Here is a 71485-nt window from a genome sequence, read left to right as displayed (position 1 = left end):
TTTGAGGAAGGAAGCTCTTAATGTTCCTGCACAAAGTAAGTGCACAGAAAACATAGTAGGAGTTGGCAGTGCAGTGGTACCACACTGATCTTCAGATAAGTTTCATCACTGCACTGGACATTCTTGGAACATCTGGAAATTCTGCTATAGCACTTTCTCCTCCTCCTCCTCCACCTGCTCCTTCTCTTCTTCTTCCTCCTCCTCCTTGTCTTCCTCTCTATTCCTTCTTTTTTTATATATTTATTTTCCCCTTCTTGTTGCCCTTGTTTTTTTTTTTTTCATTGTTGTTGTAGTTATTGATGTCGTAGTTGTTGGATAGGACAGAGAGAAATGGAGGGGGGGAAGACAGAGAGGGGGAGAGAAAGACAGACACCTGCAGACCTGCTTCACCGCCTGTGAAGTGACTCCCTGCAGGTGGGGAGCCGGGGGCTCCAACCGGGATCCTTAGTCCAGTCCTTGCGTTTTGCGCCACCCGTGTTTAACCCGCTGCGCTACCGCCCGACTCCCCCTCTTTTTCCTTCTTTGCTTATTCAGTCTTGAATTTCAAGTAACAGACTAAACACTAGATGAGCTTTAGGATGGAAATTTGAAACCGTTTAAATTGCCCTGCAGGGGTTGTCAAAAGCAAAAGTTCAAAGCAATGTTTAACAGTTCAAAGTTTAGGGCGTTTAAACTCGACATTACCATGCTGTAGTACTCACGGAAACTTGAAGGTCTATATGATTTTTTTTTCCCGAGTGGGATGAACGGGGTTTGAACCTGAAGCTCTTCTGCCTCAAAGCTCATGTGCGGAGCCACTACAGCAGGTCGGCACTCTCTGTATGATTTTTCTAACTACACTTCCATTCATCCACTATTAATAATGTGGCATTGTCTGCCGGGGATATCGATCAGAAGAGATACAGAACAGAAAATGACAAGACAAGGACCCAGTTGCATGGCCTAATAATCTAGAAGGAGGAAGTCAATAAAGATACAAATGAAAATATATGCCGGGAGTCGGGCAGTAGCGCAGCGGGTTAAGCGCATGTGACGCAAAGCGCAAGGACCAGCAGAAGGATCCCGGTTGGAGCCCGGGCTTCCCACCTACAGGGGAGTTGCTTTACTGGCGTTGAAGCAGGTCTGCAGGTGTCTATCTTTCTCTCCCCCTCTCTGTCTTCCCCTCCTCTCTCCATTTCTGTCTGCCTTATCCAACAACGATGACATCAACAACAATAATAGATACAACAACAATATAAACAACAAGGGCAACAAAAAGTAAGTAAATTAAAAAAAGAGAAAATATGTGCCAAAGAAAATCCAATGAAGTGGAAGTGCAAGAAACATGAAATGGCATCAAAGCACATCATATTCAGATGACTTAAAAATCAATGATCAAAAAAAAAATCTTAAAAAACAGACGCAATCCTCAAGCTCTCTATAGACATACAAAGAGAAGACAGCTTCCTGTATATGCGTCCTGAGAAGTTACACAGGGACTCCCACTCAAGGAGCCCCATGCTTGGCCTCATGAATTAAAAAAAAAAATCTTTATTTATTTATTATTGGATAGAGAGAGAGAAAAATTGAGAGAGCAGGGGGAAATAGAGAGAGAAAGATGCAGAGAGACATGCAGCCCTGCTTCACCACTCGTGAAGCTTTCTCCCCGTAGGTGGGTATGAGGGGCCTGAACCCGCATCCTTGTGCACTGTAATGGGTGTGCTTAACAAGGTGCACTACCACCTGCCATCCTGAAGCTCTTAATACTTTTTCTGAAGAATGTTCTTCTGCATTTTCTTTCTTTTTCTTTCTTTTTTTTTGCATTGAGATTCATAAGTCTCATAAGCATTTGCATGACAACTTATGTGGCATCAGAAGTAATCTGAGTAAGAAGACAGGAGATCAACTTTAAGAGACAGAAAGGAAAATATGAAAACTTACACGCTTTTCACAAAAAGCAGTAGCTTTTAAAATTCAAGGGAAAAAAAAATCTCAAGTGTTCTTTTCAAGCATTTAGAAACTGGAAGAATGTTTCCATGAGTGAAGTCTTCAAGTAGACAAGCGATCAAGTGCACTAAAAGAAAATGCAGGACAGGACTGCTGAGCTCCAGAAATGGGATTCAGCATTTAGGAAGATGTCTCAAAACTTAAATGGACAGCAGCTTAAGTGCACACAGTATTTGATTAGAAATGTCTCTGAAGTGAAGCAGGCAATTCATTTTTATAGTTTGTTTTATTTTTTAATAAAAGTCTTAGCAGCTGTTAGCTTAAAGCCCTGAGTGTTTGACATAGTTGGACACTTTATATATATTAAACTGAAGTGATCTGGGAGGTGACAACACTGTAGATAAAACATTTGACTCTGAAGCAAGAGGTCTTGAGTTCAGTCCCCAGCAGCATATATACTAGAGTGATGTCTGTTCTTTCTATCTTTCTTTCTTTCTTTCTTTCTTTCTTTCTTTCTTTCTTTCTTCCTTTCTTTCATTTTTCTTTCTGTCTCTCTCTCTTATCTTTCTCACTACTAAATAAATGAAAATATTTAGAAAAAAATTGAAGTCAATTTTTCTAATTGGTGGCCAAATGTAAAATTTCATAGGGTGCTATTAGGTCATTGGAGTGTAGATTTTTTTGTAAAAAAAAAAATAGTAAGCAGAAAAAAAGCAAATGAGACATGGAAAGTAAGTCCATGAAATCAACGTGGACACGTTGGACATACAATGTGGCACGTAGACATGCAAACTATGATGGATACTACTCTACCCCTCCTGCAGTGGCTCAATTTAAATGACTGGTATATGCAGTCCTGGGGAGGATGTGAAGGGATTTGGATTTGCATTAACTGCTGGCCAGAAAAAAGAGACTTTGGAAAGCAATTAGGTGGTGTATTGAAAAGTAAGTATATACCCATCAAGTGACCCCTTCATTCAGCTACTACTTTCCTCAAGAGAAAAAGAACTCTATATGTGTATACACACATACTTGCACAGAAATCTGTTCTTAATATTTATTTAGATTTCTTTTTTTAATATTTATTTATTCCCTTTTGTTGCTGATTCTGGTGACCTCTTTATCTATTTTGGTTATCAGTCTTTTGTCTGATGTCTGGCATATAAAGATCTTCTGCCATTCTGTATGGGATCTCTTTGTTTGGGTGATGGTTTCTTTTGCTGTGCTGAAGCTTTTTAATTTTATGTAGTCCCATTGATTTATTTTTGTTTTAGTCTTCCTTGTAACTGGCTATGTATCATTGAAGATGCCTACAAAATTTAGATCAAAAAGATTGCTACCAATATTTTCCTCTAAGTACTCAACAGTTTCTGGTCTCACATTCAGCTTTGATGCATTTGGAGTTTATATTTGCATGTGGTGAATTGTAGTGGTTCAGTTTCATTCACAATAGCAGGAAAAAAAATAGCTAGTAATTAACATAACAAAGGAAGTGAAAGACTTGTATACTGAAAATTATATCACTATTTGAGGAAATTGAAAAAGTTACAAAGAAGCAGAAAGATATACCACGTTCATGGATTGGAAGAACTAACATCATCAAAATGAATACTCTACACAGTACTACATGCAAATTTAATGCAACTCCCATTAAGGTCTCACCAATTATTTTAAGAGAATAGAACAAAAGCTACAAAAGTTTATCTGGAATCAAAAGATACCTGGAATCACTAAAACAGTGGAGAAAAAACAGAACTAGAGGCATCACACTCCCAGATAGCAAACTATATTACAGGGTTATTGTAATCAAAACTGCCTGGTACTGGAACAAAACAGACACACTGTAAACTATGTAAGTTTGAGCCCCCACTCCTCACCTACAGGTGGGACACTTTAAGAACAGTGAAGCAGGTCTGCAGCTCCCTTCCTCGCCCCCCCATCTCTTCCTCTCTCTCTCCTTCTGTCCCTTTTCTCTCAAATTCTTTCTGTCTTAATAGAAAGGGAAAGAACAAAATGGCTACCGGGAGCAGTGGATTTTTATTGTGGGCTCAGAGCCCTAGATAACCCTGGTGGAAAAACAAAGCAAAAAAATTTTAAAAAAGTAGTAAACTGTGGGTGGGTGTTCTTGAAGGAACTTTCTGGACTCAGAATATTCCGTATTACACATGTAACTGGACTGGCAAAAGCATTCATCAGTGCTACACATGGGATGTATGTGTGTTTTATTGCATGTAAATTTTACCTCAAAAAGTTTAACATAGTGGTTCGGGAGGTGGTGCAGTGGAAAAAGCATTGGATTCTCAACCATGAAGTCCTGAGTTCAATCCCTGGCAGCACATGTACCAGAATGATGTCTGATTCTCTCTCTCTGCCTGTCTTTCTCATGAATAAATAAACAAATTCTTTTTAAAAAAATGTCAAACAAAAATCGAACTCTTGTTAATTATTTTATGTCAACATGATTAACATTGAAAGGCCCTGATAAATGCAATCTACTCTTTAAAAGGTTTAGTTTCATCTCTCCCTTTCTTTTATTTATTTATCTTTATTTATAAAATGTAAATATTGACAAGACTATAGGATAAGAGGGGTACCTTTCTACACAATTCCCACCCCCAGAAAGAACTCCGTATCCAATATCCTCCCTTGATAGCTTCCTTATTCTTTATCCCTTTGGGAGTATGGACTAGGATCATTGTGGGATGCCTAAGGTGGAAGGTCTGGCTTCTGTCATTGCTTCTCTGATGAACATGGGTGTTGGAAGGTCGGTCCATATTCCCAGCCTGCCTCTCTCTTTCCCTAGTGGAGCTCCCCTTCTGCAGAACATTGCCAAAGATATCAGACTTTGTTCTAGCCCATGATAGGGAACTTTTAATGCTACAAGACCCTGCCTAGGAAGATAAATCAAGGGACACTCCTGTCCAACATCAGATGAGCAGCTAAGAAAACAGTGATACTGAACTCACCTTCTTTATCTCTTCTTAGATGGAGCTTGAAGGAATCAGGTTGACTGAGATAAGCCAGAATGAGAAGGCTAAATAAGGGGTGATCTCACTCATCTCACTCATGGACAGAACTTATGAAATCAGAACAGAAAGGGAAAACACCAAGTAAAATGTGGTCTTGGTTTGGGCTCTTGCAAAGGACACTGAGAAGGAGAAGGAAGGTAAGGAAGGAGGTTGGTGGTGGGGGTGGGTGGGGGACACTTTAGGGTCTCGGTGCGTGATGGTGGCCTAGGATGTAGATTGGGGGTGAGAGTGCTTTGCAGACACCTGTCACGGTGAGATGGGAAATTTTACTCATGTGTCAACAACTGCAGTGTAACCCATATAACATTCCAATAGCTGAAAAAAAGAAATGATTAAGAAATACCAGATTTCTTTTTTTTTTTTTCTTTCTGGAAATAATAGCCTTTATGTTGCACTGTCTGTAAGTTGCTAATAAAATGGTGACTAAGGTGGGGGGGGGTCTTGGAAGGGTAATGCCTGCTCAGACTGTAAGGGTGCTTCACTCTGGTAACTGGATGCCCAGAGGAACCCCTTGCCCAGCCCAGCAGTGCTGGTACCAATACACAGGGTAGATAGCTGGCACTGTGGTCGGCATGGCCATTAGCACGGTGACTCACAGAATGTTCTAAAACAATGCTTCCTTACACAACCATTTTGTGTAGCCAATGAGATAGCAAGTGCTGAGCATGACTATTTTTATTATTTACAACCTTTCCCTTACTGGAAAGTTTTGTTCTTCATGGAAAGCTTTCTGTTGTTTTTCCATAGCTGACACTAAGGGACTGAAGAAAGACTCTCTGGCTTCCTATTCTGAGAACATTAGCAGTTTGGGTCATGCCACAGTTCCAGGTCAGAGGTCCTAGGTTAGGAGGCTCTGTGGGTGGTAGGGCCAGTCTCAGCCCTCTGTACAGCAATGCTAATCCCTACCCAGGACCAGGGCCAACTCCCAGATTGTCACAAGGCTGAGATGAAGGACTCAGGCCTGCGTTAAAGCATTTTTATTGTGTGTGGTACCCGTGTGCACATCTATCTTGTACGTCTACTAGTATCGTCTATGCCGTCAGGTGATTTGGAAATCAAGACTGTGATGGGGCTGAGGAGATGTGAAGTGGTAGCACAGCAGACTTGCCTACCCAAGGCCTCAGTTCAACTTGTCATCCTCACAGGTCAAAGTGGAGCAGTGCTCTGGTTTCTTGCCCTCATGAAAATCAATAAACAAGAAAGTAAATAAATCTAGATCTTTAAAAAGGTCTGTAGTGGATATGAAATGATGAAAGAAACAAACCAACAAACACACGATGCCTGCTCACAGTTTGCTTAGAGGAGTCCTGCTTGACAACGTGCCTCCAAGCACCTCACAAACCCATAGAACACAGTCTCAGATCTGAACGCATCTCTACACAGACACAAGCTTTTGAGCAAATGTCCAAGAGGGTCTGGGTGATGGTGTACCTGGTTGAAGGCACACATTACAGTGTCCATGGACGTGGGTTCAAGACCTCAGTCCCTCCCTACCTGCAAGGGGAAAACTTCATGAGTGGTGAAGCAGTGCTACAGGTTTCTCCCCCCCCTTAATATATTTTTTTATTATTATAGGATAGAGACAGAAATTGAGACGAGAGGGGAAGATAGAGAGGGAGAGAGAAAGAGAGACACCTGTAGCCCTGCTTCACCACTTGTGAAGCTTTCCCCCTGCAGGTGGGGTCCAGGGGCTTAAACCCGGGTCCTTGTGCACTGTAGTGTGTGTGCTTAACCAGGTGCACCACCACCTGGCCCCTACATGTTTCTCTTCCTATCCTTATAAATCTCCCACCCCCTCTCAGTTATTCTCTGTATCCAAAATAAATACTATTTTTTTTTAAAACGGAAAAGTGTGAGAGTCTCCAAAAAGCCAGACAATTCCCATAGAACGCCACACATTTTAAGTTTTCATCTGTTGACCCCATATCCATTGGTCTTGCCTGATGAAACACCCCCCTCAGGGACCTAGTCATGCCAGCCTTAAGTCACTTTTCCAGATCCAGAATGTCAACTGGAAGCCAGTTTGCTATGGTAGGGGATGTCTCTTCTGCCCTGGTGTGCAGTCTTGCCTCGGAATGATTTCATACTTAACCCCAACACCCTCCCCCCCAATACTAAGACCATTGATGTTATCGCTTAGCTTCCACCTTGTAGCTAACATAACTACATGGATCCCCAAAAGGTAAATGACAATTTACAATTACAGTTTTTACAATTCTGAGGACTGACTTTGACAGCTTTTCTGGCCTGTACTTGGTGGTTCTTTTCTGGTGTGTGTGTGTGTGTGTGTGTGTGTGTGTGTGTGTGTGTGTGTGTGTTGTCTCTAAGAACTTAATGAGGATGTCTGGGGTGGCTGAAGTCTTTCTCCAAGTGGTCTGTCAATAATCAGTTCATTTCCTTGGATTGCCAGATGTTGAGCCATGATGTCCAGCAGTAGGAGAGGATTAAATCTCTGTAACTTCTCTAATTTAAGTCTGTGCTTAATAGTACATTGACCAAAGCAGGTCACATGGCCAGATTCAGAATCACAGAGTAGATTCACATCCACCTTTTGATAGGATGTGTGTGTGTTGTGCACGGAGTGGGGGGATAGAACTGCTAAGTCACAAAAAGGCATTTGGATGGGGATGGATGTTTTAGTGCTTGTTTCATTTATTTATTTACTTATTTACTTATTTATTTATTTATTTATTTATTGTCTCCAGGGTTATTGCTGGGGCTCGGTGCCAGCACTATGAATCCACTGTTCCTGGGGGCTACTTTTCCCATTTTGTTGCCCTTGTTGTGGTTATTACTGTTGGACAGGACAGAGAGAAATAGAGAGAGAAGGGGAAGGCAGAGAGGGAGAGAGAAAGACAGACACCTGCAGACCTGCTTCACCACTTATGAAGTGACCCCCCCCTAAAGGTGGGGAGCCAGGGGATCGAACTGGGATCCTTACTCCAGTCCTTGTGCTTTGCACCACCTGCGCTTAACCCGCTGCGCTACCGCCCAGCCCCCTCATTCATTTATTTTTTATTGCGACCAGGGTTATTGCTGGGGCTCGGTGCCAGCATTACATATCCACCACTCCTAGCAGCTGTATTTCCTCCTCCCACCCCCGCTTTTTTATATATCCTCCTCCTCCTCCTTCTTCTTCTCTTCCTTCTCCTTCTCCTCCTCCTTCCCTTTCCCCTTCTCCTTATCCTCCTTCTTCCTTCTCTTTCTCTTCCTCCTCCTCTTCCTCCATCTTCTTCTGCTTCTTCTCCTTCTTTCTTCCTTCCTTCCTCTCTCCCTCCCTCCCTGTCTCTTTCTTTCTTTCTTTCTAATTTTTATTAGGTAGGAGAGAAATTGAGATGGGAGGGTGAGCTAGAGAGCAGGAAAGAACTATAGGTACCTGTAAACCTACATCAGTGCATCAGTGCTCTTGAAGCAGATCCTCTGCAGTGGGGAGCAGAGGCTCAAACTCAGGTCCTTGCAGTTGGTAATATGTGTGCTTAAACCAGGTGAGCCACAGCTCAACCCCGTCTCCTTTCCCTTTATAACCTGTAACTGTTTTCTTTACTTCCATGGGTCAGGAAAGGAATTAAAATTTAAGTGATGACATTTCTTTTGCTTATGGTTTGCTGGACATAATGTCTGAGGCTGCCATGTAAAAGCTGTTGGAAATACATGTGATTAACCAGGTGTGCCACTGCCCCCACCCCTGTTTTTTTTTTGCCTCCAGGGTTATTGCTGGGGCTAAGTGCCTGCACCATGAATCCACTGCTCCTGGAGGCCATTTTCTGCCTTTTGTTGCCCTTGTTGTTGTAGCCTTGTTGTGGTTATTATTGTTGTTGTTGTTGATGTTGTTCATTGTTGTTGGATAGGACAAAGAGAAATGGAGAGAGGAGGGGAAGGCAGAGAGGAGGAGAGTAGGATAGACACCTGCAGACCTGCTTCACTGCCTGTGAAGTGACTTCCTTGCAGGTGGGGAGCCGGGGGCTGGAACCGGATCCTTAGGCTGGTCTTTGCGCTTTGTGCCACATGAGCTTAACCCGATGCACTACAGCCCACCCTGCCCCCACCCCCCCCCCTGTTTTTATATTCTAAAGAAGATTAAAGAAGGCTAGGTGGTGGCATCCCATTGAGTGCATATGTTACAATGCATAAGGACCCAGGTTTGAACCTCTGGTCCCCACCTGCAGGGGGGAAGCATTGCGAGTGGTGGAGCAGGGCGCTAGGTGTCTCTGTCTCTCTCCCTGTCTGTCATTCCCTCCCCTTTACATTTCTGACTATCTCTACCCAAAAAATATGTAAAGATAATAATAAAAAAGAATATTAAAGATACGGAGTGACATTGTTTGCTCCTAGCCTATAATAGCTGCTCACTAAATAGCTATTGAATCAACACTGTCAGAAGAAGTCTCAAGCTTACTTTCTCTTCACATAGTTGAGGTCAAAATATTCAAAATGCTTTTTCTTCCACGACTTGTTCTAGTGGTCGATGGTGAGATGATCTTGGAACCCAAAGATGTCTTCTTCTTGTTGTTGCCTTCTTCTTACTCTAGAAAAGCTCAGAGGTCTTAGGGGGAGGAATTCTCTGGTTTTTGTTTGCTTTCTGGAAGCAACTGCTGGTGTCAGCTGGGAATGGCCCGCCAGTGTGCAGCTTTAAGACAACACCAGTCAATTGCAGAGTGAATACTCAGCTATTGACATACGGATTTGTGTGTGAAGAAAGAGGGTTGATGTGATCCTGCTGACAGTCTGGAATGGAAAATGGCCCCATCAGCAAGGTAGTGAGAGCACACTCAATGGTGTGTTGAGTGTTGGGTTTGTGAGAACTATTGTTAGCAAAGGAAGGCTTGGCTCCTTCTTTCTTTTTTTCCCTCTCTTTCTTTCTTTCTTTCTTTCTTTCCTTCCTTCCTTCCTTCCTTCCTTCCTTCCTTCCTTCCTTCCTTCCTTTTATTTTGCCCCCAGGGTTATCACTGAGGCTCGGTGCCTGAACTGCAAATCAACTGCTCCTGGAGGCTATTTTTTCCCTTTTGTTGTCCCTGTTGTTTATTGTTGTTGTTATTATTACTACTGTTGTTGTTACTGCTGTCCTTGTTGGATAGGACAGAGAGAAATCAAGAGAAGAAGGGAAGACAGAGAGGGAGAGAGAAAGATAGACACCTGCAGATCTGCTTTACCGCTTATAAAGCGACCCCCCTGCGGGTGAGGAGCTGGGAGCTTGAACAGGGATCCTTAGGCCAGTCCTTATGCTTCGTGCCATGTGTGCTTAACCCGCTGAGCCACAGCCTGCCCCCTTTCTTTCTTAAGATATATATTTTTAATATTTTATTTATTTATTAGATAGATAGATAGAAACAGCCATTTAGAGATGAGAAAAACAGAAAGGGAAAAAGACAGGGAGAGACACCTGCAGCCCTGCATCACCACTTGTGAAGTTTTCCCCCTGCAGATAGGGATGAGGAGCTTGAACCTGGGTCCTCACACACTGTATTGTGTGTGCTTAACCAAATGCACCACTGTGTGGCCCCTCAAAGGCTTAGTTCTCACTATTTGGAGGGTCAGTTAATCAAGAGGGAAAGGTAGAGGTAAGAAAAGTAGTTTTTTTAAAATAAGGTTGCTAGTAAAACCTAAGAAGATGGTAGACTCATGTCTCCATAAATACAGCTACCTTAATGTCTTACATAGTGGGGTTGGGTGGTGGTGCACCCAGTGGACGTCACAAATCACCATGTGTGAGGACATGGGTCCAAGACCACTGTCCTCTCCAGCAGGAGGAAGTTTCATGGCTGATGGAGCAGTGGTACAGGTTTCTCTCCTTCTCCCTCTCCCTCTCCCTCTCCCTCTCCCTCTCCCTCTCCCTCTCCCTCTCCCTCTCCCTCTCCCTCTCCCTCTCCCTCTCCCTCTCCCTCTCCCTCTCCCTCTCCTTCTCCCTCTCTCTCTCCCTCTCTCTCCTTCTCTTTCCCTCTCTCTCTCTCTCTCTCCTCTAGGAGTGGTGGACTCCTTATGAAGTCGTAGAGCTCTGGCATCATCTATAGTCAGTACAAGACTTTTGAGAGAGATATATTTGGGAAATCTTAACACATCCAAGAATTATTGCTGAAGAACTGATTCAATAGCTATTTAGTGAGACAATTGTAGGAGCTAGGAGAAGAAAAAGTTATTTAGCCTCTTTAACCTTTAACGCTGGTGACCAAAAAACAGAAGAAAAGAAAAGAAAAGAAAAAAAAAGAAAAACTCAGGCAGAAAGAAGAATTTTTTGGAGGGTAATTTAAAAAATATTTATTTATTCCCTTTTGTTGCCATTGTTGTAGTTATTGTTGTTGTTATTGATGTTGTCATTGTTGGATAGGACAGAAAGAAATTGAGAGAGAAGGGGAAGACAGAGAGGGGGAAGAGAAAGACAGACACCTGCAGACCTGCTTCACTGCCTGTGAAGCGACTCCCCTGCAAGTGGGGAGCCGGGGGCTCGAACTGGGATCCTTATGCCAGTCCTTGCACTTTGTGCCACCTGTGCTTAACACACTACGCTACTGTCTGACTCCCAGAAGGATTTTTAAGTGTAAAGAGTAGGGAGATAGAGGATGTGGGAGAGACTGCAGGATAAGGAATAGGGAGGTAGCAGTTGGAGAGAGGTTGCAGTTGATGATTCTGGCTTTCTCAAAAAGCCTTCAAAAATCCTTCAGATAAGACTCTGTTAGAAGAAGTTTCAGTTTGACTGTACTTCAGTCTAGCAGCAGGCAGTGTACTGTCAGCTGACATATCTCCCTCTGTCTCACCTTTGAGGCACATGAGTTTTTTGTTTGTTTGTTTTCACTGCCACATTTCACTTGGTGACTATTCTTAACTTGTTTAGTTCAATAAATGTTCTATAAGCAAAAAGAAGAAGGAGGAGGAAGAGAACAAGTGAGAGCAGGAAGAGAAGAAGGAAGAGGAAGAATAGGAAGAGGAGGAAGAGGGAAAAGAAGAGAAGGGAGAGGAGGAGGAAGAGGAGGAGAAGGAGGAGTAGGAAGAAGAGGCAGAGGAAGAGGAGGAAGAGAAGGAGAGGGAAGGGGAGAATGCATTATAGTTTCTCATCTAGGAGCTCCAGGATATGTTCGGGTCCTCATAAACTCAAGTTTGGTCTGACTGAAAGAAAATTTGTCAGTGTTCTCTAGGCCAGCTCTGGGGATTCTTTGAGATTTATGAAGAGCAAAGGCGGGCTTTATAATGATTGCTGGCACAGTCACTTGGCCTGGTACACATTTCTATACCAGGTTATTATCTCTTACTCCATAGCTAAGTAGCCCCTGCGTTCAGTGTCATGACTGACAGGCATTGTTCTTCAGGCTGATAATGAGTTTTCAGAAATTCATTCAATGAAGGGACTCATCCCTGGCAGCACATACCCACCACTTTCAGACGGAATTCTCTGGAAAAAGCCCTGCAGCTGGGTTATTTGAGGAAGCTGGGAGGGTCGGTGGGATAATACTACCAGGGAGCTTCCCTTTCTCTGGAGGATTTTCATGCAAATTCAGATATTATTTTTTAATATTCAAAAGAAGACTAAAGCCATTGAGTGACATTGTTCCTGACTCAGAAAAACATAACTGCTCACTAAGTAGTTGTCCAATTGACATTACAGTGTTGCAGAATCTGGAAATATGGCACTGACAAATTATCATGGCCATTGGTTCTCAGAACTTTGTAGTCTTTCAAAATTTTTCTTTCATTTTTTTGTCGGTGTGGAAGCTTGAGTACATTTAAATGATGTGTGTGAAGGGCATTTGGTGGCTAATAAAACAGGGTCTCGTCCTTGAAGCCAGAGTTGACATTTTGCCTCTATCCTTTGCAAGCTATGTGGACTTGAGGATTTAAAAAAAAATTATTTATAAAAAAGGAAATACTGACAAAACCATAAGATAAGAGGGGTACAAGTCCACACAGTTCCCACCACCAGAACTCCATATCCCACCCCCTCCCCTGATAGCTTGCCTATTCTTTATCCCTCTTGGAGTATGGACCAGGGTCATTATGGGGTGCAGAAGGTGGAAGGTCTGGCTTCTATAATTGCTTTCCCGCTGAACATGGGTGTTGACAGGTTGATCCATACTCCCAGCCTGTCTCTCTCTCTCTCTTTCCCTAGTGGGTCAGGGCTTGGGGAAGCAGGGCTCCTGGACACATTGGTGGGGTCGTCTGCCCAAAGAAGTCAGGTTAGCATCATGTTAGCATCTGGAACCTAGTGACTGAAAAAAAAGAGTTAACATATAAAGCCAAACCAATTGTTGACTAGTCATGAACCTAAAGGCTGAGATATTGCAGGTGAAGATTTGGGGTCTCTGTTTTGGAACTAGCTAGTAGGCCCATTTTAGTTATACCCCAAAGGGTCCATGACCTTACTAGTTTTTTTCCTGAGTTTGACCTGTAATTTGCAGGTGGGCCCAAGTTACTGTCTGGGGAGATGATGTCATGACTGGATAAAGGCCTAGAAAGTTGGATGAGAGAAGAGAGTAGCTCGCAAATATGGCAAAAGTGTGTGGATATTATTGACTGTAGACCCCATCAATTTGATATGGGGCCCATAATCAGCTTCGGAACCTATGTGACCTGGACTTGAGGATTTTATCTATTCTTACTTAGTGTTTTAGGTTATGGACACCTGGGATTGTCACTATAGAAGAGGTTTAGTACAGAGCCTGGAAAGTACTAAATGATCTGTAGATACAGTATTGTAACTTTCCTCTCCCTAGCCACACAATATCCATTTTTCCCCTAATTTCTGTAAATGTTGAGGACAACAGTGTTGTTGTTTCATTTTCTAGTTTTATTTTATTACTAGTCATGGAATAATGACTAACAAGATTGCAAGACAAGAGTAGTACAATTCCACACAGTTCCCACCACCAGAGTCCCATGCCCTATCCCCTCTATTGGATGCTTCCCTATTCTTTATCATTATTATTATTTCTTTGTTGGGGGATTAATGGTTTACAGGATGATTCCCTATTCTTTATCCCTCTGGGAGAGTGGACCAAAAATCTTTATGGGGTGCAGAAGGTGGAAGGTCTGGCTTCTGTAATTGCTTCTTTGTTAGACATGGACATTGGCAGACTGATACGTACCCCCAGCCGACAGTCTTTCTCTTCCCCTTGTCGGGTAGGGCTCTGGAGAGCTGCGACTTCGGGACACATTGGTGAAGTCATATGCCTAGGGAAGTCAGGATGGTGTCATGATGGCATCTGCAGCTTTTTGACTGAAAGGCAGTAAGATATAAAGCAGAATGAATTGCTTAATAATCAGGAACTCAAAGATAGGAATAGAACAGATGAAACTACTTTGTGTGTGTGTGTGTGTGTGTGTGTGTGTGTGTGTGTGTGTGTGTGTGTGTAAAGAAGCTAGGAATTCTATTTTAGGTATATTCCAAGAGGTCTATGGCTTTCATAATTTTTGCCTGAGCTTGATAGCTAACATGTAGGTGGACTAAAAATATTGTCTGGGAAGATGGTGTCAGAGTTGAGAATAGGCTTAGAAAACTGGATTAGGGCAGAGAGTAGATCCCAAACACTAAGAAAGTATATAAATACCGTTAACTGTTAAGTGTTGGTCTGCTTCTAAATTCTGCTTCTAAGACCCCTTCTGTTGCATTGCTTCTGGTCTATTTGCATAATCATCGTTTTGTTCCCACTGGTTTATCCCCACTAATTTGAGCTTTTTCCTTCTCCCCACCCCCTGTCCTACGTACATCCTCTTCCTGACACTTCCGCCTCAGGAGATAATATATAGGACAGGATTGTGATTAGAGATAGCTAGCTTGCACTGCATTCCTCATCAATAAAGACTGAACTGCATTCCCAGCTCAGCCATGAGTCTCTGGTCGTCTCTCTCCTGCCCGTGAAGCTAGCCCAGCAACATAGAGCCCACATTTGCTTTGGGAGTCAGGCAGTAGTGCAGCGGGGTTAAGCACAGGTGGTGCAAAGCACAAGGACCAGAGTAAGGATCCGGGTTTAAGTCCCTGGCTCCCCACCTGCTGGGGAGTCACCTCATAAGCAGTGAAGCAGGTCTGCAGGTGTCTATTTTTCTCTCCTCCTCTCTGTCTTCCCCTCCTCTCTCCATTTCTCTCTGTCCAACAACAACGACATCAGTAACAATAACAAGAATAACTACAATAACAATGAAAAACAACAAGGGTAGCAAAAGGGAAAACAAATAAATATAAAAAAATTAAAAAAAATAAAGAAACCCCACAAAAACAACATTTGCTTTAATTACCTACAGAAAATTTCACCTCCTGAGAGCACTAAAATTTGCCTGGTAATTTCCGTATTGTTTGAGATTGAGATAGTTCATATTTTCTTCCACTGTGAAAAGTGCCCCAATCAAATACCTTCATAGTCACATTGACATGTGTGTGACTCTGTCGATATATTTCTAGAACTTTAATTTCTGAGTCAGTGTTATAAAGTAATTGCCACATGAGGCTCAAGTTGCCACCCAAGTCTCCTGGATTAGATATTTCCCGGTCTTTAACAATGAATAGTAAAAATATTTGAAGCTTTGCCCAGTTTTCCATTGAACTTCTTAAAAGGATTTGACCTGTGTCTGTGAACTTCCCTGGCTTTGGCTTGAGGCTTCACACTTGAAGTAGTGCAGAGACTCCAAGATGAGTTGAAGATACCTGCTTCCAAGTTCACTTTGGGTGTGAAGGCTGCTCCTCCATCCAGCAGATCCACTGCGTCTCCATCCAGAGACTCACTGAGCAGGGGATTTCTTATTTATTTTTAATCTTTATTTATAAAATGGAAATATTGACAAAACCATAGGATAAGAGGGGCACAATTCCATACAATTCCCATTACCAGAACTCCGTATCACATCCCCTCCTCTCATAGCTTTCCTATTCTTTTTTTTCTTTCTTTTTTTTTTAAGGGAAAGAGACAGAGAGACATATGCAGCCCTGTTTCACCACTTGTGAAGCTTTTCCCTTGCAGGTGGGGGGCCAGGGTCTTGGACTCAGGTCCTTGTACATTATGTGTCCACTTAACCAGATGCGCTACCACCTGGCCCCACTTTCCTAGTCTTTATCCCTCTGGGAGTATGGACCCAGGGTCATTACGGGGTGCAGAAGGTAGAAGGTCTGGCTTCTGTAATTGCTTCCCTGCTGAACATGGGCGTTGACAGGCCGATCCATACTCCCAGCCTGTTTCTCTCTTTCCCTAGTGGGGCAGATCTCTGGGGAAGCAAGGCTCCAGGACACATTGGTGAGGTTGTCTGCCCAGGGAGGTCTGGTTGGTGTCATGGTAGCATCAGGAACCTGGTGGCTGAGTTAATATATAAAACCAAACAAATTATTGAATAATCATGAACCTAAAGGCTGGAATATTGCAGATGAAGATTTGGGGTCTCCGTTTTGGAAATAGCTAATAGGTCTATTTTAGGTATATTCCAGAGAGCCCATGACTTTACTAGTTTTTGCCCGAGCCTGACATCTGCTATGCAGGGGTTTCTTTCTCTAGTTCCTGTCACTTGTGCCTCATTCTTCCTGCTGGGGATGAATGTCTTGGTGTGGTCTCATCTGCCTGAATCAAGCATTTCTTTTCCTTAGAGTTGTCACCTCTCTCAATAAAGACAACTTGAGACATTAAGTCTAGGTCACTTGCCCCCATATTTGTCTTCCTGTTCTGCAGGAATTGATCTGTCCTTCTTCTGTTCCCCCTACTGCTATGTGTCTGAGAAAAGTCCATTTTCAATCTGAAGTATACATCTGTTTTTGACTCTCTGGTTTAAATTATTTCTGGATCCTTTCTATGTCTCATTGATTTTTACTGATTTAACTCTGGTTAACAATGTTATGATATATATATATATATATATATTTAACTTTTCATTTATAAAAAGGAAGCATTGACTAAACCATAGGATAAAAGGGGTACAACTTCACACAATTCCCACCACCAGAACTCTGTATCCCATCCCCTCCCTTGACAGCTTTCCTATTCTTTATCCCTCTGGGAGTATGGACCCAGGACTGTTATTGTGAATGCAGAAGGTGGAAGGTCTGGCTTCTGTAGTTGCTTCCCCGCTGAACATGGGCGTTGACAGGTCGATCCATACTCCCAGCATTTTAAGAGTTTAGTATTCTCTCTCTCTCTCTCTCACTCTCTCTCTCTCTCTCTCTCTCTCTCTCTCTCACACACACACACACACACACACACACACACACACACACACACACACACACACACACGGACCCAACTGCACTTACCACGACAGTTCTCAAGCCATCAAACCAAAGAGATGCCTGTATCTAGTCTCCACTCCTCCAATCTCTCTTCCTATTCCCTTTGATAACCACCGTGGTTTTCACAGAGTGCATCAATCAGATAATTGCCATTACTTTTTTGCAAGTTTGTTTGTTTTATTTACATTCCGTATCTGAGTGAAACCACCTGCTCATTGTGTTTCACTCCCTAGCATGATCACCTCGGATTCTGATCCTCTTGTCCCAACCTGGATGGTGCACAGGGCAAAGCAGCACATGCTCCAAGTGAGCTGTTTATGGTCAGCCCTCATTTTAAAAAAAATATATATATATATATTTTACCACTCCCGGTTGCCTTTTTTTTTCCTCCATTTTTCTCCCTTTATTTGATAAGAAAGAAGAAATTGAGACAGAAGAGGGAGATAGAGGGGAGGGGAGGGAGAGGGGGAGGGAGAGGGGGCTGGGGAGGGGGAGGGGTGGGGAGGGGAAGAGAGGGAGAGGGAGAGGGAGAGGGAGAGGGAGAGGGAGAGGGAGAGGGAGAGGGAGAGGGAGAGGGAGAGGGAGAGGGAGAGAGACCTGCAGCATTGCTTCACCACTTGTGAGGCTTCCCCCCCTGCAGATGGACATTGAGGATTTGAACTTGAGCCCTCGTGTATGGAAATTTGTGTGCTCAACCAGATATACCACCACTTGCTCCCCCCACCCCCTGAATTTTTATTTAAGGAATCTCTATATCATTTCCCATAGGGGCTGCACCAATGTGTATTACTATTAACAGTGTACTAGAAGTTTCTTTCTCTCCAGGACCTCACAGCGATTGTTTCCAGTCTTTCTGATGGAGGGTAGCCTCACCTGCAGCAGGTAACACCATCACTGTGGCTTTAAGTGATCCGGGCACTTTTTTTTCTTCTTCTCCTCCTCCTCCTCCTTCTCCTCCTTCTCCTCCTTCTCCTCCTTCTCCTCCTCCTCCTCCTTCTCCTCCTTCTTCCTGTGTCTGTGGGCCTTGTGTATGTCTTCTCCAGAGAACCGTCTTACTCAGATCTTTCTGCTTCTGGCTCCTTCCTTTACTCGCTCAAGCTCTCAGAAAAGGCAAGTGCCCTCTTCCCCCTCCGGCTTGCATCTGTGGAATCTGGCCTTTCTAAGCGACAATTCACTGTGAAGCAAAGGACTCTTTGTATTTTATATCCCTCCATGGACACAATATAGTCATTCTGTGCACCAACCGCCCCTTCCTAGGTGAAAGAGCTAAAGATGCAATTTACCCCAAGATAAATATGTTGACTTTGAATATATGATATAGAGAATGGTCCTGGGGACAAGCCTGCTACCTGCTTCTAGTTCGTAGAGAACATCTTCTTTTTCTGGGGCTGGGAGATGACATAATTCCAGTCGTGTCTATTTATGGAAGGATCTGTTGAGGGAAGTCAAACTGTTTTCTTCCCTTTTTTTCCCCCTTCCTCCACCTCCTTTTCTTCCCTTTTCTCCCTCTTTCCTACCTCTCTTCCTGCCTCCCCTCCTCCCATGTCTTCCTTCCCTTTGCTTGCTCTTTCAATAATAAATTGCTCTTTCTGAATCCAGAAAAGTCTAGATGAGTCTAGATGTGGCCTGACCTGCGATTAGAGGACCCTTTCAGACCAGCTGTGTCCCAGCTTTGCCAAGAACGCCCACACAGGCTGCTGGCTGCAGTGAAATAGGAAAGGCTGTATTTGAAGAGTAAACACTCCCCAGATATTGACCAAGTGCCTGGTGAGACAGATGCTCCGATGACAGCTTCACTGCCTGGATAAAGGCCCAGTGGAGACTCACCTCAGTGCTCCCTTTTGGGAGATGTGTGTCATGGAAAAGGCATAGGTTTTGGAAGTCAGAGAAGCTGGTTTCAAGACATTTCTGTGCTGGTTCTGGAAGGAAACAGCACCAGCTCTTCAAACCTCAGTCTTCTCACTTAGAAAGTGGTCATGAGCTCCTCTGGGGTCAGATGCCAAATGACATGACATTGTAGTAGTCACACGCAGGGAGAATGGCTACCTTCCTTCCACGCCCAGGGCTGCCCGGATTCCTTTCCCTCTGGTAACAGCGAGGGTCTGCTGACCTGAACTGTCAGCTCTGCACAGGACCCACTCTGTGTAGGACACAGAGGCCACATGGGCAGAACACCAGAAAGTGGCAGTCACAGCACTGGCAAACCTGGTTTAGGCTTTATGGCCCTCCCTTCCTCCCTCCCTCCCTCCCTTCCTTCCTTCCTCCCTCCCTCTTTCTCCTTTCTTTCTTTCTTTCTTTCTTTCTTTCTTTCTTTCTTTCTTTCTTCTTTCCTCCCCTCCCTCCTGCCTTTTTTTTTTCTTTCTACTTTTATTTTATTAGACAGGATGGAGAGAAACTGAGAGGGAAGAGGAGATCAAGAAGGAGAGAGAAAGACACCTGCATACCTGCTTCACTACTTGTGAAGCACCCCACCCTGTAGGTGGGGAGTGGGAGCTTGAACCTGAGTACTTGTGCTTGGTCATATTGCTCTTAACTGGGTAGGTCACAACCCACTCCCCAGCCCTCCACCTCCTGTCTGTCTTTTTTTTTTTTTTTTTGGAAAAAGAAGTTCAAATGTATAAACAGTGTAGTCATTCCCTATTTTATGAAAAAGGCAGATTATAGAGTGTCTACAGAACATCATGACAAAGGCCTGTGGTGGCAGACACAATAATGGAGCCCAAGCAGCACAGGGAGTGGAATGACTGGCTGGAGCCTGGCCTTTATTGTGTCTCTGCGGAGTGTCTTGGGAATGTCACTCAGTATCTTTCTGAACCTTAGTTGACTCCCTTTAAAAATGGTTGTCAGGAGGCTTGGGAGGGAGGTGGTACAGTGGATTGGGCTCTGGGCTTTCACACATGAGGTCCCTGTTTGGTGCCTGGCATTGTGCATGCCAGAGTGATGCTCTGGTCTCTCTGTCTCCCTCTCTCTCTCGTCAGTATATATATTAAATGTATTTGGGATGGTGTCTAGCACATAGTGGAAATCAGGTGACCATTAGGGATAACTGATATTATTTTGTTTACATCAGTGTCTTCTGGATGATTTGTTGGCAAGGACCTGAGGTAGCCTGCTTCAGAATCAACCAGTCTGATGTCACTTAGTTGTGCTTCCTAAATCTCTATTCTCTATTTTTTTAAAAAAATATTTTATTTATCTATTAATGAGAAAGATAGGAGGAGAGAGAGAAAGAAGCAGACATCACTTTGGTACATGTGCTGCCAGGGATTGAACTCACAACCTCATGCTCAAGAGTCCAGTGCATTATCCACTGTGCCACCTCCTGGACCACCCAAGTCTTGATTTTCCTATCCATAAAACAGAGGAAAGGATTAGTGTGACTTGGTGAATATTGGTGTATTGCTATGACAAGTGAACCAACAGGATATTTCCCAGGTCCCAGAGGATGGATTTGCTCAGCGCAGATGCTTGGGGTCAGTTAGACTGTATTTGGCAAGAGGTCTTGGGAATAGGGAGAGAGGGGGATTGGAAGATATTTTCTTGACTATGAAGAGGTAGAATCTGGCCCAAGTAGGTGGGCACAAAAGTACTAGTAGGGTCCTCAGGGCTTGGCTACAGGAGGTGATATGATAGAAGGCGACACAGGGTCGGGAGAGAAGGTCTGGAAACATAAAACTTACGGAAGCAAAGCTGATCAGGTCAGCCCAGCAAGACCCATCCCTTCCCCACCCCCTTCTTCCTCAGAGGGGAAGAATGATCTTATCAGATGTCTCTGGTCTTAGTCCTGGCCCAAGGGGCAGCAGCTTCTGCCAGGCAGCCTTTAAAGTCTAAGCATGGAGAGCACACAGCAAAGGGACTATCTGAGGAAGCTAGAAAACCAAGCTTACAGCACCCCAACCTAGTGGTAGGGAAGGTTCCTTCCTCTGTCATCTCTGTCTCTCTCTTTAATGTATGTATTTATTTGTCTATTATTGGATAAGGAGAGAGAAATTGGGAAGGAAGAGGGAGATACAGAGAGACACCAGCAGCTTTGCTTCACTACTCATGAAGATTTGCCCTTGCAGGTGGGGGCCAGGGGTTTGAACCTGGATCATTGCGCACTATAATGTCTATGCTTAACCAGGTGTAACACCACCATCTGTCTCTTCCTCCCTCCTACCTGTTCCTCTCTCTCTCTCTGTCTGTCACACACGCACACATACACACACACACACACACACACACACACACACACACACACACACGCTTAGTCTGACGAGAATGTGAGCCATGATTGTTACACTTTACAGTCCACACTGACCTCACCTGGATTGGGGTTCCATAGCAGAAGGCAGCTGGGGGCTTGGAGAGGTAGCTCACTGGGTAAGGCATATGCTTTGCATGTGTACAGCCCAGGTTCAAGTCCAGGCATCACATAAGAGTGCCATGGTCCTAGAGAAAGCCCTGATTTTGTGATGTCTCTCCTCTCTCTCTTTCTCTTTCTCTCTTTCTCTGTCTCTCTATAATGAATGAAAAACTCAGCTGGTAGGATGAAATCATGCATGAGCAAGGACCTGGCTTTGAAAAAAAAAAACATCTGGAAGAAAAACAAAGACCATGTAATGCCATGCAACTGGCAGACCCTGGGCCATCTAGGGAACATTAAAAATGCCCCCCATCCAAGCGCTATTAAGAACCACCAAGTCAGCTTCCCTGAGCCCAGGCTTACACTGGGCTGATCACAAAGCTCTCTGGTGATTCTCACAAGCAGGCTGGACTGAGTGCCATTGCAGGAACAAGCATAAATGGCTGCAGGGAAAGGCAAGTGTGAAGTGCTTCCTTGGGACTTGGAAGATGCTGGGTGAGGACAGGGCAGGACAGGGGCAGGCGTCTTTCTGACCGCAGAACCTAACAAGAATAGTGTCTGTGACAGAGAGGAATTCCCCAAACTCTACAGGGCTTCCAGCTGGGGATCTCTGAACACAGAGCTACAGACATCAGCAGAACTCTAGAAAACCCACTCAAGGAAACCTGATTTTTTTGTCTTAGAGCTGCCTCCTGGGAGAATTCACCAGAGATGGGGGACTCTTTCTGAGAACTTCAAGGGGCTTAAAGTATAAGCAGTTTGAAGAGTAGGATGTTTTTATTTGTCTACCAACCCATAACTTTTTTACTCACTCTTCTAACCTATCCTATCTCACAGGTGCAGGTTTCTTTCTTTCTCTTTCTTTCTTTTTCTTTCTTTCTTTCTTTCTTTCTTTCTTTCTTTTTCATAGTGGTGCATTTGCTAGAACAGGAGTATCTCTTAAAGGTCAGCTTTTAAAAAAATGTTTTGCTTAAAGACACATACAGAAGCTGGAAGAAACTATTTACCTGGGTTTCATTCTAAGATTCCAAAATATTAACTTTTTTTTATTGCCTCCAGCATTATTGCTGGGGCTCCATGCCTGCATTGCAAATCCACTGCTCCTGGAGACCATTTTCTCCATTTTGTTGTTGTTGTTTTTGATGTTATTGATGCTGTTGTTTGGATAGGACAGAGAGAAACAGAGAGAGAGGAGGGGAAGACAGAGAGGGGGAGAGACAGACACCTGCAGACCTGCTTCACTGCTTGTGAAGTGACTCCCCCCACAGCCCGCTCCCAGCAGATAAGGAGCTGGGGCTCTGAACCAGGATCCTTACACTCGACCTTGAGCTTCGAGCCATGTGCTACATTTTGTTTTTTTTAATTTGCCTGCTCTAGACATACAGAGCAGGTAACAGAGGCCTTTTCCAGCTAGAAGTTACAGCAAGTAGCCCTGATGTCTGTGATATCTGTGCAATGTGCAGGCTTCTTAAAATGATGCTGGAGGCTGAGCAGTGATGCACCAGGTTGAATGCACAGATGGTTACATTGTATAAGGACCTGGGTTCAAGCCACCACTTCCCACATGCAGGAGGGCAGTTTCATGATTGGTGAAAGGGTGCTGCAGGATTCTCTCTATCCTGCTCCCTCTCCCCGTTCCCTCTCAACTTCTATCCAAAATAAGTAAATATTTTTTAAAGGTGTTACACATAAACCCATAGCATGAACTGATTTGTCTTTACGGAGTTCACTGGGAGGTGAGGAGAATTAACTGTGGACTAGGAGTGCTGTTTACTATCCCTCAGATTGGCACTTTTGTGCCAATAGCCCTGGCATCACAGGCCTGGGCAGACCCAATGCTCCTCTCCTTTTAGATGTTAGACTCTCCATGTCCTGCAGGGTTCATAGTATCAGTGCATTCGGGAAAAATTCAGCAAGCTGGACTCTGTCTCTTTAAATAGTAGAGGCTGGGAAGCTCTCAGGCCACCATGACATATCCTAGCATTGGACCAGCCCCTAAATAAACTGGAAAGAGGCCTGATCTGGCTTCAGTTCCTAGGAGCACCACTAGCAAACATCCTTCGGGGAGCCTTCTCAGAGACTGAGGGGCTTAGACTCTGCCGTGTCTCCTGTGGAGAGGGTCTAGCCTGGGCATTCCTTGCATTTGACTGCAGAGAGCACTGCCTGGAGCAAGGGGTTACAGTTTAGTCTGGTGAGTTTTATTGGCACACTGTGCCTCTGGGGATGTGCTTATGCTGAACAGAGGGATGCCCAGTCCCTCCAACTCCTGCAAACTACAATTGGCAAGGATTTCAGTGGAGACAGAGTGCCTGTGTGGGAACTGAGTGGAAAATCAGGGGCTTCGTGGGATATTTGGTTAAGAACTGGTTGTATGCACCTGTCATGGAAGTGAGTGGGATCATCTGAGAGCCACTAGAAACCCCGGCCGTATCCATGCTGTGAAGATGAAAGGGACCCAGATGCTCTTTCCTTAATGAGAAGCAGCCTCCCCCTTCCCCCAACACACAGGTAGCAGGTGACCTGGGGTTGGTAGGCTGCTTAGGGAGAAGCTTCCACTCATGAGGGAGCCCTGAGAGGCCCTGGGTGTGACTGAGTCTTTGTTCAGTCACCTCCGGGTGCCAGCAGGCAAGGAGTGGTAGAGGCATTCATGTATGTGTGATGTGACCTGGTGACTAAGTTGTTGGGTTCAAAAGAAAGGGGAAAAAAATGAGCTGTGCCTTACGAAGTTATATTTTAGTTTTCTAGATGCATGTATTTTATTTAAAAGTTTGATTGGCAAAGAAAACAGAAAGGAAGAACAAGAAAATCCTGAGTGTAATATGTTAATATTTGTAAAGAGCTTAGATTGGTCACCGGTACATAGTGACCGCATAGATATTGGTTACATGGACAGAATGAAAGCCAGAATGGCTTAGAGCAAGGGACTAGTTCTTATGACAGACTTGAGCTTAAAAATAAATAAATAAAGATGCTCAGAGGAGAGGCAACATTTCTAATCTCTCTCAGGCAGTGGTTCTACTTGTATAGGCATTTTTTTTTGACCTGTGTGAATTATTAAGCTATTTTAGATGGAGGTGCCCAGTTGCCTTGAAGAGTAGTGACGAGGATTAAACGTGACATGATAATAATAATAATAATAATAAAATAATCAGGTAGCAGCAAGGACAGTGATAATGGTGACAGTGACTTTGTGGCATCTGCTTTGGTGCTTTGGTGCACTTTCCAGAGCCTAACAGCAAGAGAGAGAGGAGCACATGCCTTGGCTGTGTGATAGCAAAGAGGCCACCTGGCCTGCAGTGCCCTCCTCACCTCACTCCCCAGTGAATTCTGCAAAGAGGTCATGACTGTCACTGTGTCAAATGTTTCATGCTCTCTCCTGTAATGATCACCACAGATATTTAAGAAAGGCTTTCCTAGTCTTGTTCGGAATTGAAGGGGAAAAAAAAAAAGAGTTCATCCAGCTCCAGGTAACTGCCCAATTCACAGCCCTGGGTAAGAAAGTGATCTGGTTGGTCTAGCTCAGAGCTGTAGAGTCTAACCATTGTGCCATCCTACCTCATACAGCCCAGGTGGAAATCCTGGTAACTCAAGCCTGTCCGCCTGTCCTACAATAGACAGCGAGTATAATTCCCGCCCCCCCCATATTCTGGTTTTAATCTGATCATAGAAGAGTTTCAAACAGATTATTGTTGAGAAAATTTTCCACTAACTTATTTTGTTATTGAAACATAAGAATATGCAATTGTTCCAATAGAATTTACTTTCAGTAAGTCAAGTAGTGTGGAATCATAGGAACCATTCTAAGGGGTGGGGTTTATATGACACAGAGCACTAACAGGTAGAGGAATAGAGAGAGATGTGTGTGTGTGTGTGTGTACAGTTAGCTACATTAGTTGGCAAAGGCATTTAGTATACATACTCCGGCTTGCTGTCCACGCTGGCTTGCAGGTGGGCCCAGATGGGTTCATTTCTCTTCTGCAGCACGGGTGAGGGTGAGAGGGTGGACAAGAACATGTGGCCTTCTCTTGAGTCCCTGGCAGCTCCCCCCCCCCCCCCAATGGCCAAGTATCACCCTGTTCAGCCAAATCAGGCTAGTCTGGGAGCCAAGTCTGGTAACCTTTGACGCAGACCAGATTGTGTTCTGGTTTTGCACAGGCTAGGACTCTGAGCCCCCCCCCACCCCCAGCACCAGACAGTGGTCGATCAGACTGGCCTTGCTCCCCTTTACTCTTATCCAAGGTGGGGGTCTAACTAGACTGTCCCCTTGTTTGGAAGTTGGCATCAGGCCTTGGTGCAGACACCTTGGGTGGTGGTGAGCCCCATGCCTGCCTGGTGTTCCAGGATCCAAGAAGAAAGGGGTGTCTCCCAGTGCTTGTTAACTTCAGCACTCTCATCCTGCTGCCAGGAGCCTAATCCAGCTGCAGCCCCCGGTGGGTGCGTCCTAAACTTGGCTCTGGGCGATGGCAGGGGGCGACCCCTGGTGGGCTTTACCCAAGTGGCTGAAAGGGCAGAGTGTCCCCGTGTATCTGCCAACTTTGTTCCCCATAAATGTGTCTGGGACGTGGAGATGAAAACGCCGAGCTAACTTGCTAGTTTCCAACAAAAGTCGCAGTGGTTCTGCAGGGATGAACTTTTTTCTTGAGGCGTATTTAAGGACAAGAGACAATCCACTCGCCCTCCTGCCCTCTCTCCTCCCCCGAGTCCCGCCCTCCTGCTCACGCTGACCCGGGGACACACCCAACTGCAGCTACGCAGATGGGGCGTTGTTCCCGTTAAAGGAGAACACGAGCGGCCTCCCTTGGCTCCCAGCTCTGCGCGCAGCCCCAAGGCGCAGCTGTCTTTGGAGACGCCGGGAATCCTGTGAGCGCATCCAAGTTCTGTGGCCGAGGCCTTTCTGAGGATCGGGACGGCTATCCCTTTGGGCTGTAAGTGCTTTGGTCTTGGGGAGAGTGGCCGAGATGGACATCTTCTGTCCGCAGTGCCATGAAGCGCAGGAGAAAGCGCTGCGCTAGTTTGGGGCTGGCCGGGTCCAGACCTGTTGGCCCCAGAGCAGAGAGAAGAAATCTGTTTCCTGTGATTCTCTTGGGACCTGTGTGGAGCGGCTTAGGATTTGCAGGTGGAGGGCATGGGGAGCAGAGTAGTTTTCGCTTCTTTTGGAGAAAAGCCTCAAGGAGGAAATTCTGGCAGAGCAGCCTCTTCCTTGGATGTGGGGTTGGTGGTACTATCAGACCCTAGTAATTCCTTTACTTCCTAACCAGGTACTCAGGCTGCATCCTCCCCTCTCTGCTCTCAGACACCAAGAACCACTGGATTAAATTTAAACCTTCAGGGATACATCAGGAAAGTTTTCTTAATGCTTGCCTGTACATTCCAGAGGTTTATTATTATTATTTATTTTATTTTTTATGTATTGCCTATGGAGAGGAACTGAGGGATCCGGTGTGTTTTCTTTCTTTCTTTCTCATTTTAAATTTTTAATGAGTCATTGAAATTCGTCTCCCAGGGGTTTAAGTCTCTTCTTGAAATGGTTCCCCCCAAAGACACAACTGGTCTTTCAGAATCGGGTTTACATACCCTCAAACAGGTCACCCGTGTCTTCTGTTGTTGGGGGGAGATAAGCATAATGGTTTATTCAAGAAGACTAATGCCTGAAGCTCCCAAGTCTCAGAGCTGAGTAGTGCTGTGGTCAGTCTCTTTATCTCTCACTTATATAAAACTAACACACACACACACACACACACACACACACACACACACACACACACACACGTATATTAATGAGGGGCTAGGATCATACAACTTTGAATAGAGGTGTCCCATCAGCCCCGAGCTTGGACTCGGCCCCTTACTGCCTTCCCGCCCCAGAGCGACCCCAGTGCCTTGCTTTCCGCCAGACCATAATTCCCCAGGATCCAAGCGGGAGACGCCTGGTCGGGGGTCTGCGCGCCCTGGGCGCAGCCTGGGTCTCTAAGTCCAAAGTGAGCGCGCTAGCCCGCCAATGGCTCAGTCCTGGCCTGCAGGGCCTGCCCCGGGTTGCGGGATGGATGGGCGGGGTGCTCAGGATCCCGTTCCCCGCCGCCGCCCTCCTCTCCCTCTTCGGTCTTCATCGTGTCTCAGCCAGGCAGTGCCAGGCCCTGGACTGATCCCGGGTTCTGGCACAACCCGGTGGAAAGTTGGGGAGTATAACGGAATGCGAGAGTCTGGGATCTGGGAAGCAAGCTCTGGCCTGGCGCACCCCACCCCCCTTCAGTGCAGTGTCCCCAGGCCTCAGGCCTGAATCTGGGCCCCACCTCCATGCAGATTTGAATTAGGGCCCTGGCGACCGTGCGCTCCTACCTCTGTGACCTTATCCATACTGCGCTACCCATGGGAGGCGCCCGCGGCGGGTGGAGACCTGCTGCGGCCACTATTTGTCATTCCAGGGGTTGGGGGTTGGGGGGGCAGCCTCTCCGGCCGAGGTGACTTAGACGTGCGCACCCCTCGATCGGTTGCAAAAGCAAAAGATGTTCAGTGGGGCGCAGGCGGGTTTGGCGGGCTGCTGGGCGGGGATCATGGCCGGTCGGCTGCCGCCCCCTCCTGGCCCGTGGTGGAGGCGCCCCCTGGGGGGGGGGGGTTGGGCCCCGCATTCCGCTAGCTCGGGCCCTCCCCCCGCGCGCCCCGCCCCAGCACCCGCCGCCCCGAGGGGCCTGACACCCCTCTGGGTTCTCTCCCCGCAGGCAGACTCTCCGCTGAGCAAAATCTGCCGCCAGAATGCTCCTCTTGTTGCTAAGTATCATCGTCCTGCACGTCGCAGTCCTGGTGCTGCTGTTCGTCTCCACGATCGTCAGCGTGAGTTGGCGGGGCGGCGGGGAGGGCGGGGTTTACCCTGAGCGCACCCCGCGCTAAACCCCGCCTGGCTACCTCCCACTGAGGGTCCACAAGTCTACAGGGCCAGGCCTGCAGTTTCTGCCCAGCAGCCCTTGAATTCTGAGAAAACCAGAGCAGATTCAGGAGCCAGAAAGAAGCAAGGCTGAGCGAGGTCAGCTAGCAAGGCCTCTCTCTTTCTTTAAAACAATATATATATTTTTTATTAGTGACTTAATACTGATTTACAAGATTGCAAGGGGTTAAAAGATTGTCATTCTAATAGAGGTGTAATTCCCTGCAGTTCCCACCACCAGAGTTCTATGTCCCAATTCCTCCATTGGCAACTTCCCTGTTGTTCATCCCTCTCTGGAAGCGTGGACCAAAGGTCTTTTTGGGGTGCAGAAGGTGGGAGTTCTGGCTTCTGTAATTGCTTCTTTGCTGGACATGGACATTGGCAGGTGGATACATACCCCCAACCTGCTTCTATCTTTCCCTAGTGGGGTAGGACTGTGGAGAGGTGAGGTTTCAGGAAGCACTGGTGAGGTCATCTGCCCAGGGAAGTCAGAATGGAATCATAGTTGTTGTTAAAATTCAGCGGCTCTAGCCGGACGGGCTAGCTTCACGGGCGGGTAACAGAGACGACCAGAGACATACGGCTGGGCAGGGAAGCTGTATTTCTTTATTCAGGAACAACGATTCATAAACTAAACCAAACTGATCACCAAACAGAACTCTGCTGTCTCTTTGCAGCGGCGCAAGCACTCTCTCTAACTCTCGAACTCAGGAACCCTGGAATTCTTCAACTCTCCAACTCTGGAACTCTGTCGGGGTTCTTAGGGCCGGGGCCAAGCGGGCTCTGGACTGATCTAATTCTCTTGGCGGGGGAGAACTAGAACAACCCAATGTAAAGCATACAACAATTTCCCCTTTTTTTTTTTTCCTTTTTTTTTCCCCAAGTGAATCACAAACTTCTGGGAAGTCCAGGATTTGAACCTGAAATCTTTGTGTGTCTCCAGTCCACAGGCAGAGCCACACATAGTAGCACCTGCAATTTGGTGGCTGAAATACAGCAAGATGGAAAACAGGACAAAATGTTGACTGAACAAGAGTCATAAGAAGGCTTCTCTTTAAGCCAGGTTTCTGTGCCCACCCTGAATCCTCCAAACTTTGTTTTATAAATGCCATTCTCCTTGACTCAGGGTAAAGAAGGCAGCAAACTGTTTATGTGGGGTGGCTTTTCCTCCAAGTGTCATGAATCAGATAAGAGGGTTGGTTCATAAAACACCACTGAGGTCTTAAAACCTAAAAGGTTCAAATGAACCTTTCTGGAAAAGATTTTATAGTCCTGGACTTACTTTGCTTTGTGGATACAGTCGCCTTCTTAGTTAAACCCCCATAGATGGGAACAGGTTATCAGAATCACTTAAGATACAAGAGTAAAGGAGTTGGGCGGTAGCGCAGCACAAAGTGCAAAGACCGGAGTAAGGATCCCAGTTCGAGCCCCCCTCTCCCCAAGCAGTGAAGCAGGTCTGCAGGTGTCTATCTTTCTCTCCCCCTCTCTGTCTTCCCCTCCTCTCTCCATTTCTCTCTATCCTATCCAAAAACAAGAACAATAATAACTACAACAATAAAACACCAAGAGCAACAAAAAGGGAATATATAAATAAATTTTTAAAAAAGATATAAAAGTAACAGGTATCAAGCACATCATAATTTCAACTTTTATTCTTGGCTATGAGGGTGAACACAGACTGGGGCAGTTAGGTGACTGCAGATTGGACTTTTGCCTATCAGGCATGCCCCAGCCATGCTATTCTTGTTTGAAACTTGAGAAAAGATAGTCAGAATGAGAAATCATTGGTATTTTGTGAGAGGGATTATGTTTTATAGTTTATCTTCAATACATCTTACCTGTGCCTTGTGGCAATCTAGTTAGATTGGTGAGAATTCTAAGCGAGGGAATGGACTCACCAGGGTGGCGGCTGGGAGAATGGCCACACAGGAGACCAGGGGGAGGACGGGTAGCTCGACTTCAGGTGTACCAGTTGGAGTTCAGGGCTCCTTCTCTGCAGTACACACCTCTGCTCACAGTGCATGTTCATGGCGCTTTCCCATTCACAAAATGCTTTTCGCTGGCAAAACCTGGAACTTGGCTACAGAGGGCCACATTCGTCCCTCCTGGAGTCTTGCTCTGGCCTCTGACTGAGTAGCCTAGGGAGGACAGGGCAGGGCCAGGCCTTACGGATGGGCAGCTGGGTCTACTCTTGGTCTCTCACACAGTCCTCCCTCCTTTGAAACTCTTCACTGCCTCCCCCGATTTAGAATGTCTGGTTCTTTCTAGCATTGGATGGTGGGCGGCGGACACTCAACTGACCTCTGGCAGAACTGTAGCACCTCCACAAGCAACATCTACCACTGCTTCTCAGCGTCAACAAATGGTGAGATGGGTCTTTTGGTCCAGGAGCTTGTTTTTATCTGCTTGTATCATGTTTCTCAATCCAGACACTTGGTTTTAGAAGACATAAGCTAGGGCATTGTTGCTGGGGTGGTGGGATGGACTGAGACGGGGGACATGGATTCGAGAGAAGGCAGGAGACTAGCTAAGTTTCACTAGCTCAGCTCAGATCCCCGGATGTCCTGATCCAGGCACTCGTTGACATATGACTTTCTATTTTTTTAAAATTTGTTATTAATAGTTTGTTACAAGATTATAAGATTACAATGGATAGCTCCACACCACACCCACCACCAAGTTTCTGGGTCCCTACCCTCCCACCTCCCAAAGATAACGGCCAGAGTTCTCCTAAGTCTTACAAACAGTTTGCTTGCTTCTGTTTTGTTTGGATATTTTTAAAATTTTTATATCTATTTATTTTCCCTTTTGTTGCCCTTGTTTATTTTATTGTTGTAGTTATTAATGTTGTTGTTATTGATGTCGTCGTCGTTTGACAGGACAGAGAGAAATGGACAGAGGAGAGGAAGACAGAGAGGGGGAGAGAAAGATAGACACCTGCAGACCTGCTTCACCGCCTGTGAAGCGACTCCCCTGCAGGTGGGGAGCCGGGGGCTCAAACCGGGGATCCTTACGCAGGTTCTTGTGCTTTGCGCCCCCTGCGCTTAACTCACAACTCACTGCGCTACCGCCAGACTCCCTGTTTGGATTCCCCCCCCCCCTTTGGCAAGTTCATGTAAATCAGATTTCTAGATTCCACACATGAGTGAAAGCAGTTGGCTTTCATTCATCTCTTTACTTATTTCACTGAGCATAATCACCTCCAGTTCCATCCATTTTGTCCCAAAGGACACAGTATCATCTTTTTTTTTTTTCACTGCAGAGTATTATTCCACGGAATATTTATGCTATACCTTCTTTAGCCTGTCATCAGATGATGGCCATCTAGGCTGCTTCCTCTCTTCCTCACTGTAGCATCTCTATCAGCCAGCACTTAACTCAGCTCGTGACTTCAGTCCTCTCTGACCCAGAGTGCTGTCAGCTGTGCCTGTTAATGGCAAGAGTCCACACAACCATTCTGACTTGCACTTTGAGTAAAGTGTTCAGCACATGACAGGAGCTATCCAATACTTCACTATAAAGTGCTTTTAAAATGCCTTTTATGAAATAGACACCGTGAAGAAAAATAACCCAGTGGAATAATATGGGCAGTATGGTAGATGATTTGACTGACTGTCTCCTAATGTGACTGTTCTGAGCGTGTTGAAGGTAGGCTGCACTAAGCTACGGTTTTGATAAGTTGTGCATATCAAACACATTTTTTCCTCTTTTTTTGGGGGGGATTAATGGTATAATAGTTGATACATATGTAACACTTTTTAGTTTTCTACACAACACTCTAACTCCCTACCTAGGTCCTCCTCTGCCATCATGTTCTAGGACGTGAACCCCAGAGTCTTTTACTTTGGTGGAATACATCAAACCCAGTCCAAGTTCTGTTTTTGTTATCTCTTCTGTTCTTATTTTTCAACTTCTGTCTATGAGTGAGATCATCCCATATTCATCTTTCTGCTTCTGGCTTATCTCACTTCACATGATTCCTTCAAGCTCCATCCAAGATGAGGTGAAGAAGGTGAATTCACCATTTTTAACAGCTGAGTAGTATTCCACTGTTAAACACATTTAAAAAAAAAAAGATTCTAATTGTTGTTTACATCATCTGTTGTACATGCTGATTCCAAAGTTGTATATACTGGGAATGATAATAGTAGCAGATTCATAGCTACATTTTTAAAAAATTTATTTTTTATTTGTTTTAATATGAGAGATATAGAGCAAAATATACAGAGATAGCAAGAGAGACACCAGAGCATTGCTCAGCTCTGGCTTATGGGGTGCTGGGGATTGAACCTTGGAGCCACAAGCAGGAAAGTCTGTTTGCATAATCATTATGCTATCCCCCTAGCTCCGTAGCCATAAGTTTTTTCTTGTGACAGAAACTTATTAGCAAATTTCAAATATACAATAAGGTATTAAGTGTAGTCACCAACCTGTACACTACATATCTTGAGTGCCTTACCTGTGAACTAGAAGTTACTTTTTGACAGCCCTCATCCCTTCTCCCAGCCCCCTGCTGCCCACCTCTGGCCATCACCAGTGGGACTTGGAACTCTGTAAAGCCTGCAGTGGGCTAACTCCGAGTTCTGACTTCACCCATCCCCGGTTCTTCCCTAAATTTCCCTTCCTGGGTACCCCTCACCTTATAGTACCCAAATGTCTGCTATTAAAACATCACTAGTTGCTGGGTGGTAGTGCAACGGGTTAAGCACACATGGAGCAAAGTGAAAGGATCAGCACAAGAATCCCGGTTCGAGCCCCCGGCTCCTCACCTGCAGGGGAGTCGCTTCACAAGTGGTGAAGCAGGTCTGCAGGTCTATCTCTCTCTCCCCCTCTCTGTCTTCCCCTCCTCTCTCCATTTATGTCTGTCTATCCAACAAGAACAATAACAACAGGGGAACAAAATGGAAACAAAATGACCTCCAGGAGCAGTGGATTTGTAGTGCAGGTACAAAGCCCCCAGTGGTAACCCTGGAGGCAAAAATAAATAAATAGATAAAACCTCACAAGCTACACAGAGATGCCAGCATAAGGAGAAACTGCTGAAATTGCTATCTGGTGGCTTGAATGGAGAGACAAGACGGGGTAGAAAATCCTGCTTTGGGTTTCCTCTTTCCTGGAGACAACAAGGAAGGAGATAATGACCAACCATGGTGTCCATGGAAGTGAGCGGTCTTCCATTCTTCTCTGAATGTGTACAGGGCATGGGACTAAAAGTGGGCCTGCAGCTGCATTGCGAGTGGCTAACAAGTCAAGGAGACTCTCACGAATGCCCGAGAAATGTGGAGAGGCTGCTGAACGCCAAAACCTCAGCACTAGAGACTCTTTTCTTTTTCTCCTCCTCCTTCTCCTTCCCCTCCTCCTCCTTCTTCCTATTATTATTATTTATAAAATGGGAATATTGACAAGACTATAGGATAAGAGGGGTACATTTCCACACAATGCCCACCCCCAGAGCTTCATATCCAATCTCTTCCCCTGATAGCTTTCCTATTCTTTAACCCTCTGAGAGTATGGACCCAAGATCATTATGGGGGGGGGGGGGGCAGAAGGTGGAAGGTCTGGCTTCTGTAATTGCTTCCCCAATGAACATGGGCGTTGGCAGGTCGGTCCATACTCCAGGCCTGTCTCTCTCTTTCCCTAGTGGGGCAGGGCTCTGGGGAAGCGGGGTTCCAGGACACTTTGGTGGGGTCCTCTGCACAAGGAAGTCAGGTTTGCATCCTGGTATCCTCTGGAACCTGGTGGCTGGAAAAGAATTAAGATATAAAGCAGAACAAATTGTTGACTAATCATGAACCTAAAGGCAAGAATATTGCAGGTGAAGATTTAGGGTGTCCGTTTTGGAAAAAGCTAGTAGGTCTGTTTATATATATTTGAGAGGGCCCAGAACTTCACTAGTTTTTGCCTTCGTCTGAAATCTAATATGCAGGTCGACCTGGGGTATTGTCTGGGGAGATGGTGTCATCATCGGAAAAAAGGACTAGAAAGCTGGATCAGGGAAGAGAGTAACTCCCCAATATGGGTAAAGTATATTAATATTGTTAACTGTTAACCCCAACCGGTTTGATCTGGGGCCCATAGTCAGCACAGGAGCCTGTGTAAATTCTGCATCCAGATGCTTTTAAATTCCCTCCACACCCTACCTGAGGGGCACTGGTCTTCTTTGTACTCGCTGCTGACACCTTGTGGTCACATTGGTAACTTCTCCTCCAAGGGCAGGGAGTTGTCCCCAGGCTCTGCTCCTTTTTTTTTTTTTTTTTTTTTTTTAACAGAAATGGGATTGCTGAGGAACAAGTCTCTGAACTGTGCTCTGTCGCAGGAAGGAAGGCAGCATTTATTGTTGTTGCTTATTGACCTGTGTTCTCTGTTTTTGTGGTTGTGGATAGCTGTGATTCCACACTCACAGCAGATTTCAAGGAGGAGCAGGGTAGTTCTTTCAATCTGGAGACTTCCTCTCAACTGGTTTCTTTGTGCACTGGACACACTGTGTGTGTGTGTGTGTGTGTGGTGGGGGTGTGTTCCTATGGTGGATGATGGACCTAGGAGCCTTTAGTGTCAGAGTCAAATGCTTGCTTGTCCTAGGGAATCCTAAAGTATTCTCTTCTCCTCCATGTTTATCTTCTCAACTTTCACAGCAAAGGTATTTTGTGGAAACTTTGGTGTAGATATAAAACTGATTGGATTTGTATAGACTCAGGTCATTTTTTTTTAAACTTTCAGTTCTTTTTAAAAACTTTATTATTGGATAGAGACAGATAGAAATTGAGAGAGGAGGGGGAGATAGGGAAAGTGGAAGAGAGACACCTACATCCCTGCTTCACCACTTGTGAAACTTTCCCCCTGTAGGTGGAGACTGGGGGTGGGTGGGCTTGAACCCGGGTCCTTGTGCACTGTAATTCAATGCTTAAACAGGTTTGCCACCGTCTGCCCCCTAGACTCAGATCTTTTCTGAGTTAGAAGGTTTTTTTTCCTGATTATTAAATAATTTATTCTACTTTATATCTAGCTATTTATTTATTTATTTATTAAAGGAGACATTAACAAAACTGTAGGATAAGAGGGGTACAACTCCACACAATTATCACAACCCAATCTCCATATACCATCCCCTCCCCTGATAGCTTTCCTATTCTCTATTCCTCTGGGAGTATGGACCCAAGGTCATTGTGGGTTACAGAAGGTGGAAGGTCTGGCTTCTGTCATTGCTTCCCCGCTGAACATGGACATTGACTGGTCGATCAATACTCCCAGCCTGCCTCTCTTTCTCTAGTGGGGTGGGGCTCTGGGGCACCTGAGCTCCAGGACACATTGGTGGGGTTGTCTGTCCAGGGAAGTCTGGTCGGCATCATGCTGGCATCTGGAACCTGGTGGCTGAAAAGAGAGTTTGGAACTTGGTGGCTGAAAAGAGAGTTAACATACAAAGGCAAACAAATTGTTGAACAATCATGGAAATGAGTTAGAAATTTTAACTGAAGCTTTCTTAATGCTAGTTATCTCTGTTGACATCTTCCTGATGGGGCAACATGTGCTAGGACTCTGGTTCTGACAGGGCTGCATCCTTTGTGCTCTCTTCCTCTCCCTTTCTCTCTCCTTCTCCCTCTTCTTCTCCTTCTTCTTTTCCCTCCTCCTCCCCTTCTTCCTCTCCCTCTCCTTCTTCCTCTCCTTTTCCCTTTACCTCTTATTCTCCCTCACTTTTAATATAGAGACAAGCAGAAAGGCAGAGGAAGAGAGAGAATTAAAGAGACCAGAACACTAAAGCTCTCTTCAGTGCAATGGAGGTCAAGCTAGCTTCCTTTGCCTTGTCAATTGAGTTTAACCACATCTACTACAAACAGTAAAGGTTAAAAAAAAAAGACAATGAAAGGGAGTCGGGCAGTAGCGCAGCAGGTTAAGTGAATGTGGCACCAAGTGTAAGGACCGGCATAAGCATCCAGGTTCAAGCTCCCGGCTCTCCACCTGCAGGGAAGTCACTTCACAGGCAGTGAAGCAGGTCTGAAGGTGTCTCTCTTTCTCTCCCCCTCTCTGTCTTCCTCTCCTCTCTCCATTTCTCTCTGTCCTATCCAACAACGATGACAAGGGCAACAAAAGGGAATAAATATTAAAAAAATAGACAATGAAGAAAAAAGTTAAGTTTCCTTAACAGGTTGTTTATGCTCATTATACTCATTGAAAAAAAAATGGCCTTGACCTGTGCTTGCTGTTAGAATAGTTGAGACATACTTTTCCTTTAAGTAATCAGAAGCAATTCACTATTGATATTGATACTTGGAAAAATATTGCAAGAAAGTTATGTGAAAGCGCTCTGACACTCATGGTTTGCTATTTCTTTCAGAGGGGCTCATTCCATATGTGCAGGGTCATAGAACTGTAGATCTCAAATTTGAAATCGTCCTCTTATTTGATTGATATATCTCTTGCCATGGTAGCTGCGTGCCGGTCCACATCTTCACTTAGTCGAGAGGAGGTATGTCAGATTTTTTTTGCCTTCAGGCCTCTGGTTATCACAGATAGCTTTAGATTTCTTGTTAGTTCTTCTTCACTCGACCTGCCTTCCCGCTTTCAAAATTCAGTGACATGCTTTCTGTCTCTTAAGTTGATTCTGACTGCAGGTAGTTGAAAGAGACTTTGGGAGGATACCACTCATGATTTTGTACCTCTCTAACTAAGGGTTTCCCAGGCCTGGAAAATAAGGACCCTGCCCTTCACAACCCTGAGCTTCACTGAGATAAACATGAAGGGATGACTCAGCATGAAGGCAGCCCAGGGCAGATGCCCAAGGAGGGGTGGGGGTGGGGGGGGGGCACAGAGCTTGGAGAAGGAAGTGAAGGGAAAGTCTCATGTGGGAGGTGGAATTTAATCTCTCCTCTTAGGGATGGGGCAAGGTTGAAATAAATACAGGCAGTAAGGAGCATAACTTTTATCAAGGCAATGACCACGAGCTAAGTAAGGCAAGTGGAAAGCTGTGTAGGGGACATGGTGGACCAGTGTACTGGTTGGGGTCAGGATGGACTGACCAAAACAGAGCATGTTGGGCTGGCAAAATAACTCACTTAGATAGTGTTCTGCTTTGCACTGTGCACCATTCAAGTTTGAGCCTGGCACCCATTTCATTGAAGAAAACTTGGGTGCAGTGTTCTCTTGAACTCTTTCTGCCTTCTTTGTCTCTAGCTAAAAACCAAAACAAAATAAACAGATATAACCAGAAGCTTCTTCAAAGAATTTCTATGAGATAATTCATTTTCTTTAAACATTTTTTTAAAAATATCATCTTTATTTATTGGATAGAAGCAGCCAGAAATTGAAAGGGAAGGGGGAGATAGAGAGGGAGAGAGACACAGGGACACCTGCAACACTGCTTCACCATTCGAAAAGCTTTCCCTGTTCAGATGGAGGCTGGGGGCTCAAACCTGGGTCCTTGCACACTGGAACATGTGCACTGCAGGGAGATGCACCACTCCTTGCTCCCATGCATTTTCTCTCTTTTGAAAGAAATCTGGCAGTAGATAGTTGAGATAGGGGATAGTTCTATGGAATGGTCAGAGATTTCAATGCTGTCTAGCTAATTTTTTCTGTCATCTTTAGAGTTTGATCTTCCACTTCATGAATGAAAGGGGTGATAGAGAGGGAGGGAGACAGAGAGACACCTGCAGCCCTGTTTCACCACTCGCAAAGCTTTCTCCCTGCAGGTGGAGACTGGGGCCTCGGACCTGGGTCTCTGCGCAGTGTAAGATGTGCGCTCCACCAGGTGCACCACCACCCGGCCCTTTCCACTTCTTTTCTTTCACAGGAAGTTAGTCACACCGTCACACCTCGTTTTAAGGGTGTATAACAACGTAATTGTTGGATCTTGTGGAAAGCATGGCTCCTCAATTCTCAGATATTTATGTAATAAATACCTCTCTAGAAGTCTGCCCTGAAATGCTCCTCTCCAAGGTTTTGACCACTACCCTGTCCATACTTCTTCTAATAGTAACTTTAGGTCCTGTGTACTTTCAGAGTTGGGTCCAGTGATTTTGGGATTCTTCAGACCTTCCATCCTTACAGTATCTGGGGTGCTATCAGCAGTCACCATTCTGACCATGTGAGGCGCTGCAGAGTTCTTAATATTCTTTCTCCACCTGCTCCATGTCTTTCTTCATTCAAACTTCAGCAGGAGTTTGGGACTATTAGCACACAAATGACCTCACCCTGGGGAGGGGCTTCAGAGAAGGGAAGGTATAAAAGCACTGGACTCTGAGCACGAGACTCTCTCTTTGGCTGCGGCTTCTTCTCCTGGTCAGAAGCATCTCGACAGAGGTGCTCCAGGCATCCATCCGCCATGGCTCCTTCTCCTGGGCACTTCTTCTAGCGTTTGCCCTTCTTCCGTAGCCAGTCAACAGCATCAGGTTGAGCCTGATGTAAAGTTTCGAGACCTCCTTTGAATCTGGAGAGGTGGCAGTCGTTGACTATGTGGGTCATAGTCTGTCTGGAGCCGCAGGGGCAGTTCGGGTCGTCTCTGGCTCCCCAGCGATGGAACATAGCGGCGCACTGGCCATGGCCTGTTTGATAGCGATTGAGGAGGGCCCAATCATAACGTGCTAGGTCAAAGCCGGGTTGACGCTGCAGGGGTCTGTGATGAGGTGTTTGTTCTTGACCTCAGCTGACTGCCAACTCTGTTTCCAAGAGACTGGAACAGAGAAGTTCCTGGGCACTGAACTTGTGTGACTCTGCTAGCCGGTAAACGTTTAGACCCCTCTACAGCCACGAGCAACCTTTACCAGAGCTGATAATGGTTTATCTGATGGGACTAAACTTTGATAAGCATATTCAGACTTTATAGACCTAGCGTATACCTAACCCTTGATGATAATTGCTTATTTTGCCTTTTACCTATTTCACCCTAATAAAGCCTGTATTGTTTAAACCAGTTCCCAACTCCCCGCAGTGAATCCTTTTACTCACGCAAGCAGCCCCAACCCCCCCGCCCCCAATCTCTTTTTAAGTTAATTTACAACAAGAGTCTTTTGTTCCATGATGTTTCTTGCATCTTGGTTTTCATCCAGTCACGGCATGTCTTTTGTGATAGAGATCCACACACTCACTCAGTTTTCTATCGGATGAGGCCCTGGAAGGTCTCCGAGGCCATCCTAAAGTAATCTTGCCTCCTCCCCCCCCCCCCCCCATCTACCCCGAGGTACTGTCTAGTGTTTTAGTGACTGCTTCACCGACCAGGGAGGCAGTAGTCTGGGGTCTGTGGAGTCTCTGTGCTGCCTGCTGCTGGGCGTGCCTGGCTCTGTTGCCAACCTGGCTATTGCTTGTCAGGGCTGCTGTGTCAGCCTTTTTATTCCTCACCATTCATGTTCCAGGACTCATTTTCTTCCTTTTTTCCTTCCTTCCTTAAAAAAATTTAATTAGAGCACCACTCAGCTCTGGCTTATGGTGTTGTGGGGGGATTGAACCTGGGACTTTCGAGACTCAGGCGTGAGAGTCTCTTTTCATAACCATTATGCTATCTATCTCTGCCCACCTAACTCATTTTTCATGTGGGACCCAGGGTAATATTTCTTTTGTTTTTTGTTTTTTGTTTTTTTGTTTATTATATAATATTTATTGGTTAGAGACAGCCAGAAATAAAGAGTGAAGGAGGTCAGAGAGAGGGAGAGAGAAAGACACCTGCAGTCCTGTTTCATCACTTGTGAAGCTTTCCCCCTGCAGGTGGAAACTGGGGGCTCGAACCTGGGTCCTGTGCATTGTCATGTGTGTGCTCAACCAAGTGTGCCATCACTCAACCTTTAGTTTTAGTGTAATATTTCTAAACACACACACACACACACACACACACACACACACACGCCTACCTAATGCTGTTGCTCCTGATTTAAGGCCTTCCAGAGGCACTTCTTTGCTTCTTAAAATAATTTTTATTGTTAATGCCTTAACATTGGTTCACAAAGTTTTAAGGTTTTAGGAGTTATTATTTCACACCCATATATTGTTTGGTTTTTATTTTGTTTTTAGATAGAAGCAATGGGGGAGAGAGACAGAGACAGACAGACAGACAGACCATGTAGCAGAGGCTGGGCTTGAACTTATGTCTCACGCATAGCCAAGGAACACACTATGCGAGTGGGTGATTTCACCATTCTATGCCTCATTGATCCCACTCATCAATAGAAGTTGAGAAAGAAGAACAGAAAGGGAAACTCAAAGCAGGATTGGACTGAATTTGGAGTAGGGCACCAAAGTAAAAACCCTGGGATGAGGGTGAGGGTGGATGTTCAGCTTCATGGGGCGAGGGGGGCCAGGGGGAGTGGGATAGGACACAGTCTTTTGGTGGTGGGAATGGTGTTTATGTACATTCCTATCAATTTGTAGTCATATAAATCATTATTTAATTAATATGAGAAGGAAAATTGATTGAATGTCTCAAACTTTTAAAATCACAGACTGAGTCTTTTTAATACATAGGCTGAGTCTTTGATATGTTGACTCTCTTAAAAGCTTAAACCAGGGAGAACAGAAGCAACAGGTGGCACAGCTATATACAAACAATGTCAAAGGACACAAATTATGGTGCTGTTGTGTATGATACAGCAAATCCTAAAAGGGATATAAATATCCTAAAGGGATATTTCAAAGTTAACCCAATTGCCAAATAATGTGGTTATAGCAATAACTATCTATTAAGAAGAAGAAGAAGAAGAAGAAGAAGAAGAAGAAGAAGAAGAAGAAGAAGAAGAAGAAGAAGAAGAAGAAGAAGAAGAGGAAGAAGAAGTAGAAAACAACCTTTCTTGAAATCCATAGGGTTCTGTGTGGGTGATCTTTTCTTATCTTCTGTTAAATCTCACTTCCCTTCTCTCCTCCCTTCCATCTTGGGACTTTTACCTGCTTTTAACTTCTTGAATAGGAACTTTCCACCTCAGTGCTTCCTTTCTGCATTCCCCTCTCTTCTCCTTTCCTGTTTTTTCTTTATTTTATTTTTCACTCACAACTATTCCTTGAATGTCTATTGTGTATAGGCTAGATACCCTTCTGGGCAGTGAGGATGAAAGAGTAAGCTAGCAAGCAAGCACGTTTTCCTGGGTGAAAGTCAATAAACAGAGATCATTGTGAACAGTCATAGAACTACAAAGAGAATGAGACAGGTCATGTGATAAGGAGAAATGAGGTGAGGAAGGGAGGCTTTTTGGAGAGGAAACTGCTTGAGGCTGACAGGAGTTATCACGTGATCACTTTTGGGAAGGTTCCTGGCAGACACACTGGTCAGTTCAAGGTCCCTGGGGAGGGAGGGAGCCTGGCGGAGAGATGAGAAACACAGTGTAGACTAGAGGGATAGGGAAGGGGAGCCCAGCCCGAGGGTAGAGTTCAGTCACATCACAGGATCTTTCAGATGTGTTTCTGAGGGGTAGCTTTTCTTCTAAGTTGGAATTAGCGGCCTAGAATGTTTTGGAAGGCAGACTATGTAACAGAAGTTCCACAAAAAACCATTTCCAGTTCATTTTGTTTGGTCTTCTGGTGGCATTATCATTCAGCTGGGGACTCAGGCCACTTCTTCTTCTGTGGGCACAGCTCTTGGTCAGACTTTGGGAAATGAAGGAGGCCCTCTGCATTTATGGGTTCTTGTTATATAGTTTAGGGACTTGTGGCTCCTTGGGCCAGCCCACAATCCCTACCCAAGCGAGGGCTCTTTATTTCAGCCTCTCCTGAGGGATGATGAGCCCCGAGCAGACCAGCTGAGGGAGGCACACAGGGAAGGATGTACTGTCATCACGCTGGTGCTGCGGCCCTGAGATTGGCTCATTGGGTGCCGGTACCTGGGAGTTCAGTCAGAATGTACTTGTTTGAGTCTATGTCTGAGCTATAGGGTCTCGAAGATTATAGTCTTTGCTTTGAAAAAAAATTAAATTGCATTCCTAGGAGTTTACAAGGGTTGATAAAGCATCTCTTGTAGTATTTCAGAAACACAGGTTGAGCCTGACGGGGCCTGAGGTCATGGCTGTTGATTTGTGATATTGGAGAATAGACTGTAGGGCACCGAGCTTTCTGCATGTACAGTCAGTGTCAGTGCTTAGACTCCAGATGCTGTTGGAGAACTGGGAGGTGATGAAACACTCCTCTTTCCAGCCCACCTAATTTCAGATCTTCTGAGACATACTGACTGTATACTCATTCTACGATGGAGATCTTACTACCTCACAGGAACACTCCTTGCATTTTCCTGTGCCTGCCTGCCTGCCTTCCTTTCTTTCTTTCTTTCTTTCTTTCTTTCTTTCTTTCTTTCTTTCTTTCTTCCTTTCTGATTTATTGCCTTCAAGGTTATTACTGGGGCTCAGTGCCAGCACTACAAATCCCGTGCTCCTGGTGGCCATTTTTTTTCCATTTTATTGGTTAGGACAGAGAGAAATTGAGAGAGGAGGGGGAGATGGACAGGAGAAAGAGAGACACCTGCAAACCTGCTTCACTGCTTGTAAAGTGTTGGTATGCTTCTAGTTCTGCTTCTGGGATCCGGCATATTGGCGCCCTGAACTCCGACTGACAGTAAAGCTTCCCTCCTCCCTGAAGGTAGGGAACAGGGGGGCTTGGACTGGATCCTTGCATGGGTCCTTGTTCTTAGTACTATGTGCGTTTAACAGGGTGTGCTACCACCTGGCCCCCACTCCTTTCATTTTCAAAGAGCTAATAATGCAGCTTGTTCACTAATTCTCCAAATCTATTAAGTGCATTCTCTGTAGGAGGCACTGCTCCAGGAAGTGGGTACACAGAGTTGAAGGAGAAAGGCCGTGTCTATGCTCTAGGGAGGCCGAAGTCACAAGGGGGAGACAGAGAGGACACAGAGCACAGATGACTGGTTAGTCGAAAGTGCTCAGGGGCGGGCAAACAGGGTGATGAAATAGAAAGTTGCCATGGGCAAGGAAATAGCTCGTTGGTCGTGGAAGGCTTCTTCCTCCCCTGGTCATGTGGATGAAGAACTTAAAAGATGGGGAGGGACCAGTCACGTGAAGAACCACTGGGAGCAAATTTCAGGAAGTCGTAGCAAGAACCAAGGGCCTGAGTCAGGAAAGAGTTTGGTCTCCCTCTGTCCCAGTGACAGGGTGTGGTGTGGTGAACACACTAGCTGGAGGGGTGTGTGAGGTGAGGCAGGAGAGGGAAACAGAAGACAGGATTGTGGTGGCTTCACAGGCCATGGAATAGGTTGACTGGACCACACTGAAGGATTTGAATCATAATAGTGGTAGGATTTGAAAGCTCATTTTGCCTGATACAGTGTATCTGGGGCAGAAGCAGGAACTGGGAATGGTAATGAAGATTGGTCATGATGGCGATGATGATAAGAATACTAACTCCACAAAGCTACTCTTTGGAGTACTTGAGCTTAGTCCTTACAAGAGCTGCAGGAGATCGGTACTGACTTGGACAGAGTGATGCGGTAGAGGATGGGACAGACCGAGACAGGAATTGCCAGTGGCTTGGATGTGGAGAATTAGGGAAAGGGAGCCGGTGGTGGCACACCTGGTTGAGTGCACGTTACACTGCACAAGGACTCGGGTTTGAGTCCTCAGTTCCCACCTGCAGGGGGGGGAAAGCTTTTCGAGTGGTGAAGCAGGGCTGTAGGTGTCTCTCTGTCTCTCTCCCTCTCTATCACCCCCTTTTTCTCTCAGTTTCTGTCTCTACCCAATAAATAAAGATCATAGAAATTTTTAAAATTAAAAGAGGAGAGAATTAGAGAAAGAATGCTGAGAGATGACTTCTATATATGGATTGAGCTACTGGCTACGCTATGGGGTCTTGGACTGAGAGAGGGTAGTTGGAGAATGAAAACGGTGTCACAATGGAGGGAGAGAAATTGGGATTAATGTTTGACTAGCGTGGGTATCCACAGAACACTGATCTTTAAGAATCTGTGGCTCAGGAAAGAAGTCCAGACTGGAAACTTGAGTTTAGGAGTCCTTAGTCTGTGCCAAAAGCTGTGTAATATCATGAGCTAAATACCATCACTTTGGGGTAGACAAGAGACAAGAGGATGGAACAGGATCAAAGCCTGATCTTGAAATGCTCCGGTGATTAATAGGGGGAGGATGTAGCAGGGAGAAATTAGCAGGAGAGACTGGGGAGAAGTGGCCAGTAATGTGGGAAGATTGCCATGAGATGCTATCATTGAGAAATTGCTTTCTTTTTTTTAAATTTCTTTTTTTTATATTTATTTATTCCATTCTGTTGCCCTTGTTTTTTATTGTTGTAGTTATTATTATTGTTGTTGATGATGTTGTCATTGTTGGATAGGACAGAGAGAAATGGAGAGAGGAGGGGAAGACAGAGAGGGCAAGAGAAAGAGAGACACCTGCAGACCTGCTTCCCCGCCTGTGAAGCGACTCCCCTGCAGGTGGGGAGCCAGGGGCTCGAACCAGGATCCTTTCGTAGGTCCTTGCGCTTTGCACCATGTGTGCTTAACCCTCTGCGCTACCACCGGACTCCCGAGAAATTGCTTTCTTAAGGTCATGTCTTATTGTCTTCGTCCATGCCTGATGTGCCAATCTTGGATTTTCATCAAAATTTTCAGACCTGTTCTCAAGGAGTTTAAAACTCTTTCGTGTTCCTGGACTTGCAGTCTCTCTTCCATGTCACAATTCTTCAGATTATTGAGGATTATGATTTCATCTTTCTGGAATAAGTGATAAAAGGCTGATGACCAGAGAAAAGGGGAAACATTCTTCTCCTTCTCCTCTTCCTTCTCCTCCTCCTCCTTCTCCTCTTCCTTCTCCTCCTCCTCCTTCTCCTCTTCCTTCTCCTCCTCCTCCTTCTCCTCTTCCTTCTCCTCCTCCTCCTTCTTCTCTTCCTTCTCCTCCTCCTCCTCCTTCTCCTCTTCCTTCTCCTCCTCCTCCTTCTTCTCTTCCTTCTCCTCCTCCTCCTCCTTCTCCTCTTCCTTCTCCTCCTCCTCCTTCTCCTCTTTCTCCTTCTCCTCCTCCTCTTCCCCTTCTCCCTCTCCCTCTTCCCCTCTCTCTTTTCTCTAAAGAAAGGCAATAGGATTCACTAGATTTTAAACATACTACATTTCTTAGCTCTCCCAGTGCTGAATAGTGGAGAACTTAGTAGACATGGTGCTAGGACCCCTGCTTTTCCACATTGACTATTAATCCCAGGCTGGTAGCTTACAGCAGGTGCCCTTGGTTGCCTAGCAATGGAGTGAGCACAGAGGTTCTGAAATTGGTGATGACCTCATCACATGACACCAGGACCTCTGTTCATATTCAGGATAGAACTTAGACTTGGGGGGAATCCCACAAGGAGGTAATCTTTGAACTGGGTCTTGCAAAATTGAGTAGGTGTGGAGAGAAGAGACAGGCAGCTGGTTCCTTTTGACTGGCAGAGGTGGGCAGGCATTAATTCCAACTTGTCATGTCCACAATATTTGATATATATATATATAGCAAGCAAGTAGGAGAACTCCACTACCTCACATATGGAAAATTTCTTTTAAATCCAAATATCTTGAAAGCAACCACCCCACTTACGTCCACTGTATAAAGCTTATGGGTAGGTAATTAAAACTGATTTTCTCTACTTCACTATCAGTGGTCAAATCTAGCATTCCTAAGTGGATTGTTCTCTGAGGAACAAAACAGACGCTGATAGACTGGTCTGGGAAATACAAAACATTAAAGGTTAATCAGCCTTTTTTTTTTTTTTAAGACATTTTTAAAAATACTTTATTTACTGGATAGAAAACAGAGAGAAATCAAGACTGAAGGGGAAGATAGAGAAGGAGAAAAAAAGAGAGAGACCTGCAGCACTGTTTCACTACTCAGGAAGCTTCTCCCCTGCAGAGAGGGACCAGAACTCGAACCCAGATCCTTGCACATTGTAACATGTGTGCTCAACTGAGGATACCACTGCTTGGCACCTAACCACTTTGTTCTTAAATGATAAGATTTGTCATAGTCTTTAATATTTCATTTTCCACTCTCATGGCCAAAGAGGAAGTTAACATAGAGCCCACTCCAGTTCTTTGGGAAACAAAGTCTAATCTGATCTTCCTGTTAATGGAGTTTTCAGAGAAAGAAAGGAGGAAAAAAGTAAAGAAAGAGGGAAAGAAAGAAAGAAAGAAAAAGGAAGGAAGAGAGAAAGAAAGGAAGGAGGGAGGAAAGAAAGGAAAAGCTAGCAGGCTTCAATAGCCTACAATTTCAGGCAATTTTCTTTACCTCCATGGCTATGTTAGATTCTTTTTCAAGTCCAGTGCCCACTTAACAGAACAATACTATGAGTATCAAGTCACAAATATAAATTAAACTCTAAAAATATTTCATGTGCCTTCCACGAACTCTGTCTGTGTGGAGAGCAGTTCACTGAGTGATTGTACCAAGTAAAATTGGAACGCCTTCACAGGAGTCCCTTTCTACCTCCTGATATAGGTTGTTCACTGGTTACCAACCTCGGTATTGCTCTGGTTATGATGCTACACACCTGGGAGTTGGGTGATAGTGCAGCAGGTTAAGCACACGTGGCGCCAAGCGCAAGGACCGGCGTGAAGATCCCTGTTTGAGCCCCCAGCTCCCCACCTGCAGGCGGTGAAACAAGCAAGTCTGCAGGTGTCTTTCTCTTCCCCTCTCTGTCTTCCATTCTTCTCTCCATTTCTCTCTGTCCTATCTAACAACGACAACAATAATAATTACAACAACAATAAAAAAAAATAAAACAAGGGCAACAAAAGGGAAAATAAATAATTTTTTTTTTTTTAAAAAAAGATGCTACACACTCACTGGACTGTGTGATGAAGGAGTGTCTCACATGGTCCTTCTCAGTCTTGTGAGTGCCAGGGCCGGCACTCTATAGGCTGGCAGCACAAATGTAGCATTCCCCACTGGGCACAGGAAAAGTCGGCCTGAGGGCTGGAGTGAATGGGGGAGAGTTTGATGTCCTGGGTGCTCCAGTTGGTGGGCAAAGGCTTCAGTGCAGAGGCCTCTTATTGAGTCAGCTGTTTCTGGACTGACATTCCTACTGAGTAGTAAGAAAAATGGTTATTTGTATGATGGGGGTAGCCCGCGAGGTGTGGTGGTGGTGGTGGTGGTGGTGGGGCGGTTCCAGGGCTTTTTGGTCACGTGGCTTTATAAGCAGCCCAGCATTATGTAAATGTGCCATGCTGATTCTCGCAGTTTTCACTCAGTCTCATCTGATGACATCCTTCTTATTTGATGTCTTCTTTCTCATCTGATACTTTTTATTGTTTTCCCCCTCTTGTGCCCACTTGCCTCACTCATTTGATGTAATGACTCTCATAAACCATCTTTTCTTCCATTCTGAAAAATCCCAAAGAAAGGTCAAAACAAACAAACAAACAAACAAACAAATAAATAACAGCAGCCACAACAAAAACCGGTTTGTGATTGGGTTTGAGTCTTCTCTGAGTTTGTCTAGACTGGGACTCAGCTGGGGCTGGAGGTGAAAGGCAGGTGACTCCATCCTGGTAGTGAAAGATGAAAAAGGTCACAGATATAAACTGGCACCTTGAATAGTGCTTCATCCTTTCTGAATCTGTAACTCACTAGACCACAGGTCCCAGGCTAAGAATACAGCTGAGGGGGTGGATGTATTTCCTTCATTGCTTAGCTGCACTGGAGCCAGAATCTGACCTTGAAGCCAGCTTTGATTATAGGCAAGTCAAGCTTCTCCCTGGTCACTGCTGGCAGAGCTGTCTGCTTACAACCACAGTCTCTGTCACAAATCCGTCACCGAGCCGTTACCTGACACTCATTACCGCAGTAGGTCTGAGAAGAGCTTTAGGCCTTTAATTCCTGTGCTCAGCAATCAGGGTTGGCGACTGCTTGGAAATGCTGCCGCTGGAAATCCCACAAATACTTGTACGGCTTTCCCTTTGGGTCAAGTCTTGAACAAGCCCTAAGGAATGACATGGGTGAGCCACAGGGTTCTGCTCATGATCATCAAATTTGTAATCTGGGACGACAGAGTCTCACTTGGGTAGGAAATTGGGCAGAAATCCACATTGGCCACCTGGATGGAATGTTGGCCTCCCACTTCAGGTGAAGTCTGTCTAACGCTGGTTATACTTGGCAGTGTTGTATTTCGACACAGCACTCTCCACTCTGGTAATTATTTTTGTACCGTCCGAGTTGTGTGTCAATGGAAGAGCTTGGCAGAAGAGAGCCTGCAGACCATATCTGGCCTAGAGCTTAATTTTTGTAAATAAGGATTTTTTGGGTGAGTGGGCTTCTCCCATCATTCACATGGAGCCTAAGGCTGATCTTGTGCACAGATGGCAAAGTTGAGTCAGTGCCACAGGGATCTTGCGACCTGCAGAATATTACCCATCCGTACGCAGCTTCTGATAGATGACATCAGAGGAAAAGAAAAGACGGGACTCTCCAGAATTTTAGCAGTTTTTGGATTTTGGAGCCTTAACTAATAATTGTATGCCATGTGATATTTTAAATTGATTTTAACTATGCAAATATTACATGGATACAAGTACTCTTCTTATTGAAGAAAAGTCAAATGGAATGGATCAAGTGAAAGGTCTCCTTGACCAAATTTATCCTCATTCTTATTCCAGTTGTAGGGATAGTCCTTGGTATTAGTTGGGTATACCTTTGGCTATTTATTTGGGTGAACACACACACACACACACACACACACACACACACATTTAGTTTGATGTGGATTTAGTAATATTATACTTTGTGCGTTCCACACTGTTTCCTGCCTTGAGGATATTTCAGAGATTATTTTTATCTTCTGACTCACAACTTTTGAACTATTGCAAAAACAGTCCATCAAAGAGATACCCCTTAATTTGTTTTCTCTCTTAGTAATGATTCTACAACTAACATAATTCTCCTCCTCCTCCTCCTTCTTCTTCTTTTTTGCCTCCAGGGTTATCGCTGTGGCTCAGTGCCTGCACTACAAATCCACTGTTCCTGTGGCCATTTTTTTCAATTTTTTTAGATAGGTCAGAGAGAAATTGAGAGGGGATGGGAAGACAGAGAGGGGAAAGAAAGATAGACATTTGCAAACTTGCTTCACCACTTGTGAATAGAAACCGCTCCTTGCGGGTGGGGAGCTGGGGGCTCCAACCAGGATCCTTGCACTTTGTACTATGTGTGTTTAACCCAGTGTACCACCGCCCAGCCCCCCCATCATTATTCTTTAAGTATATATTCTACTATTAACCCAGGATGAATTTCAGCCTGATTTTCAAGATAGTTGTTATCACACGAGTAGAGTTTCTTATCTCCTGTCACAGATGTTTAAGTTCCCACTAGAGTACTGATTAGGAAAGCACTGACTTTGTAGATTACTTTGGGAAAAAAATTATCCTTTTTTGTAACTATCCAGGAACATACGTTTGTGGTTTCCTTTGTACTTCTTTTACCTATTTAATAAAATTTATCTGCCTTATAATTTTCCATCAAAAGAATCAGATTCTCTAATGACTGTTATTTTTGCCATTTCTTTTATTAATCTATGATTTTATTCATCTTAAGTCTTTAGTTGTTTGTTTTTTTTTCCTCTAGGGTTATTGCTGGGACTCCGTGTAGAATCTATGAATCCACTGCTCCTGGAATCCTTTTTTTTTTTTTTAATAGGATGGGACAGAGAGAAATCGAGATAAGAGGAGGGGAACATAGAGAGGGGGAAAGAAAGACAGACACCTGAAGACCTGCTTTACTGTTTGTGAAGCGACTCCCCCCACCACCCGTGAAGCAGGTGGGGAACCGGGGGCTCTCGAACCAGGTTCCTTGCATGAACCCTTGCATTTCGTACTATGTGCACTTAATCCGGGGTGATAAATACCACCTGCCCCCTTAAAGTCTTTACTTTTGAATTCACTTAATCATCTCTTTTCTAGTTTATCTGAGTGACACTTCTGATCTACTTCCCTTTCCTATTAAGTGCTCTAAGGGTGGAAAACTTTCTTTAAATACTGCTTTGGTCATAGTCTGGGGATTTGGCATGTAGTACCTACTCCAGAATCATTTCTTGGTGAATATTTTCTTTATATTTCATTTTATCTTAAATTTTTTTTTTATTTTAGAAAGGATTAATTAACAAAACCATAGGGTAGGAGGGGTACAGCTCCACACAATTCCCACCACCCAATCTCCATATCCCACCCCCTCCCCTGATAGCTTTCCCACTCTCTATCCCTCTGGGAGCATGGACCCAGGGTCATTGAGGGTTGCAGAAGGTGGAAGGTCTGGCTTCTGTAATTGCTTCCCCGCTGAACATGGGCGTTGACTGGTCGGTCCATACTCCCAGTCTGCCTCTCTTTTTCCCTAGTAGGGTGTGTCTCTGGGGAAACTGAGCTCCAGGACACATTGGTGGGGTCTTCAATCCAGGGAAGCCTGGCCAGCATCCTGATGGCATCTGGAACCTGGTGATTGAAAAGAGAGTTAACATACGAAGCCAAACAAATTGTTGAGCAATCATGGACCCAAAGCTTGGAATAGTGGAGAGGAAGTGTTAGGGAGGTACTCACTGCAAACTCTAGTGTACTTCTGCTTTCAGGTATATATTTTGCAGTAGTTTATGGATACGTGTGAACATATGCTCTCTCTCACAGAAACTGGTGTATATCTAGGTTTGGGGACTTTGTTAGAAAGTGAACCACCTGAGATGAAATTAGAGTGTACTATAAAAGGAAAGGTCTCACCCGAGTAATGAAGCTGAAGGGTTGTCATTCCACACGTGAAGTCTCTGGACACAGTCTGAGGTGAAGCATGTTGAGGTGGCAATCTTTGCGTTGGTTTTATCTTTTTTTTTGAAGAGATTTTCTGAAATAATGCTTTTTACTGTCTGAATTTATTTTGAAATTAGTTTGTTTTTTTTTTTTACTTCTACTTTATTCTTGCCTTAGCTATACTTATAACAAGTTTTTTTTTTTTTGAGCTTTATTAAGACTTTCTTACTGTGCTGAGAAATTGTACCTACGTAATAGTAGTCTTGTAAATCAAGCCTTTCTTACTAAAAACAAACACAAACCCTAAACAGCAACAACAGATTTCCTTCTTGCCTGAAACTGTATCAGAATGCCACATGTATAAATGAAAATAATTGATGATGATGATTGCATTGCATCGCACACACTTCCAACTGACTTTCAATTTCTTCTTCTTCTTCTTCTTTTTTTTTCTCTATTCTTTTCCAGGCATTGAGGATGGCAAACTGGCTCTTTCTCCTCTGTGAAATATGCCTCTTTGGCCATTTAAATCCTTTACTACCTACGCTATACTTTGTCAGACACTGTTATTACCACACCTACTTTATTTTTGCTATCATTTATTTACCTGCATCCTCTTTGTAAAATACTTGATTTTGACTTTATGACTTATTTTAGGTGTGTCTCTTACATTAAATTATAATAATTATGTAGTTTAAGTTGATAATCCACATTGTTTTTTTATTATTATTTATTTATAAAAAAGGAAACACTGACAAAACCATAGGATAAGAGGGGTAAAACTCCACACAATTCCCACCACCAGAACTCCGCATCCCATCCCCCTCCCTTGATAGCTTTCCTATTCTTTAACCCTCTGGAGGTATGGACCCAAGGTCATTGTCAGATGTAGAAGGTGGAAGTCTACGTCTTATGAATGACTTGAGCCTATTAACATGCGTTGTGATTAGTGATATAGTTGAGTGCTCTGTCTTCATCTTTTTTTTTTTTTTTACTGTGCTTATGATTAAAAACCTTTAACTTATATCTTCAGAGCCAACCAGAGATTTCCTTCAAAACTGAAAGTACTCATCACATACTCTTTGAGTCCAACTTTCTCGATTTCCCTAATTCTGCTCTGACTTCAGAAACAAAACTTTGAAAAACCAGTTCAGTTTGTTATGGGCTTAATACACATTATTGGTGAAAGACCTTTCACGGAGGAAACTAAATCTACATCGAAGAGACTTTTTCCTATGTGTCAAGAGTCAGCATATTAAATTTTCCGTTTTCTCTCTCTGTGCAGTCTGGTAGTAGTCACTGCTATTCAGAACAGCAAAGGCAAGTCTCTCAGAACTGGAGAAAGACATTCACGATACCATTGCCGCCACTAGCCAGACTGCATAGGAGATGCATGTTGAAGTTGATTTCTTAACAAAAGTGAATCACTTTTTGTTTCAGTTCCAGGTTTGCGTCTCCAATTTCTTTGTGCTTCTATCTTCATTTATCAGAGTGCTGGATAATTGGTTTATTTGAAGCCAATGATATTAGATGTATTGCGTTAGATGTAGTGCAGACTGGGCCACGAAAGAATCACTGTGTTGGATAAGGGCAAAGATTTAATTAGGGAGATAGAAAATGAAGTCAGGATGACTCACAACCTATTACTCATTGTTTGTTGTTTTTAAATCTTAACTGACAAAGAAATGGGAAAAATACAAGACACTGCAGTGGAGAGAAAAAAAATGATTGAAGGTCTTTCAGATTGGTCTCTATCCATTGGGCTCATCAAAATCATTTTTTTTTATTTATAAAATGAAGACACTGAGAAGATAATAGGATAAGAGGGGTATAATTCTACACAGTTTCCACCACCAGAACTACTCCATATCCCACCCTGCCTCTGCTCTTGAAAGCTCTCCTGTCCTTTATCCCTACGGGAGTATGGAGACAGGATCATTATGGGGTGCAGAAGATGGAAGGTCTGGCTTCTGTAATTGCTTCTCCACTAAACATGGGTGTTGACAGGTCAATCATACTCCCAGCCTGTCTCTCTCTTTCCCTAGTGGGGTGGGGTTCTGGAGAAGCAGGGCTCCAGGAAACATTGGTGGGGTTGTCTGCTCTGGGAAGTCAGGTTGGCATCATGGTAGCATCTGGAACCTGGTGACTGAAAAAGAGTTAAGATATAAAGCAGAACAAGTTGTTGAATAATCATGAACCTAAAGGTAAGAATATTGCAGATAAAGATTTCGGGTCTCCATTTTTGGAGGGCTGGGGAGGGGGGGGAGAGAGAGGGAGAGGAGAGAGAAGAGAGAGAGAGAGAATAGTATTAGAGAACTTACCTGTTGTCTCTAAGTCTCTCTCTCTCTCTCTCTCTCAAACTCTCTCCCTTAATCTCTTTCTCTCTTAAAAGTAAATGTCTTTAACATTAACTGAATACACATTTCTGGAAATCATTTTCAGTGCAAAGGAGCTAGAGTATTGGGTCTCTCATATTTCTTCCAAGTCAGAACTGTTGACAGCTGTGTGTGACACACTAGTAACAGTTCACCTAGAGCCAGAACCTCTAATGAAAATTCCGCCATGAGCTACTTGTAACTTAAACCCAGGCTCATCTTATTCAGGTGTCGATCATAAATTATCCAGATTCCTTAGTACTGAATATCTGATCATGCACCCATGTGTGTTTTTCTAAGACATCACACATCAGCCAAGTTCCTGCTTAGAGAGGAGCAGTGCTGCCCCCTCTCATGATTATTTAGCACCTGAATGACAGGTGGGCATGGCAGGTGAACAGTGTAGATCCCCCTGAAGAATGAACCTTGGCTGTTTTCTAGTCTCTCTTCCTTCCTGAAATGACATTAATTTATAGCAGATGGTGAGCTACAGAGATCTCACTAGAGGCCTGGAGTTTTTATTTAAGATCAAAGGTTCCACAAGGAGGTGGTAGTGTAACTCCACTATCCAGCCTGGTAGTTTGACTCAGACTAGGCTGCTTCCTACTGAGGCGAATGGTGATTAATAAGATGGACCAAGACTGGATACTGTTTGGCCAAGTAAATGGATTTTCATTGCTATATAAAGTATACTCTTTTTTTAATTTTATTTTTATTTATTTAAAAAAGGAGACATTAACAAAACCATAGGATAAGAGGGGTACAACTCCACACAATTCCCACCACCAGATCTCTGTATCCCATTCTCTCCCCGATAGCTTTCCTATTCTTTATCCCTCTGGGAGTATGGACCCAAGGTCATTGTGGGATGCAGAAGGTGGAAGGTCTGATTTCTATAATTGCTTCCCCGCTGAACATGGGTGTTGACAGTTCGATCCATACTCCCAGCCTGCCTCTTTCTTTCCCTAGTATGGTGGAGCTCTGGGGAAGCAAAGCTCCAGGACACATTGGTGGGGTTGTCTGTCCAGGGAAGTCTGGTTGGCATCTGGAACCTGGTGGCTGAAAAGAGAGTTAACATACAAAGCCAAACAAACTGTTCAGTCATGAACCTAAAGGCTGGAATAGTACAGATGAAGTGTTTGGGGGGTACTCACTGCAGGCTATTGTGTACTTTAGCTTTCAGGTATATATTTTACCCTAGTTTATGGATACATGTGAACGTATGCTCTATTTCATGGGACCTGGTCTATATCTAGGTTTTGGGACTTTGTTAGGAAGTGGACCACCTGGAATGGAATTAGAGAATCCTATGAAAGGAAAGGTCTCACCCGAATAATGAAGCTGAAGGGTTGTCATTCCACACGTGAAGTCTCTGGACACAGTCTGAAGTGAAGCATGCTAAGGTGGCACTTGTTGCGTTGATAAAGTATGCTCTTATCATCAATGGTTTCTACAAAAGCAGTTTTGTAAAACCACGGTTTTTTTTTTTTTAATTTCTTCTTCATCATCCCTCTATCTATTTTTTTTTTCTGGGGGAAGAGGATACTGATACTGTGAACAGTAGTGTTAAAACCACTTGCAGAAGGCCATAGGCAGGGATCAGAAATTACTGACATATATGTGTATATACATAACATATTTTAGCAGAAAGGCCGGAAGGGAATTCATACTTTAATATGAGTTTAGCTCAGTGGTGGGACTAAGTGTTTTCTTAAAGCCTTTTCTTAAATCATTAACAACTGAGGGGTGGGAGTGGATGGTGTCACATTCCGTTGAGCATAAATTCTGCAATGCTTAAGGACCCAGGTTCAAACCCCTGGCCCCTACCTGTACGGGTAAAACTTCATAAGCAGTAAAGCAGTGCTGCAGGTCTCTCTCTCTTCCTCCCCTTCCCTCTTGATTTTTCTTTGTCTTTACCCAATAAATAAACAATAAAAATATTACTTAAGGGAGTTGGGCAGTATTGAAGCAGGTTAAGTGCAGGTGGTGCAAAGCGCAAGGAATGGCCTAAGGATGGTTCCAGACCTTGGCTCCCCACCTGAAGGGGAGTCGCTTCACAAGCAGTGAAGCAGATCTGCAGGTGTCTCTCTTTCTCTCCCCCTCTCTGTCTTCCTCTCCTCTCTCCATTTTCTCTCTGTCCTATCCAACAAGGGCAACATCAATGACAACAACAATAATAACTACAACAATAAAACAATAAGGGCAACAAAAGGGAAAATAAATAAATATTTAAAAATATATTTCTTTTTTTAAAATTTATTTATTCCCTTTTGCCCTTGTTGCTTTATTGTTGTCATTATTACTGTTGTCGTCATTGTTGGATAGGACGGAGAGAAATGGAGAGAGGAGGGGAAGACAGAGAGGGGGAGAGAAAGAAAGACACCTGCAGACCTGCTTCCCAGCCTGTGAAGTGACCCCCTGCAGGTGAAGAGCCAGGGGCTTGAACCAAGATCCTTACGCCAGTCCTTGTGCTTTGCGCCACGTGTGCCTAACCTGCTTCGCTAGCGCCCGACTCCCTAAAAAATACATTCCTTAAATATTCACAATTAAACATGTATCACATGCTTTTATTTTCTCTAAAGGAAGCCATAAAAAAGAATGACAACACAAAGATAACTGGTCAGAATTTTCTTGGTGTGGTGTGAGGGGGCTTGTATAGGTTGGGAGGACTGTGGCTTTCAGGGATCGTGATCCCTGTATGGTCATCCATACTAACTTACTGTCTCCTTCCTTAGAATGGCTTCAGTCTGTCCAGGCCACCATGATCCTGTCCATCATCTTCAGTGTTCTCTCTCTGTTCCTGTTCTTCTGCCAGCTCTTTACCCTCACCAAGGGAGGCCGCTTTTACTTCACTGGAGTATTCCAAATCCTTGCTGGTAAGTGGGAGATGACAAAGGTCTCCAGGAGTTGACTGTATTCAAGGGTGCAGAATGATCAGGTACTAGAAGGCTGCCCAAAGTGAGTGACTTCGTATGTGTGCATGTGCATGTGCGTGTGCGTGTGCGTGTGCGTGTGTGTGTGTGTGTCCATTAGAAACTCTATTTCCAAAAGTAATATGGGAAACTAGAACATGTTCTGGGATATTTTTTTTTGACTTAACTATTTACAGTTTGGTATGATGGTGATATCAATGGACAGTCCTCAAGGTAAAGTTTTTTTTTCTTTTTTTTTTTGCCAACGCAAATTCCAGAAGTCAGGATGTTAAGTCACACCTGTTATCACTGTTATGTATGTTGACGTGTTTTAGTTCAGTCTAAAATCTGTTCGATATCTTCCAAAGTGTATTGACTCATTCCTCTTCACTTTACTATCTGATTCTCTTCCAAACACAGGGCAAGCTTTTTAGAACTCAGCTATGAAAAAAAAGAGCTTTGAACTTAGAACCACATGATTAGTTTTTCTTTTATCCTCCTGTTGGATCTAACTGCTTATCTCCTCTCACAAGACATATAATTTTCAGTTATCAGTTTAGCAGTCTCTACTTGAACAGGATGATTGAATTAGAAGGGGAGAGCCATATTCGAAGTGATAGTTTTCTAAGGCCTAAGAATGGTCTTTTCTTGGTAGAGAATTCCAGTCTAAATGATCTGAAAGTTCATCTTTTATGAATCTCCAGTGCATCCAATGTTACATTGCAGCTTGCAACTCTTCCTACTAAAGTTGAGAGCTATAATTTAGAGGCTTGACTTAGAAATTCCCTGCCTCTCTTAATGTTGAAAACTCAAAGCTAATGCCGCCATGCATGGCTTTTCAGTTCAACCTATCAAGAAGCCAGGCCTAGAGAGTAAATGACGGGCCCATTGTTGTAGAGGAAAGCTAGAGATATCCTGAACAGTTACAGCTTAACATCAAGGAACACAACAGGAAAGCTAACACAATCAAACCTACAAACAGAAAATAAGGGAGGCTCTCTGTCCAAGCCATTAAAATAGGAACAACAACAACAAGAACAACAAATGGCTGTTAAGAGCAGTGGATTCTTAGGGCAGGCATTGAACCCTAGCAATAACCCTGGAGGCAAAAACAAAAACAGAGAGAGAGAGAGAGAGAGAGAGAGAAGGAAAGAAAGAAGGCAAGAAGAAAATAGCCCAACAGTGAGGAGAAGTCTTAATGTCTTAAGAGTCTGCCTGCCACAGTCCCATGGAGGACAAATACATCTTCACAGCAATGGAGCATTCTGGAGACCACCAGGAACTTGTGAGTTTCCTAAGGGCCTGTGCAGACTTGAGTATTTCTGTATAACTTCCTGTTGGAGAATTCAGGTGTGGTCTTCATAGATCATTCAAGAAAGGCAGGTAGAAAGTATGTGGAGCTCTTGGGGCTGAGTACAGATTTTTCTGTCTCTCTCTCCTCTAGATTATAACTCTTACAGTGTAGTCAGAGCTCTCCTAATTTGCTGCATCAGCCCTTATCCACTTCATAATAAGCCTCAGCCTCACATTTAAGCACCATCTTGCCTTGATTACATACTTAGGTTGGCTGCTTCCTAAAGACATTGAGAGGCACCGTCTTCACTACACATCAGAATCATCTTTTTAAGAAAGGCAGTTTTTTTTTTTCCCCCACCAGGGTGATCGCTGGGATTCAGTGACAACACTATGAATCATCCACTCCCTGAAGCCAATCCCCCCCCCCCCTTTTCCTTTCTATTTTACTTGATAGGACAGAAAGAAATTGAGAGGGGAGCAAAAGACACAGGCATACCTGCTTCACTGCTTATGAAGCTTCCTCCCTGCAGGGAGTGGGAGCTCAAACCCAGGTCCTTAAGTATGGTAATGTGTGTTCTCAATTGGGTATGCCACTGCCGCCCCAAGGCAGTGTGGTTTGAAACTGCGCATGCTCAGGCTTCATCCCAGGGAGAGCCTCAGCTAAGCGCTTCTTGGGCAGGGTTATTCCTGGAGGGAGTGGTGTCGACCTGGAATGGGGAACCACTGCTGGAGCCATTAGACTGCCCACTGGGAAGGCGCTATCTGCAGACCATCTCTGGGATCTTATTTCTCTTGAGTTCTTGCTCTGGGCTCTCAGAGAAGCTACTTTTGCAAAGACCACTTATGCACATTCTTGAAGTCATTTGCTCAGTCACTCCACTCCTTTCAATACTGTTGAGTACTCATTCCTTAAAACTGTGTAATCCCTTGGCTGCCAAAGTATCAACATCTTCTCATTTATCTAAATTAACCCCTGTGTGGTCATGCTAAACTCACCTCTCTCTCCCCCCTCCCTTTTCCCCTCCCCTCCATCTAGTCTGTTTACTAACTAGTCCTGTCAATGTTTAACCTGCAGTGCCAACACCTCCATTTCTCCTCCTCCTCCTCCTCCTCCTCCTCCTCCTCCTTCTCCTACTTCTACTTCTTCTTCTTCTTCTTCTTCTTCTTCTTCTTCTTCTTCTTCTTCCTCTCCTTCTTCTTCTTCTTCTTCTTCTTCTTCTTCTTCCTCTCCTTCTTCTTCTTCTCCTTCTTCTTCTTCTTCTTCTTCTTCTTCTTCTTCTTCTTCTTCTTCTTCTTCTTCTTCTTCTTCTTCCTCTCCTTCTTCTTCTTCTTCTTCTTCTTCTTCTTCTTCTTCTTCTTCTTCTTCTTCTTCTTCTTCTTCTTCTTCTTCTTCTTCCTCTCCTTCTTCTTCTTCTCCTTCTTCTTCTTCTTCTTCTTCTTCTTCTTCTTCTTCTTCTTCTTCTTCTTCTTCTTCTTCTTCTTCTTCTTCCTCTCCTTCTTCTTCTTCTTCTTCTTCTTCTTCTTCTTCTTCTCCTTCTTCTTCTTCTTCTTCTTCTTCCTCTCCTTCTTCTTCTTCTTCTTCTTCTTCTTCTTCTTCTTCTTCTTCTTCTTCTTCTTCCTCTTCTTCTTCTTCTTCTTCTCCTTCTTCTCCTTCTTCTTCTTCTTCTTCTTCTTCTTCTTCTTCTTCTTCTTCTTCTTCTTCTTCTTCTTCTTCTTCTTCTTCTTCTTATTTTATTGGGAGTTGTTGGTACATGGATACATTTTCCCACCTTGCTATGATAGGTGTTTGCAAAACAGACCCTCTCTCTTCTGGCCCTTGGTGAGCCCTCCTTCCTCTCTTATCTGAAACTTATCAGGACCTGCTGGTGGTTTCCACCAAACACTCTCAGACTTCCTTGCCTCAGTGGTGTTCTTCCTTCTTCAGGAACTTCCATCCTACACTTCTTCACCTGGAGGACTCTCATGCATCTTTTAGATACAGATCAAGCCTGTGAGGCTTGTCCAGGTCTCTGCAGTGGACCCAGCACTAACACGTAGTCTATAGGCATTAGTTCCATCATTCTCCTCCCTGCTCCTTCTCTTTTTTCTTCTTCTTCCTCCTCCTGCCCCTCCTCCTCCTCCTCCTTTTTCCTCTTTTTCCTTCTCCTCCTTCTCCTTTTCCCCTTCTTCCTTTTCCTTCTTCTTCTCCTCCTCCTCCTTCTTCCTCTTCTTCTTCATTCTTCTCCTCTTCCTTCTCCTTTTCCCTCTTCTTCCTTCTCTTTCTCCTCATTTTCTTCCTCCTCTTCCTCCTCCTCTTCCTCCTTTCCTCTTCCTTTCTCTTTCTCTCCAAGTCATCTGATATTCAGAATCTCCTCTAAAGTATCCACTTAGAAAGACACTCAGTCCTCAAAGGCAGGGAGCATGTTTCACTTACCTTGGTGCGTCCACCCCCAGAGCAGTGCCTGTACACACCCACACTTCTTACCTTGTCACTGAGTCAAACAGGATGGAGAAAAGGGAAGCTAGAGACCTCCCTTGATTTCTTCCTTTACTGTTGCACCCTGCCTTATCCCTTTCAAGTATTCTGGATTTTACTGACTTCCCTGCAGTTGTTATTGCTATTAAGGGGGGCTTGGGAGTCTAGGGAGAACGTTGAGGGAGGGTTTTTTTTTTTTTTTTTCAGACTCAGCCATCCTGTGTCAGGTAGAAATTCTTATGAACTTTTAAATGGCTGATACCTCCATGCTGCATTTTTTTTTTTTTTTTTTTGCTTTCAGGTTTATAACTGGGGCTCTGTGCCAGCACTATGAATCCACTGCTCCTGGAAGCCATTTTTCTTTTTTCTTTTTTTTGGATAGGACAGAGAGAAATTGAGAGGGGGAGGAGGAGATAGAGAGACACCTGCAGACCTGCTTCACTGCTTGTGAAGTGACTTCCCCATGCAAGTGGGGAACCGGAGGCTCGAACCAGGATCCTTGTGCGGGTCCTTGTGCTTCACACAATGTGCGCTTAACGCTGAGCATCATCACCCGGCTGTCCAGGCCCCTCTGTATCCTTTTCTTATTCAGCAAACCTACGTTACACACTCAGGGCCCTCCTGGCAGGCAGCCTTCTTGTATTGCAAAGGTTGTTGGGAGGTGAGAGGGAGTTCACAGTTCCTGCAGCCTAACTCACCTCATCCACAGGCAACCTTCATAAAACACATCTTCCCCGACTGGCATCAGTCACAACCCACTTACGGGAAGGGGATGTTTGACTTTCCGTCCTGTGTGTGGTGTGCACAGCCCTGCCCTGGATCACTGGCAGAAAGCTGCCAGGCAAGTCTAGAGCACGTCCGTTGCTTTATATGCAGTCTTGTGATCATACAGCCTTCCCCTCAACCCAAACACAGCCCCGCAGACAACAGTCATTTTAAGGTGTGTATCCTCTCTTTGGCTCTGTAAGTCTTTTAAGCTGTTTGCTTTTGAAGGAAAAAAAAAAAAGCTTGCGTTCAATGACTTCTGAGATTTCTACGTGGGGAATGTCTTGCAAATTAAATTATTTACGTAGTCACTGCACCGTTTGTCCTAACACCCTCTGTCCCTCTTGGTCATGGCTAGAATATTCTCTCTGTGTCAGTGAGATCTGGGTGTTAAGAGACATCTTTTTATAGCTCTTCCCTCAGTAGGGATAATCTAGCAGAAAATTTTAATATTTATTTCTACTTTTTTAAAAATATTGACAGCAGGATTGTTACAGGGGCTTGGTGCCTGCAAAACAAATCCACCACTCCCAGTGCCTCCCCCTCATTTTTTTTCCATTTCTTTTTTCCTTTTTTCTTTTTGTTTTATCATTATTAGGAGATTAATGGTTTACAGCCAACAGTAAAATACAATAGTTAGTACACCTTTTTTTTTTCTCTTTTTGATAGTGACACAGAGAAATTGAGAGGGAAGGGGGAGGTAGAGAGGGAGAGACAAAGAGAGGCACCTGTAACATTGTCACCTCTCATGAAGCTTCTTTACTTCAGGTGGGGACTAGGAGGCCTTGAACCTGGGTCCTTGTACATAGTAGCATGTGCTTTCTACCCAGTGCACCACTGCCTGGCCCCAATTTTATTTATTTATTTTAAAAAATGAAGTCTTTGGGGAGTTGGTCAATGGTTTGGGGAGAAGACAGTTGAGGATCCCAGACCTGAAGGCAAATTAAATCTATTCCCAGCAGATCAAAACTGCTGGCCTCAGGGAAGGCTCATTGGCTAATGGTCTCCCTCCTGACACACGCAACTCTGCTGTCTCCTGAACTTTCTGTAGTTAGCAATTCCTGGATCTACCCCCCCCCCCATATAATTCCAAGACACAGGGGCCAATGGTGTGGGTCTTGCAGAAGCACAGTTTTCTGGGGGAGTGAATGTGACATATTCCCACTTCTGCACTTTATTCAAACAAAGTTGCAGTGTCCAGTGAATAGCTGTCCAAATAGCATGGAGGTTAGAAGTAGGTGGCCTAGGACATTTGGAGCTTTCGAACCACAGGAATCCCACATGATGTGCTGGATTTATAATGGGGTCACTCAGAGTCTCTCAAAGACACTGTTTTCAGGAAGCAACAGAGCAGGCTTTGTGCAGTTCTGGGCTGGGGTGCTCAGAACCCTGGGCCCCCTCCATGGAGGGGGATGCTGGCTGTCTTCGTGGGCTTGGAGCAGCCGACTTGAATTTGTCTGCTTTAAGAGATGCAGACTGGAGGTTTTTATTCTCCTTCCTTCCTGCACCAAAGAACTACATTGATGGGTAAGAGAATTAGCTCGATCTACCTGTCTGTCTCCTACCTTTTATCCCACTTTGGCCTTCAGACTCAACTTTGAGGACACCAAGGCATGTTGAAAGGGACCAGGTGAAATGGAGCTTGATCTTAGTACTCTCCTCCACACTCCTCTTTCCACTGTTTTTTTTTTTTTCTTTTTAAACTTGAGCTCAGGGTTAAACAGTCAATCTTTCTAAAGAAAAATTTTTTTTTTATTTATTATTGGATAGAGAGAGAGAAATGAATAGGGGAGGGGGAGATAGAGAAGAAGAGAGACAGACACCTGTAGCCCTGTTTTGTCACTCATGAAACATCCCCCCTGAAGGTGGGGACCAGGAGCTTGAACCTGCGTCCTTGCACACTGTAATGTGAGCGCTCAACAAGGTGTGCCACCGCCTGGCCCCTCCCATTGTATTCTTTCTCTTCTTCTTGTTTCTCCCCCATCACCTTTGCTTTCTCTGTATATCCTTCTGTCTGCCTACCAGTGCCCATGGGCAGCCCTTGCTCCACGTAATATGAAGCGACCCTACCAAGTGTTGACCATGCCGCTCTGCCCTGTGATCTGCATGGGAGCTGGACACCATCGCGTGACTCCAATCACGACTTCCCGAATGAGCATGCCATTCCATTCCCACTGGTTTCAGATAATACTGTCACCCCCATTAGGTTACTCCTCTGAGGTTGTGACACCAAGGAAGAACCTGGCAGGCTCATTAACTCTCACTGTCCCCCTCTTGGCCAATGGAAATTAACGTTAGTGAAAGAGAAAGAATTGAAGCAGAAAAGAAAAGATGGTGAAGGACCTTGGAGACGATGGTCTGGGGATTTCTAGAAGAAGATCAGAAAAACAGTTCACTTTCCAGCTTCCTGTTTGTTTGTTTTTTTTCCCTCCAGGATTATATAAGGGTGGGCCTCAATGCTGGCACTATGAATTCACTGCTCCTGGTAGCCTTTTTTTTTTTATTTTATTGACTAAGATAGAGAGAAATTGAGAAAAGAGTGAGAGATAGAGGGAGAAAGATAGGCACCTACAGACCTGCTCTGCTACTTCTGAAGCCCCACCCCCCACAGGTGGGGAGTGGGGGGCTTGAACTCGGATCCTTGTGTGGGTCCTTGCACTTAGTACTATGTGCACTTAATCGGTGTTCCACCACCTGGCCCCCAGGTTCCTGGTTTTTGAACTTCCTCTCTCTTGTGGGTCTGGACATCTTCTGGATAACAGTGTCTGCCTGCTTTGGAGCCCACTTCCTTCTCCCTAAGAAAAATCAGTAACAGCCAGATAGTGTATGTGATGTCGGGGTCCAGCAAGGAGTGGCGTGGGTAGAGAATGGGGTCCTTGGAGGGCCTGGCATTGGGAGAGTGCAGAAGTGCCCTCCCATGACCTCTATTGATACCTTTGTTTCTCCCTTTCTTCCCCAGGTCTGTGCGTGATGAGTGCTGCGTCCATCTACACAGTGAAGCACACAGACTGGCACTTCAACTCTGACAATTCCTATGGCTATGCCTACATCCTGGCCTGGGTGGCCTTCCCCTTAGCCCTACTCAGCGGGGTTGTCTATGTGATCTTACGGAAGCGTGAATGAGGTGCAAGGGCAGTCCGTCTGTGGTTCTGAGCATACAGGGGAGGGGAAAGGAGGAAGGAAACCAGAAACCCAAAACCAGAGAAATGGAAAGAGAGCTAGCCAACAATCCCAAACTCAAACCAAATCAAACTGAAAGCAGTTGAGGGGGGTGGGAAGGGGCTTCGTTGTTGATTGAAGATGTATATAATATCTATGGTTTATAAAACCTATTTATAACACTTTTTACATATATGTACATAGTATTGTTTGCTTTTTATGTTGACCATCAGCCTTGTGTTGTACCTTCAAGAAGTAGCTAAGGGACTTTTTACATCCTAACTATAATCAAGTTCAGTATTTTTTCTTTGCTTTTCTTTTGGTTTTGTCCAAAGATATAGATAACTCCATCTCACCCCCTTCCCTTTTCTCCAAAAGAAGATACCTCCCTCCTTCTCCACCTCATTTAGAAAAAAAAATGTGGATAGAAGCCCCGAATGGCCCATTGCCTTTCTGATGCGGGAGACCAGTGAATGACAGACAGACAGGCACTGCCCACCCCTGCATGTAAAGCCTGCTGCAGTCACGCCCCCCTGCCCCCGCCCCTCCAACTGGAACCCTCAGCAAAACATGTTTGTGGCTTTGGAAATACTTGCTCTTGAGGGTGGGTGTGCCCTGGTCCTGTGTCCAGATGAGAAACCTATGAAATGGTGCTATATATATTTACCATTCCTTATGATCACTAACCATCTAAAGTACTCACTGGAAATTCAATTAACAGCTTTAGGACATAAAGTAGAATGGAAACCTTCATAATAATGCTGTGTAATATAAAGTTTGTCACTGCTGTTGAACCTAGCTAGGCTTCTGTGATCACTAGGGCCAATAAATAAGAAGATACATAAATAATAAATTGCCATTAACACTCCCACATTTGTTTCATATGGCCAGAGCAGCAGGACAGACCTCTAGATCCGCTGAGACTGTGAGTTCCCAGGGTTTGTCTGGGTGTAGACTGTTCTCTGCCTCCAAGAGCTGTCTGGCAATGACTTGTATTGGCCACCAACTGTAGATGTATATGGTGCCCTCTGATGCTAAGACTCCAGACCTTTTATTATTGTTATTATCATGATTGCTTTGCTTCTTCTGATTTTGTACCAACTGTGTGGACTAAGATGCATTAAAATAAACATCAGAGTAACTCACTGATCTCTCTTGGGCTTTTTTTTTTTTTGTGTGTGTGTGTGTGTGTGTTGGGGGGAGAGGGGGGAACTGGGGGGGGGTTGTGGGTGTGAGGTTGACGGTAGAGAAGAGGCTTTAGCAGATGCTAGCATGATGCCGACCAGACTTCTCTGGATAGATGGCCCTACCAATTTGTCCCGGAGCCCCGCTTCCCCAGAGACCCACCCTACTAGGGAAAGAGGGAGTATGGATCCACTTGTCAACGCCCATGTTCAGTGGGGAAACAATTACAGAGGCCAGACCTTCCACCTTCTGTACCTCACAGTGACCCTGGGTCCATACTCCCAGAGGGATAAAGAATAGGAAAGCTATCAGGGGAGGGGATGGGATAGGGAGTTCTGGTGGTGGGAACTGTGTGGAGTCGTACCCTTCTTATCCTATGGTTTAGTCAACGTTTCCTTTTCATAAATAAAAATTAAAAAAAAACTATGCTAAGCTAGGGGTCAGGTTTGCAGGTTGGGAGGTAAGGGCTCCGAATTATAGCTATTTCTCCCTGCTGAAGCACATTGTGATTTCGAGAAACTTGTGCAAATGTTTGCAGATTAGAGAAAGCCTAGAATTTCTGCTGAAATGGAAGCTGTAAATAGACTGTCATGGACCGGAGTGCCTGTTAAGCTCAAGGTTCTGTTTCGTGCTCTTTTTTTCTGATGGCCCACATGGGGACCACACAGCTATGTCAAACACTCACCTGCTACAAGCTTGGTGATAGTACAAACAGCCCAAATCCCTTACCTTTAAGAGGTGTGTGTGTGTGGTGTATTATGGTGAGATGTTTGCATCATAGTGTCTTCAGGAGGTTGCATTGGATGGACCTTCTCGTGGTGCATCCCGTGAGTACCCATTCACTGGGGAAACTGACGATCCTTCCTAGCCGACTGAATCCACATGGATCCCAGTCACTTTCAAAGCCAGCAACAAGCAGCTCCTGACAGCTTTCAACCTGACGCTGTTGACTGGCTACGGAAGAAGGGCAAACGCTAGAAGAAGAAGAAGAAGTGTCTTCAGGCCAGGCTTCTTTTTCATATAATTTTTTAAAAACTTTTATTTTGGGGAGTTGGGCGGTAGCGCAGTGGGTTAAGCGCAGGTGGCGCAAAGCGCAAGGACCGGCGTAAGGATCCGGGTTCCAGCCCCCGGCTCCCCACCTGCAGGGGAGTCGCTTCACAGGCGGTGAAGCAGGTCTGCAGGTGTCTGTCTTTCTCTCCTCTCTGTCTTCCCCTCCTCTCTCCATTTCTCTCTGTCCTATCCAATAACAACCACATCAATAACAACAACAGTAATAACTACAACAACAATAAAAAGACAACAAGGGAAACAAAAGGGAAAATAAATTTAAAAAAAATCTTAAAAAAAACTTTTATTTTAAATTCTTTAAAAATTTTTAAAAAATAAATATTAGTATATTTATTTATTTTTAATTTTCTAAAATTATCTCTATTTATTTATTGGATAAAGATAGCCAGAAATCGAGTGGGAAGGGAGAAATAGTGAGGGAGAGAGACAGAGAGACACCTGTGGCCCTGCTTCACCATTTGCAAAGCTTCCCCCATGCAGGTAGGGACCAGGGGCTTGAACCTGGGTCCTTGTGCATTGTGACATGTACGCTCATCCAGGTGCGTCACCACCCCGGCCCCAGTATATTTATATATATTTTTTATTGGATAGAGACAGGAATTGAAAGGGCAGGGGGAAGATAGAGAAGCAGAGAGATAGAGAGACACCTGCAGCTTGGCTTCACCACTTGTTGAGTTTCCTTCACTGCAGGTGGGGACAGGGGCTTGAACCCAGGTCCTCATGCATTGTCACATGTGAGCTCAACCAGGTGCATCACCATATGGCCCCAGACTTTATTAATTTCATTTAATAGAACAAAGAGAAACGGAGGGAGGGAGGAAGGGAGGAACCACATTTTGATCACTAAGTGTCTTCATATATTATGCGTTTCTTAAGTATTATTATGAGTCACTGTAACCAACTGAATCTTGCTCCCACTTCCTTAGCCAGGATTGTTCCCCCATCACTCAGAATATTACATGTGAAAAAGGAGAGAGGAAATGTTTTGTTTTAATTCATGGAGGACTGGTAGATAGTTTGCCTGGCTGAGTGCACATGTTACCATTGATGAAGACCTGGGTTTGAGCCCTTCATCAACACATTGGAACATTATGGATGGCACCAGGGAAAGCTCTACAAGTGGTGAAGTGGCTCTGTGCCATCTCTTTCTGTGTGTCTGAAATAAAAGTAATGACAAATAGACTGGGAATAATAGATCCACACATGAAAAGAGGCCTGGGCTCTGAAAACAAACAAAAAGCAACAACCAAATAAAAATGTTTATAGAAATGACCCTAAGAAAAATATCAAACAACCCCATCCAAAAATTGGGAGAGGACATGGACTGAATATTCACTACAGAAGAGATCCAAAAGGCTGAGAAACACACGAAAAATGCTCCAAGTCTTTGATTGTCAGAGAAATGCAAATAAAGACAACAATGAGATGCCACTTGAATCCTGTGAGAATGTCATACATCAGAAAAGATAACAGCAGCAAATGCTGGAGAGGCTGTGGGGTCAAAGGAACCCTCCTGCACTGCTGGTGGGAATGTAAATTGGTCCAACCTCTGTGGAGAATAGTCTGAAGAAGTCTCAGAAGGCTAGAAGTGTACCTACCCTATGACCCTGCAATTCCTCTCCTGAGGATATATCCTAAGGAACCAAACACACCCATCCAAAAAGATTTGTGTATACCTATGTTCATAGCAGCACAATTTGTTATAGCCAAAACATGGAAGCCGCCCAGATGTCCTACAACAGATGAGTGGCTGAGTAAACTGTGGTCTATATACACAAGGGAATACTACTCAGTTATTAAAAATGGTGATTTCACCATTTTCAGCCCATCTTGGATGGAGCTTGAAGTAATCATGTTAAGTGAAATAAGTCAGAAACAGAAGGATGAATATGGGATGGTCTTATCTCAAGGCAAAAGTTGAAAAACAAGATCAGAAGAGAAAACACAAGTAGAACCTGAACTGGAGTTGGTGTATTACACCAAAGTAAGACTCTGGGGTTGTTGTTGTTGTTGTGTGTGTGTGTGGGGGCAACAGTAAAGGTCCAAAAAGGATGAGAGGACCTAGTGGGGGTTGTATTGTTATATGGAAAACTGGGGAATGTTATGCATGTATAAAGTATTGTATTTACTGTCAAATGTAAAACATTAATCCCCCAATAAAGAATTTAAAAAAAAGAAAAACATCAAACAAGTAACTTCAATAACATCAATGCGATTTGATGAGGATGATGAAAGTTGAGAGCATTTGAACCAGTGGTTCCCTCTCCTCTCGGCTCAGAACAGCTGATTTCTGCTCCAGCCTGTTATGCCGAGGAAAGAGGAACCCTTCTGCTACAAACTAAAAATTCAAGACCCCTGCTGAAAACACAATGATACAGTTCCCTTTCCCCACCCACCTAAACCACAGAATTTCTCTTCACTTCCCTCACCTCCCAGACGGTGGAACTTTTCTTCTGAGACTTCTATTTTTCTAATTCTACCTTACCTGTCTGTTTCTAAGGCTTAGTCCTTGGTAAGTGTGGTCAAGACATAGGGGATTCCTTCTTACCAGCCCCCACTTATGAATCAGAAACTCTGCCTTGGATGCAGCATGTTGAACATTCTGGGGCCCTGACCACTCTTGCTCTGGCTCAGGAGTGGGTGGGTCCACATCAGAGGAGGAAAAGCAAGAGGACTCCAAGTTGTCCCTGCTATCACTTCTCTACCAGCATTCAGATTCTAAAGCAGGAGAATCACCCAGAGAGAGGCTTGACACTGATCTCTACACATTTTTTTAATTAATTTTTATTCGGAAGTTAATAGTTTATTGTACAGTTGTTAGCACATTTATACAATTTCTTTTTTAAAATTTCTTTATTGGGGATTAATGTTTTACATTCAACAGTAAATACAATAGGTTGTACATGCATAACATTTCCCAGTTTTCCACATAACAATACAACCTCCACTAGGTCCTCTGTCATCTTTTTCCAGGACCTGTACTCTCCCCTGTCCACCCATTCCAGAGTCTTTTACTTTAGTGCAATACACCAACTTCATTCTAAGTTCTGCTTAGCGTTTTCTCTTCTGATCTTGTTTTTCAACTTCTACCTGAGAGTGAGATCATCCCATATTCATCCTTCTGTTTCTGACTTAATTCATTTAACATGATTTCTTCAAGCTCCATCCAAGATGGGCTGCAAATGGTGAAATCACCATTTTTAATAGTTGAGTAGTATTCCATTGTATATATATACCACAACTTGCTCAGCCACTCATCTGTTGTTGAACACATGGGTTGCTTCCAGGTTTTGGCTATTACAAATTGTGCTGCTATAAACATAAGTGTACACAAATCCTTTTGGATGGGTGTGTTTGGTTCCTTATGACATAATGGATACAATTTCTAAGGTCATTGAGATAAGAATCTGCAAAATACTCTCACTCCCAAACTTGGTCTGTTATTGTATACCAGGACCAGAGCATCCCCCTTTCAGAGCTTTCTCCCTGTCCTTTTTCTCCAGAGGACTTTGCCTTGGTGCAATCCACCAAACCCATTCAAGTTTTACTTTTCTGTTTCTCCTTTCTGTTCTTCTTTCTTAAGTTCTGCCCATAAGTGGGATCATCCCATATTCATCCTTCTCTTTCTCACTTAACATGTTTCCTTCAAGCTCCATCCAAGATGAGGTGAAGAGGGCAAATTCAACATCTTAATAAGCTGGGGAAAGGAGATACTCATGTTTTAGTTCGTGGACTATAACTTTTATTTCTGAGTCAGCCCAAGTCAAATGTCCCTTTTGATATAAGGATGTTAAAATGGAAACAATGCCCCAGAACTCAGGAAGGGCAGTAGTTCTCTGTAAAGAGTAGGATTTCTTCTTCAGGTTGTGGACATGGTATGCTTGCCTTTAATTATAATTTGAGTAGTATTCCATTGTGTGTATAGAGAACACAATTATCTCAGCCACTTTTGTTGTTGGACACTTGGGTTACTTCCAGGTATACTGAAAACAATAGACTTAATTTTAATTTTAATTTTTTGTTATTTTTTATCTTTTCATTTAGGGAGTTAATGCTTTACAGTGCAGTCATTGACCATTGACACATAGGTACAGTCATTTTGCACCAGGACATCAAAAGTTCTTTTCTGATACTCCCTGTCCCTCCTCCTCCCAACTGCTTTGATGCAATACACCATGCCCACTTCCTGTTTCAGTCTGTGCTCTCTCTCCCTGTTCCTATGTATTAAGTCCTCTTATAAGTAAGATCATTTTGTTTTTCATTCTTTACTTTTTGGCTTTTCTCACTTAACATATTTTCAAGTTCCATGTAATCTGATGCAAATGACATGACCACCATTTTTAATAGCTGAGTAATATTCCACTGTGCAAATACACTGCATTTTTTTTTTTTTAGTCACTCATCTGTCCTTGAATATCTGGGTTCCTTCCAAGTTTCAGCAATTACTGATTGTGCTACTATGAACATAGATACACATATCTATCCTGATAGGTATATTTGCTGGGTCATGAGGTAGGTCCATTTTTAGTGTTCTGATAAAACTCCTGACTGTGCAAACAATTAACTTTAAATGGGTCAACTGCATGCCATGAAAATAGTTCTTAAATAAAAGGAGGGTGGGAGTATAGCATAATGGCTATGCAAAGAGACTTTCATGCCTGAGGCTCTCAAGTCCCAGCTTCAAACTGCCCCCCCCCCCCCACCACCATAAGCCAGAGATGAGCAGTGCTCTGGTAAAAAAAAAAAAAAAAAAAAAAAGGAAGAAATAGAGAGGAAAAGAAAGAGAAAGTAGTTATATCCAGCTGTTCCCAATTTTATCATTTGGGTTCTTTCTGTTAGAAAAGCAATAGACCTTTTGTTTTTTGTGACTTAGAACTTTTATAGAAGAGACAAGTTTTCATACTTTTTGAATAATATCAAACAAAACAGGATATCGGAGAGGAATAGCTAACATTCTTTTTTTCACTAACAGAATTGTGGCTTTTCCCAGAGGATTGCTTTGATGATGTTTATTTTCCATCCTTGAACGCTCTTGAAAAAATATTTCAATCTTAGGAATGTACAGAAATAGGGTTTTGATTAGAAACTACCCTCTTAGCAGCTGCTTCCAACTCTGCCTTCAGACTCAAGGGAGTGCCCTGTTTACAAAACGGCATATGCATTGAGGGGGTAGCCCTTTAGGGTGTCAGGCATGCTTG

The 71485-nt window shown here is 44.3% G+C and overlaps 1 protein-coding gene across 2 annotated transcripts; it reads left to right on the top strand.

Annotated features, from left to right (window-relative positions):
* Positions 1-23524: 23524 nt before the first annotated feature.
* Positions 23525-65179, top strand: PMP22 (peripheral myelin protein 22). 2 transcript variants are annotated; one of them, XM_060204460.1, is made up of 5 exons: positions 23525-23678; positions 28204-28315; positions 30675-30771; positions 56183-56323; positions 63835-65179. In XM_060204460.1, the coding sequence occupies exons 2-5, from the start codon at positions 28238-28240 to the stop codon at positions 63996-63998; spliced, it is 480 nt and encodes a 159-aa protein (XP_060060443.1). In that variant the 5' UTR covers positions 23525-23678; positions 28204-28237; the 3' UTR covers positions 63999-65179. The 2 variants fall into 2 exon arrangements, with proteins under 2 accessions (XP_060060443.1, XP_007519250.1); XM_007519188.3 differs by lacking the exon at positions 23525-23678 and adding an exon at positions 26250-26412.
* The last annotated feature ends 6306 nt before the right edge of the window (positions 65180-71485 follow it).

The sequence above is a fragment of the Erinaceus europaeus genome, chromosome 12 (assembly GCF_950295315.1).
Source record: "Erinaceus europaeus chromosome 12, mEriEur2.1, whole genome shotgun sequence".
In the NCBI taxonomy this organism is placed as follows: domain Eukaryota; kingdom Metazoa; phylum Chordata; class Mammalia; order Eulipotyphla; family Erinaceidae; genus Erinaceus; species Erinaceus europaeus.
Note: the sequence above shows the minus strand (reverse complement) of the source record. Positions and strands in the feature narration are given on the sequence as shown.

What these genes read in the sequence shown, in the direction of transcription:
- PMP22 (XM_060204460.1), top strand. Translation starts at nt 28,238, where the DNA reads ATGCTCCTCTTGTTGCTAAGTATCATCGTCCTGCACGTCGCAGTCCTG. An exon ending in TCGTCTCCACGATCGTCAGC is followed by an intron (nt 28,316 to 30,674) that starts GTGAGTTGGCGG and finishes GGTTCTTTCTAG; the next exon opens with CATTGGATGGTGGGCGGCGG. An exon ending in CTTCTCAGCGTCAACAAATG is followed by an intron (nt 30,772 to 56,182) that starts GTGAGATGGGTC and finishes CTCCTTCCTTAG; the next exon opens with AATGGCTTCAGTCTGTCCAG.